The 72,089-nt window shown below is 37.7% G+C and overlaps 2 long non-coding RNA genes across 2 annotated transcripts; one reads left to right on the forward strand and one right to left on the reverse strand.

Moving 5' to 3' along the window:
• Positions 1-10,486: 10,486 nt before the first annotated feature.
• On the reverse strand, positions 10,487-48,349 carry LOC128315285 (uncharacterized). Its single transcript, XR_008297952.1, has 5 exons — positions 48,042-48,349; positions 40,837-40,932; positions 36,698-36,835; positions 36,328-36,527; positions 10,487-10,732 (listed from the first exon to the last, which is right to left on the reverse strand). It is a non-coding gene; the product is annotated as an uncharacterized LOC128315285 (long non-coding RNA).
• LOC128315286 (uncharacterized) lies at positions 14,287-19,408 on the forward strand. The gene is made up of 3 exons (XR_008297953.1): positions 14,287-14,401; positions 16,291-16,413; positions 19,179-19,408. It is a non-coding gene; the product is annotated as an uncharacterized LOC128315286 (long non-coding RNA).
• Positions 48,350-72,089: the final 23,740 nt, after the last annotated feature.

Raw genomic sequence — 72,089 nt, forward strand, 5'->3', positions numbered from 1 at the left:
CTAGAAACATATAAAGTCTCAAAGCTGAGTCATGAAGAAACAGAAAATTTGAACAGACCCATTACTAGCAATGAAATTGAATCAGTAGTCAAAACACTCCAAACAAACAAAAGTCCAGGCCAGATGGCTTCACAGATGAATTCTTTTTTTTTTTAATTTTTTTAATGTTTATTTATTTTTGAGAGACAGAGCATGAGTGGGGGAGAGCAGAGAGAGAGAAAGAGAGGGACACACAGATTTCGAAGCAGGCTCCAGGCTCTGAGCGGTCAGCACAGAGCCTGACGCGGGACTCGAACTCACGAACCGTGAGACCATAACCTGAGCCGAAGTCTGATGTCCAAACAACTGAGCCACCTAGGCTCCCTGTCACAGATGAATTCTACTAAACATTTAAAAAAGAGTTAATGCCTATTCTTCTCAAACTTTTCCAAAAAATCGAAGAGAAAGGAAAATTTCCAAATTCATTCTATAAGGGCAGTATTACCCTGATACCAACACCAGATAAAGGCACCACAAAAAAGAGAACTACAGACCAATATCTCTGATGAACACAGATGCAAAAATCCTCAACAAATAGCAAACTAAATCCAGTAACACATTAAAAAATCATTCACCACAATGAAGTGGGATTTATTCTTAGATGCAAGGGTAGTCCAATATTTGTGAATCAATCAACATGATACATCACACCATTAAGAGGGAGGATAAAAACATGTGGCCTTTTCAATAGATGCAGAAAAAGCATTTCAAAAAGTAAAACATCCATTCATTATAAAAACAACAACAACAAATTATGTTTGGAGGGACTATACCTCACCAAATAAAGTCCTTCTATGAAAAATCCATGGCTAATATATACTCAATGAGGAAAAACTGAGACAAGGATTTCCATTCTTACCACTGTTTTCAACATAGTACTGGAAGGCCTAGCCTCAGCAATCAGAGAAGAAAAAAATATCAGGTATCTGAATTGGTAAGAAAGAAGTAAAACTTTCACTCTGCAGATGGCATAATACTATATATAGAAAATCCTAAACATGCCACCAAAAACTATTAGAGCTGATAAGTAAATTCAATAAAGGAACAGGATACAAAATCAATGTGCAGAAATCTGTTACCTTTTTATACACCAATAATGAAGCAGCATAAAGAGAAATTAAGAAAACAATCTCATTTACAACTGCATCAAAAATAATAAAATACCTAGGTAAACTTAACTAAAGAGGTGAAAGACCTGTATTCTGAAAACTATAAAACACTGATGAAAGAAATTGAAGACAACACAAGGAAATAGACATGCCATGCTCATGGACTGGAAGAACAAATATTGTTAAAATGTCTTACTACCCAAAGCAACATACAGATTTAATGCAATCCCTATCAAAATACCAACAAATATTGGGTCTACATCAAAATAAAAAGCTTTGTACAGTGAAGGAAACAACCAAAAAAAAAAAAAAACTAAAAACAACCAACAAAACTAAAAAGCAACCTACTAAATGGGAAAAAAAATTTCCAAATGACGTATCAGATAAAGGGTTTTTATCCAAAATACATAAAGAACGTCTACAACTCAACACTAAAAAACAATCTAACTTAAAAATGGTCAGAGATGTGAACAGACATTCCTTTAAAGAAGACAAACACATGGCTAACAGACACATGAAAAGATTCAGCCATAAAAAACAAGGAAATCTTGTCATTTGCAACAACATGGATGGATCTACAGAATATAGTGCTAGGGGAAATAAACCAGTCAGAGAAAGACAAATACCATGAGATTTCACTCATGTGTGGAATTTAAAAAACAAAACAAGTGAACAAAGGAAAAAAAAAAAGAGACAAACCGACAACAGACTCTTAACTACAGAGAGCAAATGGATGGTTACCAGAGGAAAGGCAGGTGGGGGATGGGTAAAACAGGTGAAGAGGAATAGGAAGGCACTTGTCTTGATGAGCATTGAGTAAACGAATGGAACTGTTGGCTCATTATATTCTACACCTGAAAATAATATAGCACTGTAAACTACACTGGAATTAAAATATAAAAAAAAATACAAATGAGAATCTCGACTAAAATCTGTCAGTCTATCTAAATCGGTCAGTAAGAATGAAAAAAAAAAAATTCTTAACGTGTCCTATGGTGGTCCTGTGTGACCCACTAGCCACTTTCTCTTCTTCCCTGTTATTTTATAGTCACCACTTTCTCCTACTTCCCTAAATACAAGTTCACCCCCACTTCAGGACATTGACAAACACTCTTTGTTTTGGATGATCTACTCACCCTTCCTTCTTAAACTAGTTAATGTCTAGTTAATCTTTAAACACAGATCAATAGTTAAAATCTCAAGAGAAATTTAACTCTTGAGTTCATTTATTTATTAACTAGGGTTCCTAAAAAATGTTTTGCTCTGCCCGGGGCTTTGGAAATACAGGGGTAAACAAGGTATAAACTGTGCCTGCTCTCGTGGAGGCTATGAAGTAAGATTTCATGTAGCTGCAAGTAACTAAAAACCCTTCTAGAGTAGTGTAAGCATGTAATAAATATTGTTTCTTATGCACCAAGTCCAGGAGAGGCAAACCTTGGATTAATAGGTCAGCTAAATGACGTCATCAGTGATCAAGGCTCCTTCCATGTTTTTATTTCTTGTCCTTAATGCAGAAGCCTCGTATATTCATTCCTATTATTATTTTTTAATATAATTTATTATCAAGTTAGCTAACATACAGTGCATACAGTGTGCTTTTGGTTTTGGGGATAGACTCTCATGATTCATTGCTTACATACAACACCCAGTGTTCATTCCTATCATTCTTGGCCACAAGATGTTATTCTTTAGACTCTAAGGCAGGGCTACAGGGATAAAGGAGTGATACTTCTTATCAGGATAGTAAACTCTGCAAGAATTACTCAGTTAGACTCCCCATTATAACTTATTTGCCAGAACAATGCCACATTATGCCTCTGTACTACAGCAGAGGTCAGGATATTGAAATTTATTAGCTCAGCAATTGCCACAGAGTCAAACCAAACGTGTAACTAAAAAAGAAGAGAAGAGTGGATGCAGAGTTTGCTACATGAGATTTATAGTTTGGGGGAAGGAAATAAGCACTGTGGTGAGCAGAATAATGGCCCCCAACAACTCTCACATCTTGCTCCCTCAAATCATAAATGTAAATATGTTAGTTACATGGTGAATTAAGGTAGCTAACCATTTAACCTTAAAATAAGATTATCCTGGATTATCTGGGTGGACCCAATAAAAGCGTCCTTAAATGTGGAAGAGACAGCCAGAGGGATGGCTGTATGGAAAGGACTTGCTCGATGTGGTTTTAAAGACTGAGGAAAGAAGGCATGAGCCAAGGAAAGCAGGCAGCTCTACAAGTGGAAAAGGCAAGAAAATGCCCCCTCCTAGAATTTACAGGAGGAATGCACCCTGCCAACACCTTGATCTTAGCGCAGTGAGATTCATGCCAGATTTCTGACCTATGGAACTATAAAATAATAATCCTTGGCTCTTTTAAAAGCCACTAAGCATGCAGTAATTTGTCATAGCTGCAATAGAAAACTAATACAGACACTAAACAAAATAATTACTTCAATATCTGATTAACTACAACTCTGATGAGTGTTATAAGCAGAGTACTATGAGGTTATTTAATAGGGGCATGGAATATAGACTTGGAATAAATGCCCAAAGGCCTACATTTAGCACTTAAGAACTTTTGAAATGTAGTCTTTTTATGTTTTCTGACTCCTGCTTCAGTTCTCACCACCTTTCTTTAAATTCAACCACCACCTTCCAGGTTAAACCCCGGGTACTCAGAATACCACCTAACACGTACTAAGATCTTCATGAATTAATTAACTGATTAATTATCAACAAATTAATTAACTAATGGACATCTAAATGGTTAATATTTGTATATGTAGGCCTAAAACACATGTAGATTTGTGACTTGTAAAGTGTTTACATGTTAGCTGTTCTGATAAGAAAATTGAAAAAGACCAGGGAGGTTACAGAAAGAAAGAGAAGAGTCAAAACAGAATCTCAGGAAGTATAAACATTTAAAAAGTTATGGATAGGGGCACCTGGGTGGCTCAGTTGGTTAAGTGCCTGACTTCAACTCAGGTCATGATCTTGTTGTTCATGAATTCGAGCCCCACATCAGGCTCTGTGCTGACCGCTCAGAACACCTGGGGCCTGCTTCAGATTCTGTGTCTCCCTCTCTCTCTCTCTCTGCCCCTCCCCTGCACACTCTCTCTCTCTCTCTCTCTCTCTCTCAAAAAATGAATAAACAATTTTAAAAAATTTAAGAAGTTACGGATGGCTATATATAACGTTAACATTAAAAGACACTTGGTATTTCATGAAGAATCAAGATTTCAAAACTTAAATGGGTAACACTGTATGTTAACTACACTGGAATTTAAAAAAATAATAAATGTAAATGGTTTGATGAGACTAATGGAAAACACATAATCACAAATACATACAAACATGCACACAGTCCCTGGGAAGAAATTGATCAAACTGTTAACTAGCTGTGTTTGGACAGCATATATATTGGTTACACTATATTTTGACACTGAAGAATATTGCTTTATTCATTCTATACTCCAATTTTATGAAATAAAATCCACTCATATTTAAAAAATGTTTCATCATCTCTTTTAAAATGACTCAAAGAGTTTCTTCTTTTAAATGTCCAAAGGGAAACCTCTCATCTTCTTACAGCAAAGCACCTTCCACCTTGACCTTGGATGGTGTCTTTCACCACCGTTCCTTGCCCACTGTCATCCCCTCTGTTCACACACTTGGATCTACATAGTCCAGGCCAAATATAAATCCCATTCATCACTCCTTTTCCAGAAAGCACTGCAAATTGTTGTTGACAATTTCAGTGTTCTGGTTCCACATAGAAAAAGTCAGTCTAGCTCAGTCCTGAACAAGAAGTCCAGGATGTTTATATTTAAATGCGGGTACAAGAACTGCATTTACATATCACCAACTCCTGAGCGCTGTGGGGCTTGCCTGCTGTTTACACCGGCCTTGCCAAAGCTGTCAATCAATCCTTAGTCACCAGGCACTTCAGGAACCAGACAAGAGACATAACAGCTAACACAATGACTGAATCTATTCAGCTATGAACTCAGAGGATCAATATAAACCGAAAATAATCATGGAGACATTTTAAAACCCAGAGATTAATGGACAATAACCTTAATAAAATGGTCATTGTGTAGGCCAGGTACAAGGTGTCATTATGATAAACTAAATTGAAGGTTATTTTTAGCTACTGATACTGCCTCAAGAAGATGGATGCAGTAACGAATGAATGAAAATTTATTTTTACCTTTCTCTACCATTTCATGTCTTAACTTCCATACAGTAAAGAATAATTGTAATTCCCCCTAGATATCTCTTAGAAACTGTGAATAAATACTTTATATATGTATTTTTATATATTTGTATTTTTAATACAAGTATTAAAGTATAAATGTGTCTAAATGTTCTTGTTTGGATTTTTATCTGAAAAAGAAAGCCAAGCCTGAAGTTTCCATTATACATTCAAAGAATTGGATTCTTTGGGTCGGGTGGTAAACCACATTTTTAAATATTTGGGATTAAATCTCTTCTGGGATTAAAACAAACTGGGATAAATACACACCAATACTAATGCTCTATTAGGTAAAATCATTTGGTTATGTTGTTGGACAGGAAGAGCAGAACCTTCTTGAAGATATTATTCAACTATGTAAAAACAGTGATCCTCATGGTTTTCCATAACTCTCTAGTATTACAATGCTAAGATTCTGTCACATATTTCTCTCCCACCCCCACCCACATCTCTTTATTGGCTTAATGTTCTCTTGATGCTTTATTTTTCACTGACATATATAGGCTTCAGATCTTGTTCCTATTCAGAGTAAAACCTTTCACAAATGTATCATCCACTGTGGAGTGCTTCCTTGTCATTTATTATGGGTTGAATTATGTCTCCCCAAAATCTGTGTAGTGAAGCCTAACTCCCATTATCTCAAATATGACCTTATTTGGAAATGGGTTCATTGCAGACATAAAGAAGATGAGGTATTATGGTGGGCCCTAATCCAAATATGACTGGTGTCCTCATAAAATTAAAAAAAAAAGGAAATTTGGACTCAGAGACAGACATGCATAGAGGGGATAAAATGTGAAGAGATATAGAAAGAAGTGAACTAGAAGAAATTCTTTCTCACAACCCTTAGAAGAAATCAATCTTGCTCACCACACCTTGGTCTTGGACTTCTAACCTCTAGAAATGTGAGACAATTTGGGTTGTTTAAGCCACCCAATTTATGTGCTTTGTTATGGAAGCCATATTATATTCAGCATTCAAGTAATTTTTCCAGATGAAAGATTACTTCTTTTTAAAATATGTCTTCCTATAGAAATCTCTTTCTCTACTCAGTTCTTCAGATTCCCAATCCTAATTTGAAATGGCCATTTCTGAACATTTTTTATTTTCATTTTCTTTAGAAGCAGCATCCAGAACTAACTGTAGAAGCCTTGATGCAAGGATCAATCAATGAGCCTCCGTTTCCTCACTTGCAAAATGTATTAAAAGTTACTACGCAGGACTGCTTTGAGGATTAAACAAAATACCATACATGAAAATGTTTGAATTGCTACTGATGTTTCTGTGTCCTTTGCAATACCCTAACAATTCACAGAATTAAAGTACCTGTTTTTGTCTCCACAGACTTCAGGTAGAACTTTCCAGAAACAGAAGATAAATAACAACACTCGAATCTTTATCCTGTGTCGTCACTGATGCTCAACGGTCACCATCATATACTATGATTTATATCCTCTTTCCTTATTCTACAACATTCACACATCCCTGGGTAAAGTTCATCTTCATGTCCTGACCTCATACACAAGCAGGAAAGATTTTTCTGCAGTTTATCCTTATCAGCCTGACATTTAATTACCCAGAGAAGCTTAGTGTCATCTGTGAACTTGAAGATTTTACTGGGCACTTCATCTTCCCAAACACTATAAAAACCTTAAATGAAGCCAGTCCTGGCAGTAATCCCTAAAGCAGAGCCTCTAAATCTGAGTGCTGGGAATGGGTTACAGATGTGCTGAGGTGCAGACGTCTCACGAGCAGCCTTTTCCATGTGAGTAGACAATGCCAACATTATCATTTTCTATAGGTGTTGGGTAAGAAAAATTGGAGCCTGACACCTTAAAGATAGCTTCTGTTAAGATCATTTTATTCATAAAGGTAGTTCTTTTGCCCTTGCCTTTTTTCCTTTCAGTAAACTAGGTGACTAGCCATGAACCTATATTCTCCTTAATTTCTATGCTATTTGTTCTGTGTGTCTGTGTGTGTGTGTGTGTGTTCTATGTCTATTTTTAGTAGACTACAGCATAGATGATTTTCAAATGTGTTGCCGTCATGATATGATGACTGAAAAAATCACAGGAGAGATGGAATTCAAACTAATGTGCAGAATCAGTTCCGTGAATAAATAAATCAGAAATGAAGGTCAAAGCACTCATATGAGGTATCAATGTCAGAATCAACAGATGAAAACATCTTATGTTCATCATGTGGAACTATATCATTATGGAGTCTACATACGTTCAGAAGCCTTGTAAATGTTACCTTTATTTTATGCCTACTGGATATTCCTTGGGCCATTCCAAAGGTCATCTCAGTTGAATGTTATTTGTTTTACATAAGCCTGGCCAAAGTAAAGCTTTCTGAAAAGATAAGGAGTTCCTGTGCAGATAACTCTTCTCTCAGATGATAATGAAGTTGGGGGTGGGGGCAGTCCTGTAGTGTAAGGATAGGAATTCTCAGAGTAAAAGTTGAGGGGGAACAAACCCCAGCAAGGCTGTGACATGTGGTAGAAATCTAACAGCCTGAACAGAGGAGTGGCAGACTCATCCAATGGTTTGGAACCTAAACTCCCCACAGGAGTGGTTCAGTAAACAAATAAAAAATAATAATAAAGAGCAATAGTGAGGGAGAGGTGGAAAAAAAGAAACACGAAAGCAAGAATAAAAGGAAGAGATAGTAGGAGAGAAAAAAAAAAACAAAAAACCTTGGTGAAATAACCCAATTCATGTCTTATAGTAACATCTGTTGCTATGGGAAAACAGCTCCTATATAGGCCAATAACAAAACTCAGTTTGAAACTTAAAAACTGTGTGAGTGTGCGTGTGTGTGTGTCCTCCATATTTTAGGTAGGTATCTTGTGTCTGAAGAAAACAATATAAGAATTATCTGGAAAGCCAATTACTGATGCATATTGTGCTGTCATAATCATTGCACTTTTGCATTGCATCAGAAGCAACAAACCTGAGCATATGACCTCTCTGGGGTAGGATCCACAGTGAGAGGAGGTTGAAGAGAAAAGGCAGTATTGAGCAACTTGTGAAATGATGTCCCTGATCCTAGGAGACCGGCCTATGTGCCAAGCTGATTTTTTTCACTACTTGAATTTGTGGGAGTCTTTGAGATTCTTTCTCTGCCACCTCCTACTATACTACCAGTAATACACAGGGTGCCTGCATCATTCTCAGCCTCACACCCACAGACAGGCCCTTGCTGGGCTATGTCATGTCAGAATTATTTTGAATGGATTTCCTTTCAAAATGGTTCCACTCAGGCTCCCTCCAGGTGGGCGGACTGGGAGATCCCTCCGAGATTCTTCCCACTTCATGTAAGGTGTTGAAAGGAATCTGTTCTCCTGTCCCCATAGAAGAAAGAACCCACAGTGGGCCCATAATCTCTCAAAAGAAGATTTCCCTCATTCATTTCCTACCTCTATGCTTTTCTGGTTGGAGGTGGGAGATCACTAGTATTACAGAACCATTTTAACTATCTCTTAGCACATCCTGGTTAAAAGGTCTGGCTCCTTCCTTTGAAACTTGTGAGATACTTGACATCTACTGCATCATTCCTGGCCTTGAGGGCCTCAACCAAAAACCAAAAACAAGCATTTCTTTTTAATTCAATTTTAAATGGCCATATTTGAGGTTAAATATGGTATATTTAGGTAACTTCACGTTTCAATGTAATGAATATCTTGTGTATCAGTTTTCCCCTCTCCTACTCTTACCACCTAGTTTTGTCAAAATGAGACTTATTAGACAACTCTTCTCTGTCAACCAGAAGTTTTTAAGAGAGACCCAAGAGAAATATACATACTAAATTCAACTCTTTCCCATTCCCGAAATAGTGGTTCTTCTAACAAATAAACAGAACACATACCTCATTCAATGTTCTCAAAGTTACAATCTTCTAAGTGGTCTTTTACTGTAAAATAAAAGAACAAATTGTTACTCACTGCCCAACTTGGAAGGATCACCAGATGCACTGGGAAGAACTATGTTTTGCTATTACTTACAGAAAGATGTGGTTTTTCTGTCTAACTAAAGGAACTTTGCTTAGAGAAGCCCTGTGGTACTAAGTCAGAGGCAGGTTCCAATGTTATGAAGCCACTTAATGATGATGGTCACAACTGCTGGCCAATGACTTTTACCTAAGACCAACTATCTTCAAAATGCATATGCACTTCTGTGATCTTCTATAACTTTTATTATTTGTGCCTCTCATTTTTAGTAAATGAGTATATGTTTAGTAAACATAAATATGTTGTTTTCTCTTCTTGACTTATATCACAATTAAATTTCATGTGTATTTCTGATCCTCTAATTTCTGTAGATTCTGTGCTCTTTGCATAGGGCAACCTAATCTGCTGTGGTACATACAGTTTTCTGTTCCCCCTTGTGCCTCTCTGGCCTTTATACAGTGGAAAAACTCAGGAAGTACACATTGAGTGAGCTAATGAAGGCTACTGCTCTTGAATGCTGAATTTCCAATGTCTGTATTATTCTATTTAGCTGTAGTATCAATTTTTTGAGATTATTCAAATCAACCTATCACAATAGCTGGACAAAGTTACCTTTTCATACTGCCCGGAGAATAATATGCATTGTGTTTAACTTTAGGAGTTCTCTGATTTATTCTTCTGACCTTTTAATTCCTTGCAAAAATGAGATCCTTTAGATATACTCATCTTAAGCTAAAACTAATAAGAGAATTTGCCTAATGTTTAGCTCAGAGAAAATGGAAGTGTTCTGTGAAGAGCAGTATGGTCTCTAAAAATTCCTTTGTCACCTCAGGATATATAAGAAGTTAAATAATCATATCAAAATGACAAAGAAAATAAGTACAGGATTGTATCACCCCTCTTGCAAGATAAACTTTTCCAAGAATATGGAGAAACTATTGTTTGTTCTCTTCCGTTAGCTGCTATGAAAGGAACAATTTAAAGAGCAAATACTGCATTGTTAAATTCCAAAAGTTTATCTTGTACTTAAAGTAATTTGTGCGTTCATTTAGAAACAAACTACAGATTTTCCCAGAATGAATAACTACAATTTAGAAATAGAGACAATCTTACAAAAAGACTAGATTAAAAACAAGATACTTTATTCATGATTGCTGTTTATTTTTCTAATAGATGTTCTTTTTCTTCTGTAGCTCAAAGAAGAGTTAGTCAAATTGTTTCATCTGTTTGGTTTTTAATGAAATTTACTGATTGAGTTGATGATTATATTTTCAGCAATCAATGAGTAGTAGATAATGTAGACCTCAACAGCATCTTCTTGGCAAGAACTCCAGGGACTCTTATAATTCTTTATAGAACATCTGTGCTAAATGGAAACTGCAAGAGAAAAATGAAAGAAACTTAAATACTCGCAAATGGATGAATTTTTATAAATGCCAAATGTTTGGCAGGACTAGTAGAACTTTGCTTATATTTATAAGGAAACATGCTATCAAAAAATTGAATATATGAACATTGTCTTTATTATCCAAGCAATAACTGCTTTTGTCAGTAAGCAGGTATTTAAATGAGACAAGTCAGAAGAAATTGGAAATAAGAGAGATTGAACTGGGGAAACCCACTAACAAGCCCCTGAGAGGAGATCAAGCAGAGATAAGGAATGTCTCAAAAGAAACAAATTCTTTCAGGTGCATAAATCCAATTATAATCAAACTGAAGTTGTGAGTATATCAAAAAAATGAATGTCAGTCAAAATGGAGTTGCTATAGAAAATAGAATCATGAAGGTAAACATCCAAAGTCAAAACTACATTCGTCAAGTGCATTCAAGTATGCAAAGAAGATTGCCAAGAATATTCCCATCACTGTGTAACTAAATGAATTGGTATTAGCTTTAAACCATTATGCATTTAAGTCATTAACTATCTGTGTCTGTTTTGATTCTATGATCACAGAGAAATCCACTTTATATTTTGGTTTCCTAGAATGAGTTGGTTCTACTCTCTACAATACTGTGATCCATACAAGAGTTACTTTGCTCATTACAAACAAATCAGTTGACATTCACGGTTTATTAACCAGTTTCAAGGACTCTGGTGGATTCACCAATATAATATCTGTTCTTTACGAAGCCTCTTGAAAGCCAGGCAGCAGCAGCATTTTCCTGGTTTTCATAAACTTTTCTAAAGTGTTACGGGAAAACTGAGCCTTTTAGACATTTAAATTTCTACATCTGTATTCTACTCTTATCTATAAAATCCCACAATATGTTGTCTAACTAAAGTGAAGAGTAATCACAATTAGTCATTCTAGTACTCCAAATTCAATTTAAGTTTTATTTTACAGCTCTTCTGAGAACTATCGTGCACCATTTGTAGAATTATAAAAAAAAAATGGTATTACATGAAAACATTAATGAACTTAAATTTTATCAGCTTGTCAATATGTTTATATTGGGGGACAAAAAAGAATGTCGAGAGCAATTCAAAATCAGGTGTCCATTTGTTACACTTGAGCAAGCAGAATGTGTGTGCAGACTATTATGTGTAGGTTGTCAACAAAACATGTCTAAAATTTAAGAATCACCTGAAATTATTATGCCTTAGAACAGAAGTTTGGAAAAGGCAAGAAGACTGTCAGCCATGTCTCCCATAAAACAAGCAGCTCATAAAAGACGTTCCTAAAGTAGCACATTATTTTACTCAACATAAAATTTTGTACCTAGATTGGGGCGCCTGGGTGGCGCAGTTGGTTAAGCGTCCGACTTCAGCCAGGTCACGATCTCGCGGTCCGTGAGTTCGAGCCCCGCATCAGGCTCTGGGCTGATGGCTCAGAGCCTGGAGCCTGTTTCCGATTCTGTGTCTCCCTCTCTCTCTGCCCCTCCCCCGTTCATGCTCTGTCTCTCTCTGTCCCAAAAATAAATAAATGTTGAAAAAAAAAATTAAAAAAAAAATTTTGTACCTAGATTGAAAAAAATTTTTTGGAGAAACTCAAAGTTAGGTTTGTAGTACTTGGTATAATAATATAACAAAATTGAAGAAGAAAAGCCTTCTATTATTTGAACATTTTAAGTCTTTGTTCAGTCCATATAAATTGTATATATTACTAAGACTACTGAAATCATGGAATGGTTCTGTTAAACCAGAGACACTTAAAACTACCCAGGCCATGGATAAGACAGGATAGTCTGGATTATGCTACAATAACAAACAAGCTCAAAAGTATCAGCACAGGCATGGGGTGCTTGGATGGCTCAGTTAGTTAAGCATCTGACATCAGCTCAGATCATGATCTTGAGTTTGTGAGTTCTAGCCCCACGTTGGGCTCTGTGCTGACAGCCGAGAGCCTGGAGCCTGCTTTGGATTCTGTGTCTCCCTCTGCCCCTCCCCTGCTTACACTGTCTCTCTCAAAAATAAATAAACGTTAAAAAAATTTTTAATGTCAGCACAGGTATACTTCTGATGCTATACATCCACTATAAGTTGGTTAGGCTTCTGCTCTACATAATTGCCTTCCTTCGTCTGTGGCTCAGGCTGATGGAGCAGCCATTGCCAGATGGCAAGGCAGAAGACAAGAGAATATAGTGAAGCATCTATTGATGGGAAAGTGAGATTCTACTACCATGTGCCCAGAAGTAGAAAAAAATCCCCAAACACAGCAGTTGTTCACAGATCTAATGAAAATGAAAGGATAAAGAGTAATGATAACATATATAATTACATGTCACAATTTTAACAAAAAAAAACTGTTGAACCAAACAGGCTCTAGGAAAGAAGAACGGCCATTAGTGTGTAAATAGAAATAAAACATGAGCAATGTCTTTCTTGCGCTGAGACAACTCACAGTGTTAAAATTTTGTACTAGGTGAAAGCAAAACATAAACAGGGCCGAATATAAGGCTATTTATGTTCCCTGCATTGGATTACTCTAGGATTCTTCTAATCACAGTAAGGTAGCACTTCTGAGATATCAAAGCACGGGCCAGCTGTATGGTCTCCTTCCTTATATTCCTTACAACATGAAATATCAACATTATTCTCCTCTCTGCTGAAAGCCCTCACCCAAAGTGATAACAGTATTTACAACTGCCAGGGCCCCAACTATGTACCTTGTTTGGGGGCTGGAAACACCTGGGGATATTGTCTGAGGGCCCAAGAAAAACCACTGCCAGGCTGACCTTTCCAGCAATGGAGGGCAGTAGGTATTCTGACCCCTATTCTGATTTCCTCCAGAACAGAAATTATAAATGGCATCTGGTAAGTGGCATCTGATCACATTTTATTTTTGCTTTTATTTGTGATATAAAGGGACATGTATTAATTTTTCTGGGAGGAAAAATCAAGCAAACAATCAAGTACAATTTCTAGACAAAAGGACTCTCTCAGTAAAGAACTTACAGGTATTACATATTCTCCTCCCTCATACAAATATGTAGTCTCTCATGAGGAAAAAGCACATAAACTTTAACACACATACCTAGAATTATAGCACTCAGAGTCCATTTATCCCATTTTCTTTCTAAAAAATAAGCTGAAAAAGGAAATTTGTTACATAATGGTATTTTATGGTATTTTACTAATGATCTTTTTTAATGTAGGTCAGGCAAATACAATCAGCTATAAGAAAAAGACCTTAGAAATTTTCAAAATGTTCAAAAGAAGGTAGTGTTGATACTATCTATAAACAACTACAAGGGTCAGAAAATGAGATTTACCACAGAGTTTTCTATAAGGTACACAATAGAAGCATAATGTCCTTCCTACATTTGTAAGTGCACAAATGTATGCATTTCTGGAGTATGTACCTAGGGTAGAACTTGGGAGTTACAGGTCATGCATGCACACGTTCTACCCATAGTGCTTCAGTGTAGTGATACACTATCTACTCCTACTAGTAATATATGAGTTTCCATGACAACATCTTCATGTACACTTGGTATTTTTATACATACAGTGGCCAAGAATACCATTGCTATCTGTGACAGAATTCTAAGATGGCCCCATAATCTCAGTCCTGGTGTTACTTCTATAATTTTGTTCACTACATGGTAAGAGGTATTTAGCAAATGTGAATAAGGTTACTAATCAGTTGACCTTAAAATAAGGACATTATCTGGGTGGTCCTAAACTAATCACATAAGCTTTTTAAAAGGAAAGCATTTCCTCTAAGTGGCTACAGAAGAAGAATTCAGAGAGATTCAAAGCATAAGAATGATTCAGCAAGACAGGGATACTCTATTGCTGTAAAGGAGCTAAGACAGCCAGTAAGAAAATGGGGATCTCAGTCCTACAACAACAGTCAACTGAATTCTACCAAAAATATGAGTGAGCTGGGAAGCAGATTCTTCCCTAGAACCTCCACATAAGAGGCTAGCCTGGCTGCCACCTTGATCGTGGCCCGTGAGACCTTTAGCAGAGAAACCACCTATGCTTAATAAAATTTTGACCAATCAAACTGTGAACTAATTAATGGGTGTATTTTAAGTTTATAAATTTGTGGTGATTTTTTATGCAGCTACAGAAAACTAATACACTGTCTGTGACTAACCAGATAGTATAGGACCTGACTTAACCAACCTCTACTCTGGTCTAATTGATTGTTGTCATAGGAATGTAGGTTTGCTGTTTCCCCATGTTCTACTTATGAGATGCTGAAAATGCATATTTTTATATTAAATTTTCTAATATTTTTTGAACCTGGCAAGTAACTCAGTTAAACCAGAAAAAATTTTAAAAAGTCACTATGCAGGCCAGTTTGTAACTCTGGCCTAGCAGTTCCTTTAAATTCCAATGTTCCATGATCTACTAAATGAATGTTAATAAAGGCCTTTCACTTTTTGTTTTAAATAATATATATTGGAAATGTTGTAATGCACTAAATGGCTTCTAACTTTTCTTCCAGATGAAAGATTTATAATTATTAATGCACTATTCTCCTTTTCGATGAGATCTCTTCCTGTGCAGAGGATTACAGGAATTGAGGTTTATATTAAAGTTTTGCTTGGGAGCCACCTGAAGAAGTTTCCATGCACCTAAGATGATACGATTTAACTCCTGGCTAAAAACCACCATGAGTTAAAATCCATCAAATACATTTAAATCCTTGAGTTTATAATGATAAAAAAAAAAATAAAACTAAAAAGTAAAATCTAAAAACAAAAAAATAAAAAATAAAAAATTATAAAGTTTTGCTACATTAAACCATCAGACAAATAATTCAAAACTAAGAAATATTGGGGCACCTGGGTGGCTCAGTCGGTTGACTGTCTGACTTTGGCTCAGGTCATGATCTCACAGTTCGTGAGTTCGAGCCCTGAATCAGGCTCTGTGTTGACACTCAGCCTGGATCCTGCTTCGGGTTCTATATCTCCCTCTCTCTCTCTGCTCCTCCCTGTTCACGCTCTGTCTCCCTCTCCTTCAAACATTTTTTAAAAATCAAAAATAAGAAATATTTATATTGATGTATAAACTTTTTTCTTATAATAGAAATATGGCAATAATGTGTATCAGGAAGGAATAGCTGTTTTTTCTTCCCGACTACAGAGGTGGTAGTTTGATTGTGATCTTGGGCAAGTTTCTTAACCTGTGTCAAATTTCTTGATATATAAAATGAACTTACAGTAATAGGAAACTAATAGGATTTTTGTAAGGATCATATGAGTATGTCTGAAGTACTTAGAATGTTGACTAGAACTTAATGTTCAATATTAGTAATTTGCAAAGAGAGGCATGAGAGTTCTAAGTAGAGAGGAGATCTCACCTTGGCCAGAGATATTCAGTAGCTTGATGGTGCTTCCATACTCCTTTGTGTGGCTTTAAATCTAGCTTTAGTCCACCTTTTCAGATCCCTTATCTGCTTTAGTGCAAGCTGTAGAGTCCAAATCATCCAACCGTTCAACATTTCCTAATCTCGTGATGTATCTTCCCTCTCATTTAGATCCCACAATATGGAATATCAAGAGTTCTATTTCCCTTTGTCCATCCTAGACAGCAAACCTATAGACAAGTCCTCCATAAAACCTCCCCAGATTTAGCAGAAACTTGACTCCTAATTTCCATGGTAAGTGTCTAAACTTCAGGTTAAAGTACATGGCTGACATCTTGCATTATATTAATTTGCATCTTAATCTGTTTCATTTATAGATGATAAATTCCTTACAAAAAAGTGTATTTTATTTGTGTTCCTACAGAGCTTAGAATGAGGACTTCTAATGTTAGGAACTCAGCAAATGTTAATTGAATTGAAGATGCTCAAAAGCAGCAGACAGGGGCTGCTCAGTTGGGTTAGCATGACTCAGTCGTTTAAGCATCTGACTGGAACTTAGGCGATGATCTCACAGTTCATGAGTTCGAGCCTCACATCAAGCGCACTGCTGTAAGCACAGAGCCCACTTGGGATTGTCTGTTCCCCTCTCTCTCTCTCTGCCCTTCCCCCATTTGTGTGTGTGCATGCGCAGCCATTTGTTGGGATGAGCACTGGGTGTTGTATGTAAGCGATGAATCATGGGAATCTATTCCCAAAGCCAAGAGCACACTATATACACTGTATGTTAGCTAGTTTGACAATGTTAAAAAAAAACACGTAATCTCTCTCTCTCTCTCTCTCTCTCTCACACACACACACACACACACACACACACACACAAACATTTCATGAAAAAAAAGCAGCAGACAGGCCATTCAATAATGAACACAGATAAAGAAGAAAGAGATGATTCAATATTTACATATCATAAATTGAGACAGGTTTGGTCTGCCCATTTTTAGAATTTTGTGTTTGTTTTGTTGTGTATTCACCTTTACAGGCTAAAAAGTAAAATAACTACCGGGATGAGAAGCCTGAATGAAATCATTCCAAACAACATAATTATTTTTATGTCCTCTTGAATTCAGCAATTTCCTATCATTAAATAAGTTAGACTTCTAACAAAGCACAATAGCCTTGTAGCACTAACTACTTAACTTGGGATTCTAATGTGCTATCTTATTTGGCCAACAGCTGTTGCTACTAAATTTCCGCCTCTCTGAAAGTAATCACATGGCAGAATAGTCTGCCAGTTTAGACATGGATGATTCTCCTGCTGATTTTCTTTGCCCTCTATCCACCATATATAAAAACACCAGATTTTCACTTTGTGGGCCTTACTTACAGCTAGGTTACAGATTTATAAGCAGTGCTGGTCAAGGGGACCTTGTTGTAAGTCTACTGGGGGTATCTGGGAAAGGTTTTCATCCACAATAAAAAAAAGAACTCTTTTTGCCTTTGAATATGTTATATGAGGATACGCCTCCTGCCCAGTGGTTATTTTTTAGCCACAAGAGGACATACCTGAAAACTAAAGCCAAGTCACCAAAAACAGAAGTCAGAAGGACAGGAAAACACCCTTGTCCTGAATAACACTGCTTTTCCAGAAATCAAATCCTAAGACCTGTCATTTCTGGAATTCTTTTTCTATTAGATCATAGATCCTTACTGTTTTTCATTTTGTTTAGTTTGCTTGTCCAGATCTTACAATAAGAATACTAAAATACTAAGTCTGGGTGCCTAGGTGGCTCAGTGAGTTGAGCGTCCAACTCAGTTTTGGCTCAAGTCATAATCTCCTGGTTCATGGGAATGAGCCCCGCATTGGGCTCTATGCTGACAGCACAGAGCCTGCTTAGGATTCTCTCTCTTCCTCTCCCTTTCTGCCCTTCCCCTGCTCACACGTGTGTGTGTGTGTGTGTGTGTGCGTGTGTGTGTGTGTGCGCACGCGTGCGCACATGCGCATGCATGGATGCTCTCTCTCTCTCTCTCTCTCTCAAAATAAATAGGTAAACATTAAAAAAGAATACCAAGTATAAAGTGTTTCCCGAATGATGTAGTATTCATCACAATCACAGCCGACTAAAACTTGTGTTTCTCAACTGGAATTTTTTTCATTATAAAGTCCCAGTTAATAGTAATATTCAGTCATAATAAAATGATGACTTAAGGGACATTTAAACTGAAATTATGTGACTGTCTTTATAAACTATAATACTTGGAAAGATAAAACTAGCAGCAATTTTGTGCAGTTAAACATAAATATCTTGCTAATCCTGGACCTCCCTGGTGATTTACAGCTCACTGAATAGTGCTAATAAATATTCTAGTGTAATGCATGTCAATAATACTTACTATGTGAGAAGGACTATATCAGCTTACCTCCAGATGAAACAGCAAGACATTTGAGCTAGAAATTTTTCAATTATTTTGTGACAAAGAAATTGAGGAAGTTTCTATTTCAAAACTCAATTGATGTATATGGCTCAGTTTTGGTTTGTTTTCCCTGAGGATTTATTCTGCCAGTATAGGGCACCTTTTTATGTATACAGCCATTCCTATACAGTCCTGTTAACATCAGGAGAATTAGCCAGACTGCTAACTCTAACATTCCTGTCCTCAAAGGCAGATATCACCTACCTGTACCAACACAAAGCAAGAAATACTTTAAGATATACAATTAGCAGTATCAGAGTTTGCTGTTTGCATATTTATCTATGAACAGACCTTACTTCATCCTTTTAAAATGAGAATTGTATATAATAACTGGTTACAATAGAATGGGGCAAACAGTGGCTAACTACACATTAAAGTATGTAGAATTCACTTTTTCTTCTGAAGAGAGGGACAGTTAAAATGTTAATGACAGAAATTTCAACTTAGGCCAAGTTAAGTTTAAAAAAAAAAAAGGAAACCTATTGGCTCAGGTATCTGAAGAGACTAGGCCAAGTTCTTGTTCAGTTTGATCCAAGAATGCACTCAATATCATTTGAACTTGGTTTCTCTGTTTGACTTTCTCTCAGACCTCCCATGGCTTCAAGTTCATATTCCTCCTCATTACTAACATGATCAGAAGAGAAGCACCAGGCTCTTCTTTCAATGGGTCCAGAAAAAGTCTCCTTGGATTTCATTTCCTCTTATTGGATCTTGGTCCATTCCTAGGTCAGTGACCAGAGCAATATAGTTCCAATGAGTCAGGAGCCAAAAGTGGAGATTTCTGCACTGAATTATATGAATTATATGAAGTGAGAATAAAAGAGAGATTGTTCATCAGAATCAAATTGTGGATTTACTACCAAGAGGAGAAACAACAGTTGCTGGGTATCTAAGACAAAGATGTCTTAGACATCTTTATAAAGACTCTTTAAAAAGAGTCAAAATAAAACTAAATTGACATATTGACATACACTCTTTAGACACTCAAAGAAGTAGTCATTTAACTGTCAAGAGACAAAAATCACTTTAAGTTTGATTGAAATGATTCATTATTCCCAAATCTTTCAGTGTAAAACTAAATATAAAATATATTTTATACATATTACTATATTTACATTCTTTTTACTAAGCAATAAATTATTCAGTGTGGTAAAGTCTACCATGAGGTCAGCACTACAAAGGTGTTTTCATAGAATTAGAGGAGGAAAGACATGACTGCAGATACCAGCTTACCCTAACTGAGGTGAAAAGACTTACTTCCATGAAGTGGTGTTGACCAATGGAATGGAATGTAAAATGATGTAAAATGAGGTGTTCTTGCTATGGACTAAGTGTGATGGATATAGAAAATGTTCAAGATTGAGGCTTACATTGGAATCCTCAAGGAATTTTAGGATTTAATGATATGAGATCAGATGACAGTCTAGGTGGAAGGAACAACAGTCACCCCCAAAACCACCAAAAACAAACAGAAAAACAGAACAGTGAATAAAATAGTTTTTTAGTGAGACAGTAAGGATATCAGTGTTATAAACACAGAAGAATGAGTGAGACACAAAGTTCTACATCAGGAAATTGTAGGGTCCAGGTAAAGAATGACTGGCAAAAAAGAAAAAAAAAACCAGAATGACTGGCAGAATATGGTAAAAATGGGTAATGGAATCATGCAGACAAGAATGCAAATCCCAGGGCTGCCATTTAACAAGTGTGTGACCTTGAACCAATTACTGAGCCTCTCTGTGCCTCATTGCTTTACCTGTTAGCGAAGGTGAAGAAAACCCATTTGAAAAGATTGTGAGGACTCAATGAAAGAATGCATTTAAATTTAGCACAGTCCCTGGCATGTGTGATATATGTGACAATTGTCAGTGGTTATTATTATTACTATGTAAGTTAATGTGATGAAAAAGCAAAGATCCTGAGTTGGGCTCTTTTAGGGAAAACACACACACACACACACACACACACACACACACACTCACACACACCAGCCTTACTCAATTCCTTCAGATAATGTGGAATTGTTGTTTGTGGAGTAAACATAGAAAGGAAGACAATGCATAGCAAGGTCTCAAAAGAATCTAGGGACCATCAGAGAACAGAAACCATAGTTGACCTGGTTTCACAGTAACCAGACCACCATAGCCCAGTGTGGTTCAAGTTCCAGGGCTCTGAGACAAGAGTTCAATGTTTCCTTCTCAAAACAACCTGATCACAATTCTCTGATGAATCCTTTTATGAATATTCTCTGCTTTTCTCTACCTCTCAACTTCTCCTACCTCCACTGAACAAACTCCTCTCTCGTGGCCAGTCAGATCTCAGAAGAGAAGGTTGATTCAATAAGCCATTCTTTGGGTAAAGGATTCACCATTTCACCTCTCTAGCTGCTGGATTATAGACTGTCTATCCTTGGACCAGATGTCCATTTAATTAGCAGTTGTCAGTTAACACAGTGGCATGTAAGGAGAAGGCAGTTGTAGCATGGAGGAATTTTCAGAAGAAAGCCCACATATAGGACTGTGAGGAGAAACTGGGATATAAGACTCAGTAGACTGTGTGAGGCCTGGCCAATACAAGACAGAGCATTTAAAAAAAATTAGCTAAGGGGCGCCTGGGTGGCTCAGTCAGTTAAGCGTCCAACTCTTGATTTTGGCTCAGATCATAATCTTGTGCTTGGTGAGATTGAGCCCTCTGTTAGGCTCTGTGCTGACAGAGCAGAGCTTTCTTGGAATTCTCCCTTTCCTTCTCTCTCTACCCTTCCCAGGGTCACTCTTTCAATGTCTCCTTCTCTCCCTGCCCCTCCCCTGCTTGCATTCTGTCTGTCTGTCTCTCTCTCTCTCAAAAATAAATGGGTATTAAAAAACTTTTTTAAAAAATGATCATTTACAACAATTATTCAGATATCAAATTGCTGAATGTATCAAAAGAACGATGGTTCGGTAAGGCAGGTCAGTAAGGAAGCGATTACATTTATCCCTGTATGATGTGTAAAGACACGATCCACACTGAATAGAAATAGGGAGGTTAGCAGAGTGGTTAAGGGCATAAATTCAGTGCTTTCAGAGTCTGAACAACATTGTTTAATATTCATATCTTGTCATTTATTAACCGTGACTCTAATTGTTGTGCATCTACTCCAAACCTCAGTTTCTTCACCTGTACACCAGGGAAATTCACAACAGCAGCTGTACAGTGTCGGTGTGTAAAGTGAATGAGATCATGCAGGTGAAATGCTGAACACAGAATGTCATTTAGTAAATGCTCCTCTCATGTTACCTGTTTTCATTAACTCTCTAAGAAGAGAAGGAGTCTGAGGACTTGAAGAGGTTTAGGTTGAATCCATGAAAGAGTCAGAGGCCTCCGGAGGGAAACTGATCTTAATGCAGCAGAGATTAGCTTCTGCTTTGGATGTACTAGCTCTAGCCAAAAAGGCCATGAGGACACTGAACACACATAGAAGGTCATCAACTTAGAAGAAGAGACAGAACAAGATAACGATACTAGGAGAAAAAGATGATGATGTTGAAAGACTACAGGTGAGCTCCCTAGAGAAAAAAACAGAGATCAGAGAGAAGAGGCCTGCTCCTTCTCCCAACTAGAAACTGAAGAGGAGACATGCCAGGAAAGAGAACAGAGAAGGCTCCATGGGAGAGGGTCCCAAGATTCATTTATAGGAACATGTAATTTAAATAATTTGAACTATGCTTAAAATTATGTGTTTGTTGTTGGCCTTTTATCTCACTGCAGGAATATAATACTCTGTAATTAACTGGCAAGTTCAATAAAATGATTTTAATTTATATGAAGTGTTCTGTGAACACTTTCCTTCAAAATAAACTACACAGAAGTAATGTTCCTTAAGCACTACATTATACATAAGAATATTTAGGGGATTATAATACAATGATACATATTTAGAATTTGCTTACTTCTCTACATTGTGTCATTTAATGCCCTACCAGAAAATGGAATTCATTCTCACTGAAATCTACCAATAATTCTGTGATATTTGCTAAAGAGCACTGCCTTGCATCTATTTCTTAAGCCATAAACTTGAGAAGAATTTCCTTTTTTCTCAGTGATGCTACCCAACACACACACACACACACACACACACACACACTCACAATCAATCACCAAGACTCACTGCTTCTATGGCTTAATCACCTGTCAGAATATCCACATTTCTGCATTCCCAGTGCCAGTACCCTAATGCAAGCCAAGCCACCATCTTCCCTTATGAGGACTAATGGCCATGGTCTATAAGCCAGTATTGCCACTTGCATTATTGTTCTTTTCCAATCCTTCTCAATGTCATTACCTAGAGGTACCTTGTGAAACACAAATATAATCACAAATATCCACTACTTACTACCCCACAAGTTCCTTCCCTAGGACTTAAATGAACTCAAATATCTTTGACACAACTATATTGTCTTTCACATCTAGCTGCCATCTACTTCTAAAGCTTCATCTTTCACCACTCTCTGATTGGCACTCTATGCCCCAGTCATACTTGACTCTTTCTAGTTTGTGTCTCATCTCCCTCACCTCCTGGCTTTAGATACGCCTAAAACAACTTTAGCTATTCCACTTAGATAGTCTTCAACTCTAAACTTACATTTCTCTTTCTCCAGTCAGCCCTGACCCCTAAATCAGGATAGGTCTACAATGCTACCCATTCTATTTTGGCTTTCCGTGACATCCATCACACTCAAAACTACTTGTTTATTATCCTTCTTATTAAGCTGCACACTTACTGAAGGCTGGGGCCCTATCAATTTTGTTTGTAGCCAAAGGTGCAATAATAGAATCTACTCTTTATAAGGAACACAATAAATATTTACTAGCTAAATTGAATTTTTGGAAGAATCCTATTAAACTAAATGGTAGTAAACATTTATACTATTGCTGAGTAATTTGATTAATAATTTCAGTTATTTGTAGAGTTCATTTACATCATATGATATATATATATAACAAAATATAAACTAAAAGGCATATATATACAGATTTCAAACAGGTAATATTTATATTTTTTAAACGGATATGTATTTTTAAGTTTATGATTTCACATGAACATTGGTTTCATGACCACTTAAATGATTTTAGAAATATGCAAAATTGTTTTCTACAAATATATCCTCTATGTTACTAATTTCTTGGACAAAAACAAACTAGGTAGAATTTCTTCTGGATTCTTTCCCCCAAACCTCTATGATTCAAATACTCTCTTTATAATCATAAATTACTATGATGTTTCCACTGTAGATGTAATTTCTTAAGAGGAAGAATAAACTGTGTGACTTGGTGCTTGGATATTTCCACTTATGCTAGTAAAACAGAAACAGCAGGGAAATGTCACAAATGAAAATGATGCTTTATTGTCAAATGTGACCTGTCTTGTATGACAAGTATAAACGTTTGAAGCTGAGAGATACAGGGATTTCCTAGGAAATACATACCCCAGATATTAAAAGTTTATTGCAATTGAATCCTAAAATAACGGAGCCTAAATTATTAAACAGAAACTGTCTCAGACACCCAGAATTAGACTAGAAGCCAATTAAGTGTTTAATGCTATTGGGTATCATGAACTAATTCTTCCAAACTCTAGGGACAAGTTTCATTCTAACTCTGACCTAAAAATAAAAAGCCAGAGACAGTCTCAGAATATTTTATTTTGTCTCAGCTTATTAATTGACTTGATTCCTGCCCTTGTGTGAGGGCAGTAGGGTACAGGCTATCACAGGGTAAAAGGGCACTTTAAAATTAATGATTTTCATATGGCAGTCAATGGGAGCTGTTTCTTTCTTCAGAGCATTCACTTCAAATAGTAAAGCTCAGTACATTTTCACAGTTGGTGTTTAAAAAAAAATAGAAATACCATTTCACTCCAGTTAATGACCACTGGTGCCGTGGGCCAGGAGCAAGAGTCCAGAAAGGCCCAAACTTCCTGGAAACCCAGGTTTTCCAGTTATGCAAACCTTTCAGGCTTAGACTGGAGTGAAATTTTGAGATTGAATTCAAGATGAAAGCTAAACATTCAGGATACTGCAGGAGAAAGTCAACATCAGAGAATAGAGGACCTATTTAATCTTTACCCCATAGTTTTGGACTCATCTTAGGGAAGGGATCAAAGCCCGACCTTTGCTCATTGGAAATAAGACATACAAATGAAAAAGTGATCATTCCGAACACTCTTCTATAATGTATGGAGATGTCAACTTTTCCTGTTACCAGCTTATGGCCCCAGCTTCCAGGGCCTCTCACATCTCCTCATTGTAACTCAAGATGAATTGTTTTAGTGTCTCATGTCAACTCTACTATAATGTGAGGTCTTCCCACTGAGGATGTAGATACACATGTATCTCACTTACCCCTTCATCTCACTTTCCAGTGCCTCCATTCCACTTCTATATGGAAGCGATTACATCCTCTCTTAAGAACATGTCTTCTTTCTAATTTACTTGGTCCAGCTGACAATTTCACATGAATACTGAACATTGGCTTCATAAACCCTCCACTGATTTTAGAAGTATATAAAACTGGCACCTTCTTCTAAAATAGGGAGTCTGCTGTCCCTGCTGTGTCAGACATTCAAGAAAAACTATCCTCCCTATGCCAGAGAAGCTGTTCTGACCAAGGATGCCAATGATCCCCCAGAATCAAAATGAAATGCTTCTTCTGGGGTTTCAGTTTTCTATAATATATCACTACTGACCAATACTTTCCTCCTGGAATCCTCTCCTTCTCTGGTCTCCAGGCCCACACACTCTCCTGGTGCTCCTCTAACTCACCAAATAGTGGACCATTTATTCTCAGTCACATGTGAAATTTCTTCCTTTTCTGTCTGGCCCATAAATGACCCTGAAGCATTACACTGGCTCATCTGTTTTTATCCAGCATGCTGTCCTAATGCATATGTAGTCAGTTACCTAGAAGATCTATAGTTCTTCATGTCTGTTTTCAGCCCAGACATCCTTCTAGAACCCCATGCTTCTATACCAAAGTGCCTATTCAATATTTTGTTCAACTGTGTTATAGGAAATTCAGTGTCAATATATTCAAAACAGAAGTGTCCCTTTCCCCCTTCTGTACTCCCCATCTCATGAATGGCACCACTTTCCACCATCAAATCGTTAAATGTAGAAGTACGACAGATTTCAGGCTCTTCTCTTTTCTTTAAATCAAATTCCATTGATTTGACCTTCTTAAATGCTGCTTGTAACTTCTCCATCTCACTGTTCTCTTCCTATTTCACATGGGCTTGTCTTCAATGGTCTCTTGACCATGTGATCTTAAATGGCCTCCCTGCTCATTTTAACTTCTTCTAAACAAATATTCACTAAAATAATATTTTAAAACACATATCTGAACATATTATCACCAGCTTAATGCCATTTTGGGGCTCTCTTAGCCCCATCGTTTTCAAACATTCGCATGCACTGCTAACCTATAAGTCATGTTGGAACAGGTTGTTGGGCTCTACCCACAGAATTTCTGAATCAGAAGATTTGGGGTAGGCCAGAAAATGGGCATCTCTAACAAGTTTCCAGGTGGTGGTATTGATTATCGACTAAAATCACACTTGGAGAACCACTGTATAGCTTATAATATACATTTTACACTTCACTGCATGGTGTACAGGGCTTTGTCAACACCTCTATAGCCATATCACCTTACCACCATTATATGGATCTGACAGATGAGCTCCAGATGTGTAAAAGTGCCTCACTGCTTCTTGCGTCTTTGTTTTTGCTTAGCTATTCCCTCTTCCTCCTTTCCTTTCCCTCTGCCTGCCTATTTAATATCCACTCATCTTTCAAGATCCAGCTCAAGCATCATCATCTGAGATCATTCCCAGTCTCCACTCCCCCACTACACACACACACACACACACACGGGTAGAACTGACTACTCCCTTCCTTGGATCTCATTTATGAGTTGAACCTCCCCTTGTCACAGAACATGTATCATTTATCGTACTTAACTGCCTGTCTTCCTCTTTAAACTCTAAGCCCTTATAGGCAGAAACTCTCTTAGTACTATGAATACCTCCAGTACTTTGCAGACCATCTATAATATTGTAGAAATGAAACATTTGATGGGTGAATTAAAACAGATAAATATATAGAAGTTAAACAATTTTATTTTTTTAAGTTTATTTCTTGAGAGAGTGAGCACACAAGTGGGGAATGGGCAGAGAGAGAAGGAGAGAAAGGAATCTCAAACAGGCTCTGCACTGTCATTGTGGAGCACGGCATGGGACTTGCACTCACAAACCAGTGAGATTGTGACCTGAGCCAAAATCAAGAGTTGTTTGCTCAACGGACTGAGCCGCCCAGGCGCCCCAAGTTAAATAATTTTAAAAGCCTATGCACGTTCCCACAAGATTACTCTGCATCTTTATGTAAGGAAAACTTATGAATTGGAAAAAATATCCAAGGTAGTTTATATGTTTAGTATAAGACTAATGTGGAGAAGAGAAGTAGAGAGCTTCTTTCTTCTAAATCTAATGAATATAGACACTAAAAATAATTTGGCTAATGGAATATTAGGCCATACAACTGACTACATAGCAATTCCACAAGAATAAAAAGACTCCAGTAATTCGATTGTATCCTTGCCTATACTGAGTAAGGCCAGCATTAATTTACAATGCTTTCAGCATGCTTAAATAAAAGGATCTAGACTCTCTTTATAATGAAGAAAAACAATTCATTTTAAACAGGGCATGGAGTGGGTGGAAGGACTGGTTCAAACTATAAATTATTGAATGGCCAACAAAAAGGAAATCTTTATGTTCCTATCGGGTCATTGGCATAAGTTCCTGCATGTTTTATAACACATTACCCAAATATTTTGAATAGTTCATTTATTTATACATTCATTACTTTTAAAATATAACACAAAATATAATAGTCAATAGCTAGAATGTAAAATATTGTGCTAAGTACACTGGAAGATTGAGAGAAAGGTCAAAATCACCCCTACCCTATTTCTCAATGGGGCACGCATGGTATTTTGGACAGGACAATTCTTTAGTGTGGGGGACAGTTCAATGCATTCCAGGATGTTTAGGACTCCTGTTACTCATCTACTAAAATACTGGTATCATCCCCCAGTAATGTAACCAAATGCCCCTACGCATTCCCAAACACTTCCTGGGGGTGGTATCAGCTACAGTTGAGATTTATTAGACTAGAGGTACCTTGACAAGGAGGCCCTTTGCGAAAAGTTGTGACACTCTCACTCTCTGGCTGTCTCACCCCATTTTGAAGGGAATAAGAAGGAAATGATGAATACTTTAAATTTTCTAATTTCTTGTTATGATTAACACTCATTTTACTCCTGTAACTAATTAATAAGCTTAAATGTGAATGGTAATATTAATGTCTAATAATTAGTTACCAAAGGAATAAATATTTCTTGCAATGATGCCAGCTATTATAAATTGGACAATTATCATCTGATCTGGACTCTATTGTTAGACAACTATCACACATCAGGTAAATCATATGTTTTGGGATAAAATACCACAATAAATTTCAAAAGGTAGAAATATTGGATAAAATGTTCTCTGAGCAAAATTAAATAAAATAAGCAATCAATAATAAATAGCTGACAAATCAAATATCAAAAAAATTAAATAATATACTTATCAATTATAAAAATTACAGATCAAAGGGGAAATCAAAAGAAAAATTAGAAAATGTTTTGAAATGAATAATGAAAATAAAGATCAAAATTTATGGGATGCAACTAAAGCAGAGGAAAACATATAGCTTTAAATGTCTACATTGAAAAGGTAGATTTAAAATCAATGATCTAAGTTTCCATTTTAAGAAGTAATAAAAAATGGGGCAAACTATGAAGAAAAACAATAATAAAAATAAAAGCAGAAATAAATATAAAACAATAGAGAAAATGGACTATAGTAAGAAGAATGTCCCCCCGCCCCCTGCCGCCAAAGATGTCTATGCCCTAATCCCTGCAATCTGTGAATGGGTTACTTTATGTAGCAAAAGAAATTTTGCAGGTGAGATTAAGATTGTGGACCTTAAAATAGGGAGATGATCCCGGCTTATCCAGGTGGGCCCACCTGTATTTCATGAGCCCTTAAAAGCAGAGAACTTCCTCCCACTACAGTCAGAGAAATGTGACAGTGGGAAAGTCAGAGGTGGAAGCCTGAGAGGAAGCCTGACTCAACATGTCACTGCTGATCTGAAAGAAAGATGAAATATGCAAGAAAGTCAGGCACACTTAGGAGCTGAAAGAGGCTCCCAATAACAGTCAGCAAAGAAACAAGAGCACCTCAGCTGTGCCAAGGACCTAACTCTGCAAAGAACCTGAATGACCTTGGGAGTGGATTCTTCCCCAGGGCCTCCAGAGAGAAGCATGGTCCTCCAACACCTAAATTCTGATCTGGTGACACCAAGCTGAGAACCAGTTGAGGCATACTGTACCCAGAATTCCAATACATGAGTACTGTGAGAAAATAAATGGGTGTTGCTTAAGCGCCTCTATGATAATTTGTTATGACAGCAGTAGAAAATTCATATAATTAATGAATACAAAAGCTGGTTTTTTGAATGATTAATACAATTGACAAATACCTAGGAAGAACAATCACGATAAAAAAGAAAACACGAAGTGTCAATAGGAAAAACAAAAGAAGGGGCATTACTACAAATTATGTAAACATTAAAATGTCGGTAAGGTAATTTTATATAAATATTATGGCAAAAATTTTAAAACTTACATTTAAAAAAGTGTCTTGAAATGCACAACTTGGGGCTCATGGGTGGCTCAGTCAGTTAAGCATCTGACTTCGGCTCAGGTCATGATCTCACGGTCCATGAGTTCGAGCCCTGGTCAGGCTCTGGAGCCTGCTTCGGATTCTGTGTCTCCCTCTCTCTGACCCTCCCCCAGTCATCCTTTGTCTCTGTCTCAGAAATAAATAAACATAAAAAAAAAATAGAAATGCACAACTTGACAAAACTGATATGAAATATATATGTGTGGGGATTTTTTAATATTATATATAAAATATTAACATATAATAATGTATACCCTATATTTAACAAAGAAAGTGAATTTGTAGTTACAATTCTTCCAATAAACAAACTCTAAAACCTGCTAGCTTCACTGGTGCATTGTATTAAACATTTGAGAAACAAATAATAACAACCTTACTTGAACTCTTTCAGAAAATAAAAAAGGATGTAACCTTCTCGGACTCATTTTAGAAGACAAGCATCAGGAGCGCCTGGGTGGCTCAGTCGGTTAAGTGTCCGACTTCGGTTCAGGTCATGATCTCACAATCCGTGAGTTCGAGCCCCGCACCGGGCTCTGTGCTGACAGCTCAGAGCCTGGAGCCTGTTTCAGATTCTGTGTCTCCCTCTCTCTCTGCCCCTCCCCTGTTCATGCTCTGTCTCTGTCTCAAAAATAAATAAACATTAAAAAAAAAAAAAGAAGACAAGCATCAACCTAAAACCAAAGGCTGACAAAATTAAATACAAGAAAAATTATTTAACTATAATTTTGCATATAGATGAAAGAGTCTTAAGAAAATATTAGGAGAAGAAATCCAGAAATACAGATAAATAATATACATAATAATCAGGTAGGACTTTTCCCAGGAAGACAAGAATCAATAAGTAATTCACCATATTAACAGGGTTTTAAGAAAGGAAAAGCCATATTATCTTTATAGATGCAGGAAAAGCATTAAAAAAAACACATCTATTCATAGTAAAAATCTAAGCAATTAGAAATAGAAGAGAACTTCTTCAAACTGATAAAAAGCATCCTTAACCTAGATCTAACATTCATATTTACGTGGTTAATAACAATACTCTTTCCCTAAGATTGGAAACAAGGCAAGGATATCTACTGTCACCACTTCTTTTCAACACTGTACTAACTCTCCAGAAATGACATGACTATGTTAAAAAAATCTCAATAATCAAAGAAAAAGATAACACTAAGTGAATTTAGTACGGTGGTAGTACAAAAAGGTCGATTTGCAAAAACCAATTATATTTTTACACACTAACTTCACACAGAAATGAAAGTAAGCAAACAGTACCATTTACAACAGCATTAAAAAGCAAAATGCTAGCAATAAATTTAACAAGGGACAGGTAAGATCTTCACACCAAGAACCATAAACCATTGCTGAGACAAATTTAAAAATACCTAAATGAATGGAGAGTTCTACCGTGTTCATACCTCAGAGGAATCACTATTAGTAAGAGGTCATTTCTCTCCAAACTGACCTGTAGATGTAAAGCAATCCAAACAAAATTCCAGTGAGTTTTTAGCTGAAATCTGTAAATTGACTATATGGAAGTCAAAGAATTTGGAATAGCAAAAACAAAACAAAACAAAACACTGAAAAAAAATGAAGTTGGAGTTTTTTTGGTTTTTGTTTTTTGTGTTTTTTTTTGTTTTGTTTTGTTTTGCTTTTTTTTTACTATCAGGTCTCAATACTTGCTATAAAACTACTGAAAGACAGTGCAATGTGGGCATAGGAATAGACTAATAGATCAATGACACAGAAAAGAAGCCAGAGATCAACTCATATATACATATTCAATTGATATTCATAAGGATACCAAGGCAATTCAGAGAAGTAAAGGAAGGTTTTGTTGTTGTTGTTTTTCGTTTTGTTTTTTTGTTTGTTTTTTTTTTTAAACAAATGGTGGTGGTACTACATATCTGTATGGGGGAAAATTTCCCCCCAGTGTCATACCATATCCCAAAATGATGTCCAGATGATCACTGGCAGGATGAACAACCCAAAAACCGATAGCATAATGTATGCACTTGTTGAAACTATGTTGTACACCTGAAACTAATGTAATATATGTTAAGTATACTGGAAGACAGAATATTTTAATAATCCTGAAGTAGGCAAAGATTTCTTACTGAGGACCAAAAACACTAAAGCAAAGTGAAAAATATATAATTTGAATTTCATCAAATTAAAAACTGCTTATCAAATGATACTCTTAACAAAGATAAAAATGCACAGAGTAGGAGAAAATATTCTCAACACAGTATCCAAGTACTTGCATCCAGAAGGCAATATAGAACACTTACAATTGAAGAATAAAACACAATTTAAACATGGGTAAAAGACTTGAACAGATACTTCAGAAAAATAAGGTATATAATGTTCAGTAAGCACATGAAAAGATGTTGAACATCTTAAATCATTAGGAAAACAGAAATTAAATTCACAATGATAAACCAGTTTGCACACCATCAACACCAAATGTTGGCAAAGATGTGAAGCAAGGGGAACTCTAGTACATTCAAGTGGGAGTGCAACATGATTCAACTGATTTGGAAAAGTGTCAGTATCTTATAATGTTAAACATATACCTAATAGCATATAACTCAACAATTCCAAATATTTACAACAAAGGATTTGCAAAAAAAAATGCTCATGTAGCTTTGTTCGTAACAGTAGAAAACAGGAAACAATCCAAAAGACCATCAACAGGAACAGAAGAAACAAATCACGGTATATTTATTCAACAGAATGTTACCCAGTAATAAGAATTAACTAATGATATACACAAAACACGCTTGAATCTCACTAATAGATAGTATACAAAATAGACAAAAGAATGATTTCAGGTTTCCATTTATACAACATTCAAGAGCAGGGAAAAAAAATGTATACCTATAGAAATTGTATGTGAATGCCTTTGAAAGCAAAGACTAATTACAAGTTGAGGGAAGAGGAGTGCCTGGGTGCCTCAGCTGGTTAAGCATCTAACTCTTGGTTTTGGCTCAGGTCATGACCTCATGGTTTGTGGGTTCAATCCCCACGTCAGGATCAGAGCTACTGACGCAGAACCTGTTTGGGATTCTCTCTCTCTCTCTCTCTCTCTCTCTCTCTCTCCCTCCCTCCCTCCTCCCTCCCTCCCTCTCTCAAAATAAATACATAAACTTAAAAAAAAAAGAAGTTGGGGGAAGGATTTTCTGGTTGAGATGGTGGTTATGTGGGTATAGACATTTGTCAAAACTCATTAAATTATGTATGTAAGATCTGTATATTATAAAAAATTTACCTCAATAAAAATATATTCCTTTTGAAAATCCAAAAAGGAGGAAGGAAGAGTAACCCAGTGAAATGTTGTAGAATTGAGAGACAAATGTTTAAAGTCTATTTGAACATAAAGATCATAAACTTTTAGCTATAACCCAAAAGGAATAATGAATCAAAGAATACAGGTATAAGTTTCACTGTGCTTACTTAGCACATTAACATTTCAGCTGATTCTTCAAATAAAATATAGTAACTTGTTATAATGTTTAAATTCTTGTGACTGACATCCCATGATCTATAAATTCATATATAAATCCACAAATAATGTAGAGTAGTTCCTTGATTTAACTTACTAGTCTGTAAGAGTTTGGAATAAGAGATTAACCCTCAAAACTGGAATGTGAAATTCTATCAATGTTTTATGAATGTTTCTCCTCTAACAAATATATTTATAAGGTTTAAATCTACTATCGGTATTAGTGTTGGGCATCTATAGAAATCTAGGTGAATGACAGCACCATGTAGAAATCCATAAAATATAATTTATGTTTTAAGATGATATCATGCGGTCCAGTTTGCAAAGGAGAGGACATTCTGAATCAAGCATGGGTTGTGAAGAAGGAGCTAAATAGTGTTATTTATTTCAGAGTGGAAGAACTTGAGATTTTCTATTTCCTAATATGGAAAGTTAAAAAAAAAAAAAAAACTTGAGGATGTATGAATTAAGACCTGCCTCTTGATCTATAAAAGAAACCTAGGTGTGGATTTCTCTGGCATATATAAAAGAGCAAAAAATAGCTATACCTGAAATATTACTCATGCAAAAAATACTACTACAATATAAAGAGGGTTAACATCCTGTATTGAGAAGCCAAAAGTCAAGTACTAATGATGAGAACTAAAGCTAAGTGAACTTTCACGATGGATGGGGATAAGCTTGAAGCATCTGAAGTTTCCATGATTCACTGTGATTGAAGTCTTTATTTTTTTCCTCTAAAATTTTTTCTCTTAATTTCTTTTCTTAATTTTTTTATGTTTTTATTTTATTTTTGAGAGAGAGACAGAGAGCGAGCAGGGGAGGTGCAGAGAGAGAGAGGAAGACACAGAATCCGAAGCAGGCTCCAGGCTCCGAGCTGTCAGCACAGAGCCCGACACGGGGCTCGAACTCGTGGATGGTGAGATCATGGCCCAAGCTGAAGTCAGACACTTAACCGACTGAGCCACCCAGGCACCCCTTCTCTTAATTTCTAACTTTTTATCTTAGTACTAGAGAAACTAACAACTTCTCAATAGATGTATGATGAATGAATACATGAAACAAATGGGAGAATGGATAAGGAAGAGAGAAAGGGCTGCCATGGTGTGACTCCGGAAGAATGGCAGTACCCCGGCCACAGATGAAACCTTGAACTTGAGAATGGTCGACACTGGAGAGGGTCTTCTCACAGAATCAAACAATAAGTCCTAAAATTGGACACCTAACCCCTGCCCTCAGAGAAAATACTTCAATGGAATGTCCCTTCCCAGTGTTATCAGGCTGAGAGTATTTGGGAGAATTTTCACCTGTGTCATCAGATGCTCTAGCATCAGAATCAGAAAATCAGCTTTAGCAGGCTGGCAGATGCCCTTTAGAGTTCAATGTCAACAATGCTCCCTATGGAAAGGACACTGGTTCTGGGATAATGAAATGGACATGAATAATCACCTGATAAGGAGAGAGAATAGGCGGGCAGGCTCAAGTTCTAATTTAAAGGTATGTCCTTCAGAAGTCTGTCCAATGTACAATATCATTTTTATTGCATGGAATTACATTGGTAGAACCTTGGGGGAGCTACATAAAAAAATTCTTCCCATAATCCTCCAGAGATAAGGCTTTTCTTTTTCAGCTCAGAAATTCATATTCCGGTAAATTTCAGTTTGTTTATTTGCAGCCTATCAAAGATAATGATTTCATCCTTTGAGTTCTAGGCTCACTTTCTTCTTTAAGTCATGAGGATATTAATTTTCTTTTGGACAGAGCAAGGAAATTGAGGTGATCTTATGGTCCCTCAAAAGTAACAACTACTCTCCAGCAGAGACGCTGGCTTCTGTCTTGTTTGAGCAAATAAGTCGCATAGTCTGGGTTTGATTTTTCTCCTTTGAAAACTAATATCATTAGAATCAAATGGCAGTTTTCAGGGTAGGTGTGTAGATGCTAGCCCTCTGTAGTGCTGAATAACCAACTGCACTGTCAGAATTTTTTTTAAGATATTGCTATTTATAAGACCTGTATTATAGAGGACAAAGGGGGAGCATTTTTCATCAACAGCTGGAGAGTCCACACTCTAGTTCCTAATCCACCAGAACTAGGATCTCTTGTGTATATGAGAACATACAACCTCAAACCTCCACCCACGGCCAGCAGTGAACAGGGTACTCTTCTCTCAGCAGCAGAGGGGAAGGTTGACCTCGTAATCATAAGTCAGCAACTTAGAAAAGGCTATTTAAAAAGGGTCTGCTAAGATACACATGGAAGACGCCACACCATCTATATAGTAAATATTAAAAAGTAAATTGTTGTTATCAGTAAAGGGGCCACAGTGTGTTTCTAGGGGATAATAATCTTTTTGTTAGTTGAGATTTTCATGTTTTGAATATGTGACATAAAGTTCTTCTTTGGAAACCATTCATCACTTTAGTGATTCTTTAAGCGTAAAGGGTCAGGTTCAAAGAATTCTGGTAAACAGTGCTTCCTACCTTGAAAAGTGTACGTTAGCAAGCTAAAGGTTCTCTGTAAACTGTGTTGAACTCTGTGCTTCCCAAACATGTTTAACCACGCAACCCATAACATGTACTTGCCTAACACGGAAATAGCCTCCTTAGAACCATCTTTGGAAAATGTTTACCTTAAATGATTTCTAAGATCAGATATATATTCTGAAAAGAGGCTAAACCTGAGTAGCCTTTGTTGTGCAGACTTCTAAACTAGTGCAAAAATAACTGAATAGTATTTCAATGGTTCCTTATATTCTTAATATTTCCTCTCTCAAATACGTTTTCATTGATCTCCACAGCTCCACAAAACAAGTTTTATCTTAAAATTGAGTATTACCATTCCAACTTGACGCCAGGAAACCACAACACTCCAAAGACTTCTGCAAATGATTTCGGTGGAAAATCATCTGACATCAGAACAATAGAGACAATGGCTCAGTTTGCAAGACCTTCTCTGGCTAGAGCCACACCACCCTTCCATGTCCCCAAGATGCTAACTCCTTGAAACTGCCACCCAAAATCTCCCTCTGCTTCCCACATAGGTGTGTGCAGTTACTGCCCTTGTGCTCCAAATGACTACTGCTTCCCTCACTCCCTCAATATTTGAAGAACTGCTATACTATGAGAACAGCACTATTTAGAATTAGGAACTCCTGAGAGCCAACCCTTACTCTGTAAATCATCAACCTGAGGACCTTCTTAGTTTCTTTTTGTAATTTCATGTACTCTTCTGACAAAGAGAAATAGGACATTTATGCCTCCCAGGGACAACAGTGTCTTGATAAGGAAGAGAGACATTCAGTAGTCTGATTTTCCCTTCACCACCACCCCCGTCATTTTCTTACACCATAATCTGAATTGCAAACAACTGAAAATAAAGATGACCCTGATATTTATGGTAATGAAATCTTTACCTTGGAAAATAACGGCAACTAGCTTAAGAAGAAGAGCCAACATCTCCGAACCACCATTACCCAGAGCACTTTCTGCAAAATGTAATCTTCACTACAGGACAAAAGCAGTATTTTCCAAGACTCTGTAGGGCTTTTGTCACTATAATGGTATAGAGGGCTTTGCAATGGACTCCCATTACTCAGGTAGAGAGGCCTGTGGACTATACACAGAAAGGAGTCGGTAAGTGAAAAAAGGCCAAAAACCACACGGCTTCAGTGAAACCCAGTAGCACTGTGTAGTGCTACGTTGAAAAACAAAGGGTATTCATTCGTTCATTCATTCATTCATTCATTCATTCATTCATTCATAAAATATATACTGACCACCTACCAGGAGCCAAAGGAGTAAAGGAAATTGTGGTTTGTCCATCTATATCCTCAACTGCTGCCAGTTCAGGAGGCTGTCTTCCTATGTCCCAGAGGGCAGTGGGGTGGCCAACACCAAAGCGAACAGTGGCTCATGGTGGCACTGGAACAGTAGAGGGGCATGTGGACTGGCATGAATGTGAGACCATCTCACTTCTTACTGGATAAGCCAAGAGGTTAATTATTCTCCCTCAAAGAGGGGCATACAAATTCAAAAGGATTCTTAAAGAATGAGTCTGGGTGATTGATTTTTTTTTTTTTTTTGGTAGAAGAAACTCCAGAAAGTTAAGGCTCACGTACTGTGTATTGTTTAGCAAAACATGGCCACTTTATTATCATTCTTACTGGATGTATATTACACTTAAAATTAACTATTTCTTAGGAAAATTATGTGGCATAGCACTGAATGCTAGGTGTCAGAGAAGTGGAACTATCTGTTTTATTTATGTCAAACTTATTTGTCACAAAAGCCAAATCTGAAATAAAAGATTTTCAGTTCTTTCTTTTGATGTTGGATTGAAACAAACTTCCCCCAAATTACTGGTGGCTTAGTGTGTAGGCAGTGCAGTCATGAGTGTTTTACTTAATGTATGGTTTGTTTTGCAAAGACTTTTGAGCATTTAAAAGGAATGTTCATGAATTTCCAAATGCTATGTTTGCTGTAGCAAGAGACTCAGAGTAATCATTACCTCCAGCTGTGATTTCCATCTTCCCCACCGCTGCACCCCTGTGTACTTCTTTTCTATTTGACAGACATTCTGCATTTTTAGCCTCCCTGACGATAATTACGTAGTTGGTGAGCAGCAACCATTAAGCTTAGGTGCATTTAGTTCCTACTTAGCCCCAATTATATGATCATGAAGCACTTCATGAGGTAACACAAAGTCAAGCATTATGACAATGTAAAACTAGGAATTTAAATGAAAATGGAGGGGAAAAAAGTTATTTTGAATGAGGTAGAAGACAAAACACATCTTTTTATAGAGGTCCTTTTTTGATAGATGTTACCTTACAACAAATTATTTGAACATAATTTATGAAATTACCGTTCAGCCACATATGTAAGCTATAGCAAAATGTGTATGAGATTTTTGCCTTTGGAATCTTTTTCTTTCTTAAATATTATAACATTTTAACAATATTGTCCCCCAAAAGTTACTACCTAGTAACTGCAGAGTTTATTTTGTTTTTTGGTTTTGGGGGGAAGGCTCTCACAGTGCTTATTATCCCATTTTAAGATCTATGCAACATCTCCTTCATAGTAGTTTAGCAATAAAACATAGTATCATTTAGATGTAATTCTATATTAATTTCCTTGTAATATGCAAATAAAGCCAGAAGCTCATATACTAAAACTGTATAGCAATGTCTTCAGCAGGCATATTAGGTGTAACTGTGTGTGTGTGTGTGTGTGTGTGTGTGTGTGTGTGTGTGTGTGTGTATTTTAGCTTACGTTCTCGGGAGCCAGACATAGCTAATCCTAGTAATGATTATTTCCTTACTTTTCACTGTTTTTTTTTAATAGAAATATTGTTAAGGAAACTCTTAATAAGAAAAACAACAGGTAGTATTTTTTTTAATCCAGCGAATTCCAAATTAACTTAAGGAGTTGTGAGAATGCATATGATACACACAAAGACTCTTCCTCAAAAAAATATTAGACCTAACATTCAAATGTCAAATGATACAGCGGACCTAAACGTATTTCTCATTAGTCCCTAAGTTACACAATTTGGAATTTGATGGATAAAAAAATACTACCTCTTGTTTTTCTTTTTTTTTCTCTTAGTTTATTTATTTATTTTGAGAGAGAGAGAGAGAGCAAGCGGGGAAGGGGCAGAGAAAGGGAGAGACAAAATACCAAGCAGGCTCTGCACTGACAGTGCAGACAGCACAGGGCTCAAACTCACAAACCATGAGGTCATGACCTGAGCTGAGATCAACAGTTGGATGCTTCACCAACTGAGCCACCCAGGTGCCCTGATACCTGTTGTTTTTCTTATTAAGAATTTTCACTGTGGGGTGCCTGGGTGGCTCAGTCAGGTAAGCATCTGACGTTGGCTCAGGTTATGATCTCCCAGTTTGTGGGTTCCAGCTCCACACTGGGATCTCTGCTGACAGCTCAGAGACTGAAGCTGCTTGGGATTCTGTGTCTCCCTATCTCTGCCCATCCCCACCCCCCCACCCCCCACTTATGTGTGCTTTCTCTCTGTCTGTCTCTCTCAATGATAAACATTAAAAAAAATTTTTTAAAGAGTTTTCACTGAAATAGTTCAACCAAAAAAAATGCAGTAACAAGCAAGGATATAATCATTACCACTAACAGCTATGTCTAGCTCAGAAGAAGTCTGATTCTATTATGTAGCTCTTTGTTACATAGAATTCAGATGTTAATCAGAGAGAACCAAAAAACCTGCATACATATTCTCTAGATATTAGGATTACAAAGACACAGCTTTGGAAACAAAAGGATGGAAAATAAAAAAATAATATCTTGGTATCTTGCAGTTCAAAATTGTAAAGAAATTTCATGGGAACAAATGTGCTCTTGAATTGTATATTTCTATTAATTGTATATTTCTATTAAAATATATATTAAGAATATATTTTTTTTTGGAGTTTGGGATTAGAAGACAGGTCAGAGCACAAAATGGAGAGAGGCCTTTTGCCTCTCCTGTGCCGCATCCATATTTTATATAGGAAGCACATGAACTTGGCAATCACCATCTTTGCAGATAAATAAAATAAAAAAATATATTATTGAGTCAAGATACTGTAATTTATAAGAAATCTGGGGCTTCTGTACCAAAATTCTTATTATTTACCAGGCATCTTTCTGTCCACAACACAGTAAAATTTTCTTCTTTTGGGTCCCTTCCCAATGGCTGTAAGAAATTGACCGAATAGAAAATAGTGGGAGAAGCCAAAGTGAGATGAGATCCAAGCAATCATTACTGAACCATTTTCTAATGGGAGCTAACATGTTATCCCTAATAACTTTATCCTTCATTTACATTCATGATCTCTTTATGTCAACCATCTCTACCATCCCTTATTATATTTATATGTATTTACAACTTTTCTAGAACTTAATTATTGTGGACCTGTGCTGCCTTTTAGATATGATGAATTCTAATTTCTTATCAGTCCCATGGTCCTTCTGTTGTAATCTCAAATGTAGGAGTAATTCCTTCATGAGTAATAATAGTCACAATTCAAAGCACTTAAGTTAATCTCGTATCTCCTATACTTATAATGCTTTTTGGGGGATTCACTCTTGGAAACTTACTTGACACCAAAAATTACCAAAACTGATTACCAATATGAATAGAGAGAAAATAGGTTAGAATTTAGAAGTCAAAAACTTTTTTAAGTATATAAAATTGACCATAGAACCAATGAAATCCAGTTCAGGGTGCTTCCCCTTTAAATCTCCCTATAGTAAATACCACAATTTTTTCTTACTCCAACATACATTCAAATTTAGAGCCATCCATCTTAAAACTTCTATTGCTGATATACATAAGAAAACAGAAAATCTCTGAATGTCAAACTGCAGAATTAGTTTATCTAATGTCCTTCATATTGCCAAGTGTGAATGTATCACTGAGAGCTTGGTGGTGGACATTACTGGGGAGAGGAAGACCATTACACCGAACAGCCCTCGAAATTGATATCCACACGTCAAATTGCCTCAAGTCTGTAGATGTGGTTTTATTTATTTATTTATTTATTTATTTATTTATTTATTTATTTTTAAATTTTTATTTTTTTAGATGTGGTTTTAAAGTATACTTCACGGTCCACTATATGGTCCAAATATATTTCACAACTCCTCAGAAAAACGGTCAGGACTTCATAACTGGCTGAAATGCTAATTTTCTCTAAAATATATGTATGAAGTCCAAGGAGAGCTCCACTCAATAGGTGTGAGTCAGAAGTCTACGTTTCTCACTGTGGTCGCTAGGATTGCCTCACGGAGCCTTTCCAAGGGAATGTCACTGAAGAGAAACCATCACCAATGGACTAAAGGACAACCTGATCTCTTCAGGCACACTAGCAGGCAGGAAAAAGGAAGCAAGGGGCAAAATCAGGGCCACATACCTCACTCTAGCCTGTCAGTGTTCTCCTCGGGCTTTGATGTCCACATTAAAGCCATATCCTCCATCCTCATTTTACAGATGGGCACATTCAGTTTCACTGTGGGGAAGAGAATCCACCTGAGATCAAGCCTTTAATCCTGGGCTAGTATTAAAACCACACCCGACCCCTCCTTGGAAAATATGCATTAGAATTAGGGAGAGACCTGTATTCAGTAACAGACTCAGTTCCACTCAAAGTTCTCTCTAGACTGGCAGAAAAGTAAAAGTGCCATTTTTTGAGGGTTGCCATGATTTTGTCACTCATGAATTTTAATTTTTCTATAACATTTTATTAGAAAAGTTTTAAATTCACCCTTTTTCTGACAGAAAACAAGCAGCTATGTTGTTTAAATACAAACTTACATAAGGTGTCTTTAGTTAGAGTTCAATATTTAGTAATAAAAATAAAGGGAAGTCCCCTAAAACCATTTACCAGTGGGATATAGATTTTGTTTCCTTCAATTTAAGAATGAAGTTCTTACTTTCAATAAAGTATCACAGACCATGTAGCAATATCTTGTACTTTAAATCTCTTAACCAGGCTTCTAGAGAAATAATGGATCTGAATGCTGTGTCTTATCAGTGAAATACATTTCATGGTAAATTCAGAAAGCAAGCATTGAGCGGAACAGATGTATGGTCTTTAAGGGCCATTTATTATACCAATCCTATTAGAAATAATAATAATGCAGCTTTTCTCTCTTAATAATATTTTGATCCTTGTCCTTTTGCTACACATAATACCATAAGTTAATACTTTACATGAAAATCCATTTCCAGAACAATCCTATTGGGCTGCTGTACCGTAGTAAACTCTAATCTCTGGAAGAGAGGGAAATTGCCAGAAGGGATAACAAGGTCTACCCTTTAAATATAGGCTGCTATTTTCTTTTCCAGTTAGTAGAGGAAAAGAGGGAATCAAGGGGACACCTTTCAAAATATTTATTAGAGTACCAAATAAAAGACTAAAAATAAGGATAATCCCCCCAAATAGAAGACCAAACCACCCAAGCCAGGGATAGTGACAATAGATGGCATTTTATTCAAATGAATAAATGAATTCTAAACAGGAATACAGCACATAATGAAAGATGACATTACAGCCTTAAAGAACCTTTCAATACAAGGCAATTTATAAAGATATGGGTATATATATTCATGTGGTGCAGTATTTTTCAATTATTTTTTACAAATAGTTGTATAGCTTCCTCCTACACAAACATTCATAGGGCACAGGTGAATCACATTAACAGAGGAAAGGCTATTACAAACAATGGTGAGAGCAGTTTGCTATTTCCCCACCATCTCCCTCACTCCAACTCTTCTACAAAAGGGAAAAGCAGAGACAAAAACATTTCTAGAAAACAGAGCCCAGGGGGGATATCTCATCCTACAGGCATCCATCCCTCTCATTCATTCCGTAAATACTTACTGAGTATACACTATGCAGACAAGCGGCTAGGGCTGGGGATACAAGGTGAATACAGTTCCTGCCTTCAAGGAAATTATTGTCTAGGGGGAAGAGAAATCTACAGACCATTACAATACAGCACACTAAACTCTCCCCTTTGTCAAAAAGCTGAGAGCACTTGGAATTAGAAAAGGGTCTGCATGCAGGGGGAGCAAGGGGGCTGGTGTAAATGCTCTAATTCCATGTATCATTTTAGATCAGGGAATGCAGTAAAATATTCCACAATCACCTGGCTCTCCAGACCCTCTCCCCACTCCTGCATTCTCCCCATCCACACCCCCCATATACTCCTAACATAGGCCCCAAGACAGCTGCCCCAATTTGTTGTGTCCTACAGATAGTTCTCCAAAAATAAGCAGTTAAAATCATTCTGGGAAAAATTCAATTGAGTACAGCTCCTAGCCTCCCAAACCAGTAACAGAAACTAGTAAAGCAGAAGTAAACTAGTAAAGCAAACTAGTAAAGCAGAAGTTTCATCGGAGACATTAGATTAAATAGACATGAGACACCAAAAGCAAGATACAAGACCAACAAATAAATTTTCCAAGGAAATTGGCAAGTATAATATAAATTTAAAATGGTTTTGTACTTAAATCCAAATTAAGAATATGAATGAGCCAAGTGAGAATTTGGGAGGAGGATTTACAGGAAAGATTTGTACCGCAAGAGGGATCCTATAGAAACCATGTACCCCAGAGGGAGAGAGGGAAGACATTCCTCTTCAACTCAAGTCAAAAGGGAGGAGGTTCAAAAGGGCCTCTCTTCACACTGAAGATGACCCAGTAAACTAGCATCTGTCTTCCACCTAAGAGGTTTAGTAAACAAAGAGATGGGCCAGAGAGTTACTTTGATGGTGCAGAATGAGAGTTGCTTTTGTATTGGGATTGGTCTGCCCTCCCAGAATTTATATGGGCAAAAAGTATACAAGTGTTTTCTTTGACCAGGAGTGGTCCTTAACAAAAGAGAGCACAAACCATTAGAACGAGGGGGACAACGGAAAACAAGAGGAAAAAGCAGCACTCACAGCAGCGGAAGTACCATCCTTTGTGCCTGGCAAGGGCGGTGTTGTGGGGGGCATGCTCTGGGAACCAAGAATAGCACCATTCCGAGTCAACTCTAGACAGCCACCAGGCTACCAGGGTGAAATGCCAGTGTGTGACACTACGAATCAAGAAAACCTTTCTTACACAATGTTTTCCTCTGTCCTGAGCATTCAGGGAGAGAAAGAAAATAGAGCAAAAGAGGAAAAGGAGGAATCAATAAAAACCCTGAAATAAGGATGCCAGGGGGAAATGTTCACAAGCTGGGGAAAAGGGCTAAAGAAAGACTGCTTCTCCTTTCAGTATCACACTGGAGCAGTGGTTAACACGCTTCCCCAAGAGGAATCATTATGTCACTTACTATCTCTATTGTTTAGGGCCCAGACTCTAGAAGTGAACATTAACTTCACAGATTTCTTTCCACGAGAAAATATAACCCAAAAGGTACAGTTCTAGGACAACCTGTTATGAATTTAGGAAACTTAGTTCAGTTTTCTTCACCTTAGTGACTATACGTGTTCCAGAAACGCTCTTAAACCATTTCTATCATGCTGCTCATTTCCTCATTAATGAGTTACATAACTGTTTGTCATGTGCTCACTTCACAATTGCATGAGAGCCATGTTTTAAACTCTTAAAATATATTTTGCTGGAGAGGGGTGTCTGGGGTGGCTCCATTGTTTGGGCATCTGACTCTTGGTTTTGGCTCAGGTCATGATCTCACAGTTTGTGAGTTTGAGCCCTGTTTCAGGCTCTAAGCTGACAGTGCAGAGCCTGCTTGGGATTCTCTGTCTGTCTGCCTGTCGGTCTCTCTCTCTCTCTCAAAATAAGTAATAAATAAAAAAAAAAAAAATACTTTGCTAGAGACACTGTTTCTCTGTGTTTCTCATTGCCAACCACGGCCTGCTGCAGAACTCCAGCCAACAAAAGAGAGAAAATTTAACTAGAATTCAGCTCCAAAGTTTTCATTGGTACATATGGCTGGTCCTTCTAATTTCCGAGCTGAAGCCATATTAACAATGCAAAGTGACTTTAAGAGTTTCAGTAACCTGAGGATGACCATAAATGTCACGTACCTGTCAAAATGTCCTTTCCAACGATAGGAATGCTGCCTTCAATATATTTTAAAGTAAAGCAGTAACAGAAAATAAAAATGTCTTTGATAAAAATCCCATGGGTTCTGTTTGTTCTGCTTACCTTAAGCTACACTACATTGTAGTCTTCTAAAACTACAGGATGATAGAGAGCTTCACATGGCCCACTAGGAGGAAATCAGAATATATATTTCTTCATTCTTCATTCTTTTCTCCAACCATGATGTCTCGTTTTTGGTTAAAAAACAGTTTTATATAGAATTTATATATATTTCTTTTAAATACACATGGCATGTTTATTTTTTATCTTTTTTTTAAGGTTTATTTATTTATATTTTGAGAGAGCGAGCGAGCACTAGCAGGGGAGGGGCAGAGAGAAGGAGAGACAGAATCCCAAGCTCCTGGTGTGGAGCTTGAACTCACAAACCGTGAGATCAAGAGTCAGATGCTTGAAGACTGAGCCACCCAGGCACCCCTTTTTTAATCTTTTTTAATGCTTATTTATTTTTGAGAGAGACAGAGATAAAGCACACGCGAGCAAGTGGGGAGGGAGAGGCAGAAAGAGAGAGAGACAGAGGATCTGAAGGAGGGTCTGCGCTGACAGCAGAGAGCCCTGCACGGGGCTTGAACTCACAAACCGTGAAATGATCATCCCAGCTGAAGTCAGGTCACTTCACCAACTGAGCTACCCAGGTGCCCCTGCAGAGAGTATGTTTAAATTCAAAAGCACTATAGGTGCTAGAAAATATATTGTACTGAATCAGGTATTCATAAGAATATAAAAAGCAAGCTCCAAAAGTAATAATTTTCATCAGGACGATTTCATTTGAATTCTACTTCATCCAAATGATACCAATAATGTATTTTTCTTAGGCAATTATAAAAGCAGATGGAATCTTGTTATAGATTTTTGCATAGCAACAGCAAGATTTACTACAACCAAAGTTGAGATGACCTACAAAACCCAGCACAGCCTGTGGTATACAAGATTTTAACATTGTAATGCCCCAAACACAGACATTTGCATGAAATAAAATGCAGAACTATGAATAAATGAAATTGGTTAAAACACACTTTCATTAAATATAACATGTGATCATACAAAAACATTAATATACCTAATTCAATAAGAGTGGCAATGCATTGGGGCGCCTGGGTGGCTAATCTACGGCCTTCAGCTCAGGTCATGATCTCTCAGTTCGTGAGTTTGAGCCCCACGTCCAGCTCTGTAGCTGACAGCTCAGAGCCTGGAGCTTGCTTCAGATTGTGTCTCCTCCTCTCTTGGCCCCTGCCATGCTCATGCTCTGTCTCTCAATAATAAATAAACATTAAAAAAAATAAAGAAAAAAGAGTGGCAATGCATAATAACTTCATGTTATACATGGTTTACAGCTCACATAGAGTATGATCCCTGGAATCAAGTGTGAAAGTTGGGGTCTACACAGATTCAAGATTAACACAGAGTCAAGGTCTAAAACCACTTCTTACTGGCTGTAGAATTTGGGGAGAAGTCACTGATGCTATTTTAGCCCCCATTTCATCATAATGCCTACTGCAAAGTGTTTTGAGCACTAAATATAACAAAAACAATTTATGTGAATTACTCTATATACTTTTAAATCCTGTGTTCGTGTTCATTATTAGAGTTTCCATTTAGTGCATATTTTCTCTTCTTCGGGAAGGAGTGCCATTATAATGAAAGGTTCTTCCTGAACCCTAATAGATTATAGGGAGAAGACATAATCTGCCATCGCTGAAAGCTCCAATACAATTAAGTGAGGCTCTGACCTTGAGAAATGAAGAAGGAAATGGAGAACCATAAATGGAGGCCCCTCTGCTGCTGTTGCTTCTGAACAGCTTCTGCTCATTTCTGCCAGCAGAGTGAGAAAGCAAAGAATACATTACTCTCAGTGCATGCAAGAGAGAGCCAAGTGCAGCAGCTTTTACCCATGACAGGCAATGGTTCTCAGATAGCAGAGCTCCCAGCAAGACTCTTGGGTCTGAAGCCAGGCAGGCACCTCAGAGTTGTGGGCTGCAAAGAAAGCCCTTCTCCCCTCCTTTTTTTTTTTTTTACAGCCCTGAGTCCACTATGGACCAGCACCAGAGCAGCAGAAATTTAGGAGTTGAAGACCCATCATGCCGTGACACTGATATGTTGAGGGTGACAGAGTAGCCTCCGTCATATTTAGCTCTGAGTAACTGATAGAAAACAGCTGGATAACATCTTACTTTTCCAAACCACAGCACAGCATGGACAATAAATAGAGAAAGACATTAAAACTCAGGAAAAGACATTCTGATGAATACAAGTTTCCTCATATTTTAAGAAAATATCTTATTCTAGGGTGCCTGGGCAGCTCAGGTGGTTAAGTGTCTGACTTTGGCTCAGGCCATGATCTTGCCATTCCTGAGTTCCAGCCGTATGTCGGGCTCTGTGCTAACAGCTCAGAGCCTGGAGCCTGCTTTGGATTCATTCTCTCTCTCTCTCTCTCTCTCTCTCTCTCTCTCTCTCTCTCTTTCTGCCCCTCCCCCACTCATGCTGGCTCGCTCTCTCTCAAAAATAAACTCTAAATTTTTTTTTTAATAAAAGAAAACATCTTGTTCTTTGGGGCTACAAAGAAAATAAATGGGAAAAAACTTAAGTGATTTTGAGTCAAATTATTCTCTGGAGTAATAACTGATAAAACAACAAAAGCAAACAGACATTTAGAGTATTTATAAGCAGCAAATGGTAACTTTGGACTATTAAATAAGGTATCATGTTAAACTAGTTTCTCCTGCAGTTTAGAGAAACAGAATATCCCGAAAGGTAAACACTAAGTAATATAGCAGATGATATGCACATTGCAGATTCATAACTATTGTTTGAAACCATTCATAAATTTGCAAAACGGTAGATGTTGCCACTTTCTCAACGTGTCATGTTGTCCAAGAAGCCACCTCCATATACAACTAGCTTTTCAGCTTTGGAGAACAGCTACTCCTTATATGATTTGTGTAGTCACTCAACAATTTAAGAAAAAGTGTACACATCGTATCTAGCAGTCTCTATGTTTTGGGTATTAAACAAGGTCATATGAAAGTGATAAATTCCAGCCTGCAGCTGCTGGGCAAATAAAGTTGCCCGTGAGTCAAGTTCCATCTAAATATATGCACATGTATTTCTATTACAATTACATTTGCCCATACGACATCAATTATCTCAAGAGTTAAAGGGTATTTCTTCACACCCCTATAAAAAAAAATTACTCAGAGTAAATTATGCTTTCACCAAATCCCCAAATGTATTCAATATGCTCCAGGATAACATTCAGATTTCATTTAAAAGGACAGCTTCTAGACCCTGCCTTGAATGTTCCCTGCCATCATAACTGAGAAAATAATGGTTTTTACTGTCCAATACTATTCATGAGTGTGGGCTTTTTATCTCTCGTGATTTTGGTGATCAATATTGAAAGGAAATGACATTTTTGATCCAACATTTGTTCACAACTGTATCCATAGACCTAAGGAAAATACAATCATTTTTCCTTAATATTTTTTTTAAAAATAAGGATACTACCTAGTCATGATGTCTTCTTTCTGTGTGGGTGGATATCATAATTCCGGATTAAAAATAGAGATTCCAACCAACTATTATTTTCGTTGACCTCAGGAGAGTCCTGAAGGAAGACAACCATAATAAAAACGGCCATGGCGGGGCGCCTGGGTGGCTCAGTAGGTTGAACATCCAACTTCACCTCAGGTCATGATCTCACAGCTCGTGAGTTCGAGCCCCGCATCGGGCTCTGTGCTGACAGCTCAGAGCCTGGAGCCTGCTTCAGATTCTGTGTCTCCCTCTCTCTCTCTGCCCCACCCACTCGCATTCTGTCTCCATCTCTCTGAAAAGTAAATAAACAATATTTTTTTTAAATAGCCATGGAATGCAGGAATCGTGATGTCACCTTGCAGTCATGTGTCATTAAAGCAACTACAAAATGTAAAGTAGGAAGAGCAATAAGTTGGATCAGAGCACAGCTCTGCCCATAAGGAACGGCCTGACCCACTCCACTGATGGACCTCGAATCTGAAAAGGTGAACAAAGGTCATTTCAAAAGTCCTCTTAGTTTGAAAACCTTAATTTGGGTAAAGACAATGTTGACTTACACTACGACTTGCAAAAGTAGCAATAGCCACCCCCTCCAAAAATAACAACTTTTATGATTACTTTGCCCTCTCCCAGTAACTCCCAGTAACCTTCAAACATAGAAAGGCCACACATACCCCTGAAAAAAATGAAAACTGTCCTTGTACAATGAACTTCTAGCATATGAATAAGCACAATTTTAAAATTATGTCAATCCTATACAGTAATTTCACATGTGTATATAATTTATTATTTATGCATATACACACTACATATAACCTTCCCATTCTATTGCCTGTATTCATTTCTCCTAGGTACAAGCCAAGAGTCAGATGTTGAATTGAATACATGTTGATATAGTAAATAATAGATGGCTGCCAGCCATATGTTTCATGTTACAGAATATAGTATCCCGCATGGTGATCCACTACTATTTCAAAAACATTTTCTGTTCAGACATAATACAAACACCTCCTCTTGTTTACAGGACCTACAATCTGATTATGAGTTATAAACTTGGAACATTTAATGTTTAAGCTGCCTGCATTTAAATGTATAGCACAATCTGAATAACTAAGTGCATCAACCATATTAATTTGCAGTCCTGGTAGGAACTATAAATTCAGAGGAAAGTAATCAATTCACCAAGAAAATAATGTTGATCTCTTAGCCTTATATCATATTCATCCTGGGATTATTCCACTGCCATTCATCAGAAAGAGATACATAGCAGATGAAGCAGCAGAAACCATCAACCATTCTTAAATAGAAGCAATCTTCACACATGGTTTTCTAGAAAAAAATGTACTGAACAGGTTGTAAACAGAAAGAAAACACTGAGTCACTATACTTCTCAGTTCAGGGAATGAAACAAAAGCTTTTTCTTGGTATTCACTCCCCTCCCAGTTTGTGACAAGAAAAAGGAAAGGTGGGGCAGCTGGGTGGCTCAGTCCGTGAAAGGTCCGACTCAGTGTCAGCTCAGGTCATGATCTCACAGTTAGTGAGTTCAAGTCCCGCATTGGGCTCTGTGCTGACAACATGGAGCCTGCTTGGGATTCTCTTTCTCTCTTTCTCTCTTTCCCTCGGCCCCTCACCTGCTCTCTCTCTCTCTCTCTCTCTCTCTGCTCTTCCCCTGCACACTCTCTCTCTCAAAAATAAATAAACATTAAAGGAAAAGTAAAAAAGGTTAGTGGGATACCCTGTAAGCTACTAAAAGAGATCATTTCCTTTGCTCATGAAATGGTATTAGTGACTTATCTGGTGGCCACATGACCCTCTCCTCTATTACTAAGACCATCAATGGCCTGTGGTTTTAGTTTTATCACTTTCTAACTTAGATACTGTGCTTAGTACATGTGGAGTGGGTGTGTTGACAGGAGAAAGTCATGAGCATTGAGATATGACAGAATCCAGTGTAATAATGTACCAGGAAGTTTTCCACAGCCTTGCCATGAGCAGTAGAAGAGGAATCAGCCTTATCCAACCCCACTTTAGGAACGTGCCTGTGAGGACTTCTCCGAATGACAGCTTTCAAGGTGCCCTTCTACATAGCTTTTGATCTGCATCACCTTTGTCAGAAATCTGGAAATGTCATTCCTCAAAAGTACTTAAAAACTTTGAAGGAGCTGGGTTGCTCTTCTGGAAAACCAAGACAATACTCAAAAACAAATTTAATCGTCAGTAAATAGGCCTTTCAGGAAAGTCTAAGGTACAGACTATTGATTGAAAGGGAGCAAAGACTCAGAAGTTATGAAGGCCCATTTCTGAATGCTTGACTTGTTTTAAGAAGATGAAGGTGGAAATCAGGTAACTTGATATTTATACTTAGCTTTGTTATTAAGAAGGCATCAAAGCTGTTGGATACTTCTGTAGCTGGTGCAAAATTATAGTTGCTTTACCTTGAATTTATCAGGCAAAGGCCAAATAACCTTACATAATGAAGACTTAGAATAGGATAAAAATGCATTTGATTGCATTTTTATTAACTCAACTACCCACCTATTTTCAGTTTTCCTAATTCAGTTAATTTGTGAGGAGAGAGAGAATCTTGACATAGCATGGGTTTTGGTTTTTATTGTTGTTATTGTTGCTTTGTTTTTTGGTGTTTTTGCCTGTTTGTTTTGCCATTCAGTGCTCAGTGAACTAGAAACTGGAAAGATGTGCTCATTTTTAACTTAAGGTTATGAAAGATAGGGGAAGGCTGGACCCTACAAAACTCATGGCTACCTGAAGAAATGTCATTCCTCAGCACATATCTGAGAAGGAGACCCCTAAGAGACGTTTCCTCCAGCATAACTATCAGTAATTATCAATCCATTAATGAAAGGGCTGCCCACAAGCAATGAGGGAATGAAATCAATCTCCTTCGGCTTAAAATTCAGGCACTCTCTTTTTTCTCTTTTCATTGTGCCAGTTGCTTCCTGTCACCATTTACGCATAAAACTGGTATAAGGAGGGGCGCCTGGGTGGTTCAGTTGGTTGAGTGTCTGACTTCGGCTCAGGTCGTGATCTCGGGATTCATGAGTTCGAGCCCCACATCAGGTTCTGTGCTGACAGCTCAGAGCCTGGAGCCTGCTTTGGATTCTGTGTCTCCCTCTCTCTCTGCTCCTCCCCCACTCACACTCTGTCTCTCAAAGATGAATAAATGCTAAAAAAAATTTTAATTTAAAAAAAAACGTTACAAGGATTAGACTAGAGGTTAGAAGTTAGTGTTTCAGTCCAGGTTCAGGATAGCATTCAGGAACTTGCTTTAGACCATGTTGATTCCAGTACCTACAAGGGTAGGTTCCTAGAGGACATTAGTCCAGCATTCTCAAATTTTAATTCATGATCTACGCAAAACACAGATCTTCTTCCCAACTTTTCATGAGAGTTTCACCATTACGTTGTCTTCCAACACAGAAACACTGGAATTTTCCTGTCTCCCTATAGAACTTATGTATCCTTAAGTCCTGTCGGTAATTTGCCTAAATGCCTCTTAGTCACATTTCCACCACTAGTCTTCCTGACCTCATTCCCAGGGCAACCAACTATAGACTCTCACTATCACATCTTGCATGGAATCCAAAACTGTTAAATAAGCTTTTCTTTTCTTACCCGATTTATTCCACACATGACCAATGGATAAAAGGCATTTATATCACTGTTTTGCTCTTGAATGCATACTACATCCTTGCTGTTTTTAAGTCAAAGTTAAACCTCACCTGGTTTTGAAGGCCCTTTATTCTGTGCATCTCCCCTGCCAAAACTACAAGTGCTCTCACACGTCCTTATTGCTGCAAAGCCATCGGTGGCTCAGGGAGAGGACTCTCATCACAGCACAACGACATCCGTGTTGACATCTGTGTTCCACTCTTGCCACACTCCACCCTGGAAGGCTCAGTCTTCTCTACTCTGCCAAGCGACACCCAATTCATCTTTCTAGCCTCAACTTAAGTCACATTGCATCCACTGTATCTCAGTAGACTATCTTAACCTCTTATAGTCTTTTTACTAGGATCTTACTGCAGCTTACAACCTATACCCCCCCAATGAACACTTTTTAAGCTGTGGCCTTACTCCATTATTGCCTATATATTGACATCCCACAGCAGCTAGTTCAATACGTAAAAGCTGCTCAATACATGCTTAAATCATCAATCTATTAGTATCAGAAGTGCTCTAGTATACTCTAATATAGAAGCACGAGGTACAGAGAGCAATGGAGATTGAGTGTTGACAAAAATGAAGCTATTTGGGGCAACAAAGAACACTGTCATTTTTCCAATTATACTTTGAGTACCTAGAAGGTGCAGGAAAGCACTGTGTGAAAGGACATCTCTAAATAGTGTAGCTTATTTAAACCTATCCACCACCTTGCTAGTTAAGTGACTGCATTCATTTGATAGCAAAGAAACTGGTTTTAGGAGAGGCTCTCTGACTTGTCCAAGACTCTCCACCTGGCAGAACCAAGATGTGTGTCCAGGTTTGTCTCACCCTAAATGTAGTGTTATTTTCCCCGCCTCATAAAATAGACATAAAAAAAGAGTGGACTTTTAAAATGGAGAATATATATATATAAATTATGGCATGAAATACTAGCCTCTGCTATCCTTTTTCCTCTGTGAAAGGCAACTAGCCATGATCTTTCCCAGGCACAGACTTTCACCCTGTCACCTCCGACTCCATGATTTATGCCTGAACAAAAGAGAGTATGCTGCTGGCCCGTGAAGTGCCCTCCGGGAGAGCAGCAGCAGTGCTTGGAGAAGCACTGAAAATGCTTATCTATATATTAAGATGGTATCTCTGGTATTTCTTTTTTTTTTTAATTTTTTTAATGTTCGTGTTATTTTTGAGAGAGAGACAGACAGAGCATGAGCAGGGGAGGGGCAGAGAGAAAGAGAGAGAGACACAGAGACAGAGACAGACAGACAGTGAGAGAGAGAGAGAGAGGGAGAGAGAATCCAAAGCAGGCTCCAGGTTCTGAGCTGTCGGCACAGAGCCCGATGTGGGGCTCGAACCCACGAACTGTAAGATTATGACCCGAACCGAAGTCAGATGCTTAACTGACTGAGCCACCCAGGCGTCCCTCTGGTATTTCTAATTCAATACCCCTTCCACAAAGATATACATGGGCAAGACAGTTTTCTCTTTGAGAATTCCTTATAATTTTTAACAGAAGTCCAAATGTGAATGAAGAATACCCCATTTCTAACATTCTATGCCATCTACCTTGTACTCAGAGGGGCAGGGGAGGGAACACTTACAGAGATGTTAAATGGAAGACTGGGAGGATCAGGGCAAGAGATTATCTGTTGTCCTTTAAGCCCAGGCTGAGGCTTCTGGAAATTGTCTGATAGGCAACCAGGAGGCACTGAATTTATTGTACAGGAGGGGAAGACTACCTAAGGGGATGCCACAAAATCCTCCAAGTAGCCATAAATAAAAATAAGTAATGTGTCCTCATTGCAAACTCATACCACAGTTGAATAGCAAATTGGATCAAAATGTTTAATTTAAAAAGCATCAGATTTAATACTATCTAGTTGACCCTGGGTAAGATACTTAAGATGCCAGTTTCTTTATCTTAAGCACACACAAGAAATGATAAAGCCTGTCTCCCATTCCCTAGGGGTATTGGGGAAAAAGTAAAATAAGGTATGTGAAAATAAACATAAAACAAATTTATAAGCAGGGAGGCACTACAGAAAGGCAACTATTTTGTACATTTTTATAATGAGTAAAATGGAAAGGCATAGAATCAAACAAGTAAAATAAAGTCTCAAATATTTAGGAGGATCGAGATTCACTCTCTTTGACGTTCAAGGATATTCAGAGGTTTATTACTTGTCATGATTAGGAGCATCTTCTTTCCATCCAGCCAGATTCCTTAATTCCACAGTTTTCATCCACTTTCTACCGATCTCACTTCTATTAAGTCGCAAATGCTTATCATCTTCTATATAATCAGCTCTCCCATTCTTGAATAATTTTTTAGGACTTTGTGCCTTGTAGCCTAAGTCTCATTTCTTTAGCCTTTTCTCCTAATACATATCCTACTGCCTTTATAATTTGCCTGATCCAGAATCAGGAAGGAAAAGTTTCTGGTTCCCTGACCCTTATTTAACTGTGGTGATCTCTCTAAAGTACGTGTATTTTGATTAAACGAAGACGAATCTTATGCTGCTTGTTCTGATTAACAATAATGAACAGAATCGATATATTCCACCGAGATTTTATATAACCGGCAAACACTTTAATATTCCATATGGGCTCTTTAAGGGCTGCGGTGATGGAAGGAGGGAGGCCGGCACCCTGACAGGACACGGAGCCCCCAGTTGGAGACAGCAGTGTTTTCTGCTGAAGTTGCACACGCTGTCAGAGCAACAGCCTCCGTCACAGGATGCGGCATGGAATCTGTAACGAGCTTCATCTACTTTTCGACCAAATTTTTAATTTGCTTGTGCCTGAGGGATAATGTGGCTGCTCCTTTTTTAGGTTTGGCTCTCTGTTACTCTGCTCTTCTGACTCTGAATTCTGCCTTTGGCTTTAAAATTTAAATTATTTTCCCACAGATGTGTCCATGATTTTGTCCTAAATTTCTGTCTTCTGTGTGTGCCACATTGCTCTCCATTTTTAGTATCAGTAACTGCTCTGAAATTTAAAATAGGAGTGTCATTAATCCCTGTCCAGAGTCAGGAAGCCTGAGCTCAATCAACTGATCTTTCCCCAAATACAGGATGGGACCACTCCCTATAAGAAGCCAGGACTCCACTTTTTTTTTCTTAGATATATCAGTGTCCTGGGATCTGCTGAGTGATAAGCAGAGAAGGACTAGGCCTAATTTTTTTTAACCTTTATTCATTTTTGAGAGACAGAGAGACAGAGACAGAGTTGGCGGGGGGGGGGGGGGGTGGAGGGTGCGCAGCAGCAGAGACAGAGGGAGACACAGAATCTGAAGCAGGCTCCAGACTCTGAGCTGTCAGCACAGAGCCCAACGCAGAGCTCAAACCAATGAACTGTGAGATCATAACCTGAGCTGAAGTCAGATGCTTAACTGACTGAGCCACCCAGGCGCCCTTGGGCTGAGCCTATTCTTAAAGGCATGTGTGGAGTATGTTTATTAAAGTAGCCCAGATTCTTCCCCTGGCCTAGTCTAGCACTTGACTTTGGAGCTCTTCCCACCAGGTGGCATCTATTTCCCCACCCACTGAATCTAGTTGGCCTTCTGAGTTACTTTGGACAACAGAATGGGGCAGAACTGACAATGGGACAATAGGAATTTGGGACTCAAGAGGCCTTGTACACTTCCACTCTCTTTGATACCTTCCACCACCATGACAACAAACACCTGCTAGCCTGCTAGAAGGTGAGAAAACACAAAGATAGATTCATCCCGGCTGAGGGCATTCGAGACCAGCCATCCTTCAGCTAACCTACCAACACCCTTCAAGTGTAGGAGGGAGCCCAGCAGAACATCCAAGCCCAGCCAACCCATATGCTTATGAGAAATCATAAATGGCAATTGTTTTTAAATCACCAAGTTTTGGAGTAATTTGTTACACAGCATTATTGCAGCAATAGCTAACTAATATAGCATGGATGGGCATCCTTCCTGCTGAGAAACAAGTGAGTTACTAGATGATGACAAAGTGTTAGTCCTTAACGAAAAATGAGAGGGAAAAGATTGGCATGGCTTTGGAGCTCAGACTATGGAAGGTGTTTATTTGTGAGGGCCAGGAAATCCAAGAGTTATGTCTCAGTCCCGTTAAGCTACAGGGGACTTGAAGAATGCCGCTCAGGACTTTACTTCCTAGAGCTAATCCAACTATCTTCTGGGCCTCTTCCATATCTTAGAACCTCTCTCAAAAACAGCTGCCAGGATCCCAAGGCTCTCATAGCTAATCCCTCCTTCCTGTGAGTTCTCTTTAGAAAATTATTTTTCTTTTCCTGAGAAAACAGTTCTTTCTTTTACCTTCTCAGGTCTATTCTCTTCTAGGTCTTACACAGTAGAAATCAATGGCCCAATAATCCCAGATCCCAAATCACTGAGAACTCAAAAGGGCAGGACTGTTTAATCTTCAGATGTCGGGGCTCTATCTAGTGCAACAAAAAAAGAATGGAAAAAGAAAAAAGACTTTATATTAAAGATTTAATGTTCATATCCTGCCATTTGGCATTAAAAGTTGATTCCCAGAGAATACCTTAAATAACCCTAAGATAATGTCAACAAAGCCAGCTTTCTTAATTTTGCTTAGTGCACACAGGCCTTTAGTATGGTTTATCCCATTCCTTCTGGGTAAAGCAAAACCACATGAAAAACACTGAATTTTCACTGTGACTCTATGATACCTAGATTATACTCCTATTGTACTCTTCCTATATCACAATTATAAACTTCAGCTTATTTATTCCTTTCAAGTCTGTAAACAGGTCATTTTTGATTCATTTTGGATCTCTTTGGTGTTCAGCATAGTACCTAGAGTACATAGGTACTTTATATTTTCTAACTGTCCTCTTCCATTCTTGACTTGCATGACACTGTGCCTTATTTTTTTCATAACTTGATTTCTGTCCTTTTCCTGAGTACTTTCTATTAGACTTAACTTCTCTATTTGATCATCCCTACTAACTCATTAACAGAGTTAGGCTGAAAGCATTTTGTATAACATCTTTTTAAAAAAAAAAGTTTATTTATTTTGAGAGAGAGAGAGAAAGGGAGGGCAAGAGCCCACAAGCAGGGGAAGGGCAGAGAGAGAGAGGGAGAGAGAAAATCCCAAGCAGGCTCCATGCTGTCAGTGCAGAGCCCAACGAGGGCTGGATCTCACAAACCATAAGATCAAGAGTCAGATAGATGCTTAACGGACTGAGCCACCTAGGTGCCTTGATTTGTATAACACCTTACATACCTACTGGGTCCAAGAAATACCAGTTTGGGGCTATATTAATATTGCTTTTCAAAAACACTGATCAAATGGTTTTGTTCTAAGACTTTATCGATCCTTTAGTTAGATTCACACTGTGAAGCTTCAAAAGGAGATCACAATATGTACGATTTCCCAAATGTGTCGATAAGAGAACTGTTTTGGAATAACTCATAAACTTGTCTTCTTCAGAATGCATTGTGAGTTGCACTGCTCTGGACTCTTATTTTATCAGTTGTTCTAAAGTGAGATTCAAGACTGACACAACAATGACTTCTTTTCCACAAATGCAATACTGGACGATAAGGTCTCTAGTTTCAAACATTGGGGAATGAGGAGAACTAGAAAAGATAGCTCAGACAGTTGAAAAATTACAGTTTTTAAGAAATTCTTTATTCATATTGAAGGCTTTTCATTAACTTTTTAACATCTCATTTAAAAATGGGCGCCTGGGTGGTTCAGTCCTTTAAGCATCCGATTCTTTGTTTCAGCTCAGATCATTATTTCATGGTTCATGACTTCGAGTCCCATATCGGGCTCTGCACTGGCAGTGTGGACCCTGCTTGAGATTCTCTCTCTCCTCTCTCTTTGCCCCTCCCTCTCTCTCTCAAAAATAAATAAATAAATAAATAAATAAATAAATAAATAAATATCAGTGACTATAGAAGAAGGCTGATCATTGAATTACTAGAAAACTTTCAAAACCTTTTGCAGAAATGGAGGTACACTGCATACTTCCAGTTTATAATGATTAGTTCTTGGTATTCTTTCTCCCTTTATTCTTCTTTGAATAACATGAGGCTTTGTACTTTAAACTGACTCAATTAATGAATGGCAGTAATTTTATACTAACATTACAAATAAAGCAAAGACCTATATTCACCTATACTTGCTGACTCAGCTATCTAAATATGAGAATTTGGTCTCTGAGATATTTCATATCTGTGATGGCAAGTGTTATGGGCTGAATTGTATACCCCAAACAAAATTCATATGTTGATGTCCTAACCTCAGCACACCCCAGAATGTGACCAGATTTGGAAATAAGACATTTAAAAATATAATTAAGGTTAAATGATATCCTAAGGTGGGCCCTAATCAAATATATACTCCAGAGATGGGCACACACAGAGAAAAGACCATGTGAGGATACAGTGAGAGGGTGGCCAACTACAAGAAACACCTCAGAGGAAACCGAACCTGCTGACACTTTGATCTTGGACTTCCAGCCTCCAGAGCTGTGAGAACATAAATGGCTATTGTTTAAGCCACCCAGGCTGTGGTATTTTGTTACTGCAATCCTAGCAGCAAGTAACCGACCAATTGCCCAAACATCCAGGTAATCACTGGATTTTTTGCCTTTTACTCGGATACGGATAAGAATTTAGCACCTCAATGAGACTGCAGGTTTTAAACTAGACTATTACCAGCTGTATGACACTGAACACGCTATTTAAAATCTCCAAGTCTCAGGGTGCCTGGGTGGTTCAGTCAGTTAAGCATCTGAAGTCCCACAGTTCATAAGTTCAAGCCTTGTGTCGGGCTCTGTGCTGACAGCTCAGAGCCTGGAGCCTGCTTCGGATTCTGTCTCCCTCTCTCTCTGCCCCTCCTCTGCTCATGCTCTGTCTCTGTCTCTCTCTCTCTCAAAAATAAATAAACGTTAAAAAAATTTCCAAGTCTCATCAGTAAGAGGGCACTGATAAGAATACTACTTCTTAGTGTTGTTGTAAAGATTAAATGAGCTAATAAATGCTTCAAAGTGTTTATCAAGCACAGTTCCCAGAAGCAGAGAACAAGACTCAATACGTGTTACCTATCATCATTATTGTTGTTCTTGTGTTAGTATTACTTAATAAAACCAGAAAATTCAATTCCTCTATGCAGATTCCTATCTTTGTAGGACTTTGAAAACACAAAGGGACAGAAAGTCCCAGCCTTAGACTGTACCTTCTGTTATGAAACTAGAAGGGCATTTATTCGAATCAATTTATAGAATTTTGGAACTCCTCTGAGCTGCGGTGGGCATTGAGGGGCTGGTAACATTTTCCAAGCCTTTTATTAAAGTTGGTGAATGAATTTTGCAGTCATACACCAATAAACAGAGTTAACAACTGCTTGTACACTTCTATGATCAAATAGCCCGGTAACATCTTAAATATAGGCTCAGAGTGCTCTCCTAAAAATCTGTGACACCTTCCTTCAGAAGAGAGCTTTGCAATAGCTCACCTACACATTTCCTGTCTTGTCATCTGCTTGTCACTCTCACAGTGAAAGCAGAAGGGGCAATATAGCTAAACAATGGTCAGAACCTGAAATGTTACAATTCTGAGAGCAAACAGGAGGCCACAGGAATACGAAATGAGAAACGGAGAAAGGAAGAATCTACTCTTAACCAAAGCTTTTCCCAGGCATCCTGAAATTCAGAGCAGGACCTGTTCAGTGCTAGGGGAACTGGGTTTCAAATCAATGCCCTAATTTTCATAAATGAAAGAAAGCAGAAAAACTAGAGCACATAAATATAGAGGTAAACCTACCCAGCATCTCACGGACTTGAATAAGAGCACTTTCTGGATTTATTTTGGAGACAATGATTTGCTCAGCTTTCTCCAATGGCTTAAGATCCTCTGCCTGCAATTCTGTGTACCACCATACACGCCCTGCTCTGCTGTATTGTGAATCCCTAATTCGGGATCTGGATTCAATCTGGGTTGAAATAAGCAACCATCATTTACTAGCTGTATGGCATTGGGCAAGGCTTTTAATCTCTCAGCATTCAGTGTACTCACCCATCTTGAAATGGGCCTACGTCTTGTACTGTTACAACAGTTATCTCATATTGCTTCATTTGTGCTAAGTATTGAGCACAGTGACTAAATGAAAAGTGCTCAATAAACATTAGGGATTATTATTATTGTCCAGAAATCTTCACACTCAAATCCCTATCTTCGATCCTATGACTTCATTTGTATACACCTTCTATGCACAGATTCCTTTTCCTGAACATGTCTTTGACTCTCTCTACCCCTTGGATTTCAGTATATGGTCTGATATTAGGAAGAAAACTCATATTGACATGTGATCATTGTGACTATTAGCACTAATTATCTGACGTGCTTAAAGAATAAAGTATTTTAGTTAATTAGGTAGTTAACCTAGAGGAAACACATGTGCTAACTATATCTGAATGATTAGAATTTAAGAAAACCAGGGGTGCCTGGGTGGCTCAGTTGGTGAAGCGTCTGACTTCAGCTCAGGTCATGATCTCCCTGTTCGTGAGTTCAAGCCCCATGTTGGGCTCTGTGCTGACAGCTCGGAGCCTGGAGCCTGCTTGGGATTCTGTGTCTCCCTTTCTGTCTGCCTCTCCCCTGCTCGCACTCTGTCTCTCTCTCATAAAAACAAATAAAACATTTAAAAATTACAAAAAAAGAGTTTAGTAAAACAATGAACCCACTAATTCCTGAAACCTGATTTGAGGATTTAGAAGATACTTCAGTATTTTAAAGTATTTGGGAGAGCATAATAGAAAAGAAAATCAATGAATAATATGAAAATGAAATGGAGATTTCTGAGATTTAAGATCACTTGCAACTAAGGTCATTTGGATTTTTAAAAAGTTATTCTCATATCATCCTTCATTGTACCTGTTTTCCTGAATAAAATACTTCTTTCCCTCCATTGGTACACCTAATATAGAGGGAAAACATCTGCAATCAGCTTTTGTGTCCTGCTGACATATTTTCTAATTCTCCTACTAATGAATGTAGTATGGTACAAGCTACCTTGTCAGAAACTACAGGGACTGACAGCAGTTAGTTATTTCTGAAGATTACCATTAATTTTCAAGAAACTCACGGCAAACATGTAGAAAGAGTAGCATTTTGCAAATAATGTATTGTCCTCTTTAATATAGAAATGACCTCTATCTTCTCACGGGTCCCAGTTCTTCAAATAGGCTTCTCTCTATTCTTGAGAGCTGAGCATTTTATCAAATTCATCAAGAAGTCAGTTTAATCTATGTTTGAACTGACCCCACATTTTTATCAGCCATCTTGTTTTTACTTTTATATATCTGGATGACCAAATTTTTCCCTTTTTCCTTAGAGAAGGACTGATGATGCTTCACAGTTCTGTGCATTTGCAAGGAATTACTTTTACATAACACCTATAGTTCTGAACACTCCATAGAAAGATTCACTGTGGTCTAAGAATTTAAAAAGTCATAATTGGTTACCTCAGATTATAAAATCTCATAATATGCTTCAGTTTTTCAAAGAGCTTGAAGGGTGCCATTAGATTCAATATATAAAACCTTTCATACAATTAAAATGGATTCTGGTGTTATTGTGTTGGCCTCAGTGCCTGCCATTAACTGTCTGAATTTTTGCCTCATACCAATAATGCACAAACTACTTTAAGATGACTTAATGGATTTCAATAATTTCTGAATCCTGACTTCATTTGGTTTTATTACACAAAAATACTTCCCTCTTGCCATACTACCTTTAATTTTTTTTTTCTGAAGTCACACTTTGGTGATTATTCTAATCAACCTTAAAATTCTTGGAAGTTACTCTCTCAGGTTAGCAGCTTCAGAGGCAAGGGTACTTCACCAAACCATTAACGTGTAAAATAGCCAGTAGGAGCAGTTAACAAAAGAACAAAAGTAGCAACCTCACAGACCCGTGGAAGCCAGGAGACAATATTCGGGAATACAGATACCAGGCAGTCATTTTTGCTCCCGCAGTCAGGTGAGTAGAGGTTTTACCTGACCTGGAGAGAATACCCGCGTACCAGTCTAATGCCCCTGAAAATTCTCCTGCAGATCCTTCAGAATATTGAGAATTTGTGGTAACATTTTAATAAAGGAAAAATTCCATCAATCCAGCAATGTCTCTACGCCAGTAAGATGAGTCACTCTGAATTGCATGAAAGTAATTTAGGAAAGCCTTGCTGGTATCTCAGTAACAGAAATAAAATCATTTTTCGTTTTGGGGCTGGTGGGGAAGGGGTTCCAATCTCTACAAGCAGACTAATTTCATCAGGAAAGTGGAGGGACTGAAAATATTCTGAAAAAAAAAAATCAACAAAAAGACCCTCTGATTCAGAATCTGAGGCTGTCTTTTTGTGACAGGTTGTGAGGTGTGGGGGAGGGGAGTAGTGGCAAAGAGGGGTTGCCTAGGATACAGAATACACAATGCAAAGAAAAGTAAGACTGCCTTCTGTAAAGCAATTGAGAAAGAAAAAAGAGACTCAATATTTTCGCATAACAACCCTTAAAATGCTAAGCAATACTGGCATTAAAACTGGCAGTACAATTCAAGATTGTCTTGGAGACACAGGACATTAAGGTACTCAAACTTTCTTCTCCCAATAAAAGCATCAGGAACACTGTCTGGAACCAGGCGGGTGAGGGACACAAGACAGAACAGAATTAATGCTAAAGGAGGAAAGGAGAGGAGATCAATGCCCTGATAAGGCAGGAAAGTGGTATGAATAGCATGAAAGTGACCTGACCCCTGATCCATCCCTGGTATACTTTGCATGCACAAAAATTACTGAGATTAGCCACTCCTTTCTGACTTTTCAGTGTATCTGTTGGCTAAAAGTAATACAGCCTTTTTAGATTATAAACATACCCTGAGTCCTAAGGGTATGGTAAGGACATTACTTTTAGAAACATGGTAAAACGGCCCCCCAATTCACCATGAGAATCTCAACACTTTAGAGTTTAGAATGCTGAACTTGCCTTGTTCTCCCTGGTACCATTTCCCTGATCCTTCAGATCTCATCTCCATTATCTGACCTATTCTTAACCTTTCCTCTTATTCAGAGTTACATACTAACACCAGTTATATAACCCTATACATGCATGTTGACTGGGTGCGTTTTGTGCTTCATATGAGATGGGTGCGAGGTCCAAAAGGGCTTATTCATACATTATTCATACAACAGGAAATTGGTGCTGACCACCATCTGGAGCTCAGGTGGAGCTGAAAGGCACAGCCCCTGGTATTCCTCCATGTGGACCTATCTATATGGCTACTCGGGCCTCGTCAGAGCATGGCCACTGGATTCCAAACAGGAGGAAATAGGAAGCCCCCAGTCCACTTATGGCTTGGACCCAGAAGACCTAGAATGGCACGTATGCCACATTTTATTTATCAGAGCAGTCAGATGGCCAGCGCAGAATTACAGGAAGAAGAATTACACTCTACTTTTGGATGGAGGGTGGCATGTATGTATGGAGACCGAAGGAACTGATGTCAGCCATCACTGGAGACCATCACACAGACTTAATTTCATTCCATTTCTGACCAGGTTAAGCAAAACACGCTTTCAGAGTCTCTCTACACTGTAATAGTTCTGTAAATTCCAAATCAACACAACAAACCTACTCTTAGTGTAATGTGTTTTATCTAAGATTTTTCTTCATTTAGTCATTAAAACTAAAAAGCATTGTACATTTTCACTGGCTTAACTGTATTATTTTGAAGCAAATAAAGCATTTAAAACACTACTAAGTAAAAAGTTAGTTACTATCCTTTTTCTAGTGTTATGATATCCACCAATAATTTGCTGAACAGAAATAATTTTCAAGGAATTATGCTGAAAGTAAATGAAACTTTAAAGGCAACAGATGCCTGAAAAGCTGACTTGAAAAGAGAAACACATAGTATGATAGCAACCAAATAATTATGAAGAATAACAGCTAAATATTTAACATTTTAGTCATGCTTTGAGAAAGACAAAATCTCTTTGAACATAATGCAGTGTAAAAAGAAAAAAAAAGATGAGAAAGAAGAAAAATACCAAGTAAAGGGCTAGCAGGAAAAAAGTGAGACCAAAATTGGTAAAATATAGTATTTCAGAGAGAATCTTAGTCAAAAAATAATTGAAAAATGTTTATTTATTAGAAGATCACTGCTTTATTTACCCAAAATGAAATATGGATATGTCAACCCCCAGTTCTGTTAAATTAAATATGCCCAGAAAACCTCTTAAGAAATTAAAAAGATTCTGAACTATTTGTCTTATTTATTAGTATTACAGTCTGACACCACACATCTCCAACTGGAAGAAAACTAAAAACCCACATACCAAGGTGCCAGACTGAGAAACACACGGCACTTTCCAATAACCAAAGTCTGTCTATTTGTAGGTGGTGAAAATCTATTTAGGGACCTCCTTATAGCTTGATGAGAAAAACATCATATGTTTACTTTTAGGAGTTTCAGTAAGAAGAAATTTTAGATTTATTTACAGCAAAGAGGGAAAGGTATTACCTGTATCCATGAAATGTAGGTATCTTATGGAGACTGGAGGGAATTCTTTTAATACATTTCTTTAGAAAAGGTTGGCAGCTCAGAGAGAAAACTTTGTAGAGTTTTTAAATATTTAATGTCCCATTGCTGCTTCGCAGCCTGAGAAAAACTTGGGGTTCTTTATTGGCAAATATTTCAGAGCTTATCTCAACTTGTATGAAATTTTAAAAAAGTGTTTAATATTTCTAAACTGTAAAGCTAGATGAAAAAAAAAAACAACAGCTTTGGGCAACAAGGTAATTCTTTGCAAAATTAAAAAACTGAATATTAAACTTCAAAATCATAGCTTTTTCACAGATAAAAATGTTCTTGTTATTGGGGTTTTAATTCATTATGTTTTCATTAATATTTGTTAGTTGTCTATTGTACATGAATTATTTGAATTAAAGAATTTGAATGACTCAAATAATTATGTGGCCTCTATTCTTAACAGTGAATAATTTAGTAGGTGGACACATTTATCAGACAAAAGGTAGTGATGAGCCTTATAGTCTTGGGGAGATTCAGTATTATATGAGGATGGAGACGAAGCTAATTATAATAGGATGACTGCGGAAATATTTTTTTTAGAAGCTGCTGGAAAGTCTCTCTTAATAGACTTACTTCAGATCTTGAACTACATATATTATTAACTTCATAAAGTTAGGTCACTAATAAAATAATGTGTATTGCCTGAAAGACAAAGCATATTAGTTATATTTGATCTTTTATATACGTACATATATATTAAGTTATGTAACCCCTGTCTACTGTCAGAATCGTCAAAACAATTGGTGATAAAAGGCACAATATATGGAAATTTCTAAGCTATAATGCATTTTTAAAGCTAAATATTCAGTTGATATATTGAATAGTGGCAGTGGTTAGTAGGAGGGGTCCTATACCACAGTATTTGGCTTTAATTCTTCTACTATTTAACAGCTAGGCCTTTGGCAACTTAATTAAACTCATCGTGGTTCAAATTCCTCATCTTTATAGTAGGGATATGGCATATTTTATCTAAGATGTCTTTCATTGTGAAGCACACCTGTATTTGATACACTACTACAAAAGAAAAACACCCAAAGCAGAGAGCTGAAAGGAAGATCCAGTGTAAAGTGAACCTGTCAAAGGGTCAGGACTTCAATGTAAGGAAAATGAGAAAAAGACGTGACACACAGAGAAAAGTGCCAGAAAACTTGCATGACTCCACTATGACATAGAGTGCAAAGAGAAGAAATATGTTCCCTGCTATATAAACAGGAAGTTCGTGTCCATGCAGGCTGAATTCACCCTAGCCGTATGGTCTGAAAAACCTCAAAAAAGAATTTAATTGAAAGTGGCCTTAGGTTGGTCATGATCAAGGTGACGGGCAGAAGCAAACACAAATTGTATCTGCAAGAATTTGATGGAAACCCAGGCTGAAGCCAGCAATGATAATAAGACCAATTTCAGAGATGTTACAATGCAGAAAAAAAAAAGCACATGGCAGCTCATTGTAAATATGGCACCAAGTCTTTCTTTCCCTCAGACCACATCTTTTGCAGCATGTCTTTGCAGCCCCTCCCCCCAAGAAGTCTATTTCTCCAACACCTGAAACTCTGCTTGCCCTATGACCTGTTTGGGCCAATACAAACGACAGACAAATGATGTGCCTATTTGCAAACTGACGCTCAAGAGGCCTTGCACGCTTCCACTTGGTCCTGGAATTCCACTATTAATAGGAAAATTACCGTCCACCACCCCCCCCAACTTGCTAGGAAGCGGAGAGATCATGTGGAATAAAGCCAATGCAATCTACCCAAGGTCTTGCTAGATTACTCAGCATCCAATCTACCCACCAGTGAACCACAGATGCATGAACACGCTTTTATAAAACTATCTGAGCCCACCTAGATCTGCAAAAAGATTCTATAGGTTCATGAGCAAGAGTACTTATTATTTTAGACCATTACATTTGGGGGAGTTTTATTATGCAGCAACAGCTAACTGAACAAGATAGATCTTAAAAATCAATGAAATAGAGTATTGGTAGCAACCTTATGGGGTTATGGTAAGGAATTAAATGATTCACTACCTGCAAGACACTTAGGATAATGCTTCCTACATGGTAAGTCTAAGGAAATGCCATCTAAATTATTGAGGTGTTACCATATTCAGAGACTCCTTTGCCTCCAACTTTATTTATATATAAAATAGGAAGTCTGATTTACATACTATGAAGACCAAATAGAAGTAGAAACATTTTTAACTATAAAATACTAAATAAAATGTGATTAACAACTATAATTACACATAAACGAATAGCTAAAATGCAATGTGTTATATACCCAAAGAGGTATAAACAGGCGTTAAGTCAATACAAAAAAACAAATGATGAATTTTGTCTGGAAGACTCAGGGATGGCTTTATAGAGGAGGGAGGTATGTGAATAAAATACAAAATATTAGGAAGGATTTGGTAAGGTAAAAGGTTATTACAAAGCAGAGAGTAGAAGGCATTCTAGGTTACAAAAAACTGCATGTGCAAAGATCCAAAGACCCAAAAGCATCTGTCCCGCCTACCTGTCTGACTGGGAACACACAATATAAGGAGAAAAATGGCCACATAATGAGGCCAGGAAGATAGCTTAAAAAGCTAGTCATGTATCTGGTTAAGCAAAAATGACTTTCTTCTTTAAGCATAGATATCACCAGAGATTTCTAAGAAGGCCAGTAATATGATAAAATCTACTTAGGAATTTTAATTCTTGTAGCAATATAGAGGAAAGATTGGAAGGAGGCAAGTACACACAATCATCGAGGTAAAAAACGATCAGGGCCTGATCTAAGGTCTGTTAAAGAATAGGAGCCGCATTTGATGACAAACTGCACTGACACAGAGCTTGAACTCACCACCCTGAGATCAAGAGTAACAGGTTTAACTCACTGAGCCACCCACACACCCCAACACCATTAAAATTCTTAAGTGGCCTACTTTGTAGCAAGTCCTGAGTTAACTGCTTGCACACGCATTACTGCATGTAATTCTTCTGAGCGCTTTATGTATACATATGAAGCTCAAACAGCATACTGTCCGTGAACACAGCCAGACATGAACCTATAGAATAATTACTGAGGAATGCTTCACTCTAAAAAGAGAAAGAGCATGCACACGATCTTCAAAATATGTTAAGAGATGCCACCAACTCAACGGGCAGGTGGCACAGTGAGTTGCTGCAGAATTTGGAACCAGGAATCATCAGTAGAAATTAGAGATGACACAGCTTTTGACTTAGTAAAGGAAAATATTTTCTATTATCTAGAGCTATCCAACTAGGAGATGAGTTTATTTGTGGAGTTCTGATCCCTAACTCTGGAAATATTCAACCATTATTCATTCAAAAATATGAATTGAGTAATTAAAATTTGCCAAACTCCACGCTAGACATTCAGGAACAACTGTGAACAAGATAAACTCTCAGGAGTGAGAGAATGACTGTAGAAAGGGATTCTGCATTGTTTTATTTACGTAATGTTTACGATATTCTAGGCACTGTTTGAAATTCTTGACAAATATTAATTTACTTAGTACTCAAAGCAACCTTACACATGGGGAAACTGAGGCAAAAAGAGGCAACATTTCAAATAGCGTCAGTGCTGCAATCCAAATCCAGGTGGTCTGGCTCGGGGGTCTGCACTCTTGGCCACCATTACTGCTGCTTTCACCCTACCCCACTGGGTGGGGCTGGGCAACCAGTATGATAAGGTGCTTCCACTGCCCCCCACTCCCAGAAGGCTGTGAAAGCACCTATAAACTTGTGCAAGACACTGAAGCCATTTTTGTGTGTGACAAATTCAACATGTTCCCAGTGACTAGACCTGATCAAGTTTTGATGCTTTTTTTCTTTTGTAATATGGTCACTCATGTCTACAAAATCCACGTACGTACCACTATTCAGAATGTTTTTATGTTTTACACCTCACTTATAAGGAAATCTGGCTATCTATGAGAGAGAAAGTTTGGAAATTGATTTTGTTATGCAGAATTTTAAAGAATCTATAAACTTAAAAGTAACTTCTTCTGGGTAGGAGATGGGGAGCAGGACAGAAATAGAGAGGGGATTTCTACAGTCCAGAATTCTGTACTATTTATTTTTTCATGAGCATGCTTTATTTTCTTAATTAAAAGCTTACAGGAGACTTGTTGGAGTACAAGTTTATCATAAAATAATAAGAATGTCTCTCATCCTCTGCTCATCTAGAAATGCAAGAAAGAATTTGGAATTGCGGACAAAATCACAAGACAGCCTCGACGTCACATTATTAGAGAATGGTGGAGCTGGTAGCATGAAAACCACCTGTCATCCAACCACTTTATTTTACAGGTGAAGAACTTGAGGCCAAGGAGGTTTATGAAACTTGGATGATGTCAAAAAGCAAACTGATCACACTGAAATGCACATAAGGGTCATTAAGCCTAGAAAGTACTGCAGGGACAGTAGTAGCGCCTGTATCACACTGTTGTTCTAAAGATTAAATGAGACAAGTCACGTAGAGCACATAACCTGGAATACAGCTACCGTAAATGTTATAAATATGTATTGTTATTCTCACCATTACTATTGTTACCAGATCACTTTACACGAGCTGCCACTAGCTTCCCACAGCAAAATTATTCTCCCTTCTCAAAGTAATTTTCTTTTTTAAAGTATCCTGCTGACTGCACGAGATGGACTCGAGGAGTTGAGGGCATGAGATCTGAGTACAAATACCAGCACTGTCAATTACTCAACTGAGGGATTTTGAGCAAACTAAATTTCTAACATTCACTTTCCTCCTTGGAGAATACAGTGAGACCTGCATGGCATGCCGTCAGCTATAAGAGTGAAGGCACAGAAGTGTTAGTCTACTCCTGGCATTTATTAAAACCTTCTAGGGGCGCCTGGGTGGCTCAGTCGGTTCAACGGCCGACTTCAGCTCAGGTCCTTGAGTTTGAGCCCCGCGTCAGGCTCTGGGCTGATGGCTCAGAGCCTGGAGCCTGCTTCCAATTCTGTGTCTCCCTCTCTCTGCCCTTCCCCCGTTCATGCTCTGTCTCTCTCTGTCTCAAAAATAAATAAACATTAAAAAAATTTTTTTAAATAAAACCTTCTATAAATTACAGCAATCATAATTATTTATTATATGTCATGAAGGCTTTGTAGTGCACACAAACTATAGTGTGAACCCAAAGCCTGAGGTCAGCAAGCCTATTGTACCTGGGTAACAGGTTTGCTTACTTTTCTTTCCCTACATTTGCTTTTCTAGTTCCCTATTGACTACAGCCACCTGTGTTTAAGTATAAATGCAGGAAAAAAAAAAAAAACTAAAGAGATAAATAAAAAATTCAATACTCTTCCCTTAAGAAAGATGGACGTGTAGACCCATCCAGGCTTCCAGCCTATTCATTAGTCAATTCTATTCCATGTGCTGTACTTCAGAGGAGGAAATGGAAAATGACCAGGTGTCTCATATCCACTATTTTGTGTAAGATAAAAGGGTAAAAATATTGGATTTTGATTTTAAGGAGAGTTTCTGGGTCGACCCAAGATAATTCTTCAGAAAGGAATCATCAAGAAGACAAGGGACACAGTGGAAGCCCAACTCTGGAGCCAAACGGGGGATGTGAGTGCATGTTGAGGGGCTAGACAAAGAACCTGTGAAGGCCTACCTGTGAATGGCTAAGGATGGGTAGGCTTTGCTGTTTTCCTGATATGCATGATCATGGAGGCCACTATCCATTTAAAGAGGCTGCATTAAGTGGATAGAAAAAGACAAAATACATGGCATAGAAAAGCAAGGGATTAAGAGAAAAATGTCAACTCAACACTACAAGAGCAGTGGTTTCCAAACTATGGCACAGTATCAGCTTACCTAGGAACCTGATAGAAATACAAATTCTCCGCCCCATTCCACATTACTGGATCAGAAACTCCAGAAGTAAAAGGGCTGGGGGCGGTGCAACAATTTGTATTTGAACAAGCCCTCCTGGTTGTTCTGCTGTATGTACATTTTAGAGGAACCTTATCTTCCTTTATACTTTTTATTCCAATTTACAATGTCTTCTTCTTAAATCCCTATCTGAACCAAAAGCTAAGGAAAGGGAGAAGGGTATAAAAGTTAGGAGACTAGAGCAGGCGTATTTAAGTCATTTGCAAATACCAGATTTGCAAATTATTTATAGTAAAAGTGAAGGTTAACAATTTTTAATCACAGTCAAACATTTTCATGCCATGCATGACTTTCACAAAAGAATAGACATATTAGTTCAATGGAATAAAGAAGATTAGAACAATACAGAACAGTATTTGTTAAGTGGAGAGGAAATGGCACTTGATGGGTCGCACAATGAACTGGGAATGAGATGTCCTAGATAGAACCTTCCCTATCACCATAGGTCCTGCCAGATCATTTCCGCCCACATCACTGAAGGACAGTATTTGCTAAAGCCCAGTTGATCCTATGCAAACAGGACAATGCTGCATAAGGACTGTTGAAGTTTTGTCACAGGCCTGATTACAGCAAAAGACTAGCATTATCTGAAAAATTCTGCAGTGGAAATAAATCAAAAATAAGCAAATAAAAGACTGGGGATTTATCTTGGAAGAAAAGACGTACATTACTGGAAAGGCACTGGAATGAATTTCCTTCACCTCTTGCCTCATCCATTTCCTACCTGACAAATTTTGCACTGTACCTTTTAGTAGTGTGAGGCTTGTCTTCATTCGCCTTAACCAGTACCATGCTCTCACAGATGTTCCAGTGCTAAGAGAATCTATCCTAAATTTATCCATTGAAAATGGGCGCTTTTGACTTATTTTATATGCATTAATGAGCCTCCCATTTCATATAGTTACTAAAACCCTTGGTAAGGTACTAACGAGAAATGCCAGCATGGGCACCAAAAGTTTCAAGCCAGGCTACATTTACTATGTATTCCATAAAGCCCCATGGGATCATCAGATTCAAGGAGATCTGAAAATACAGAGTAATGCCGTTGTATTCTGATATTGTAAGATATACTGCCTCTAATTCACTTTTGTGGTACTTTTAAAAATTAGTCTATAAAATTTTCATGGCAGTTGCAAAGCATTAAAGTGTAGGTAATGGAATAAAATGGCTTCAAATGAAAAAAAGTTACTGAGACTATGCTGGTGGCACAACTAAAATTTAGAGCCAAGAACTAAGAATCAAAGAAAAACATTTGGGAAAATACGTTTTAAAAGTTGCTTTAACCATCTCATAAAGTGGATGTATAATGGCAGTGAGCAGATGTTATATCATGTGTCGGGCTGTCCTGGTATGCAAGTCCTGGTGTGCACAGGCTAGGACCTGGGGAAAATATAGGATTGTTCTCAGGGTGAGAATAGGAATCTCTGGAGGACCATCTCTGTTTACAAGTGGCTTATTAGCTTACTAAGTCAAGATGGGGCTTAGGTGGTACATGGGTTCCCACTACCTCTAGGGTAAGCCGGAACGAAGAGCAGACAGATAGAAAGCTAGTAACTAAGGGAGTTAAGAGATCAGTGCTGGGGCTGGAGCAGATCTGGTGTTGAGTGGAAGAGGAATAAAAAGGCTGTGAGGGAGGAGTGTGGGGAAGAAAAAGAGAACAGAATGAAGACATCTGGCTTCCAACAGTGCTAGAAGAGAAAGAGTTCACTGCTTTGCTTGTAAACTCTCTCAACCCCCTACCTGAATGGCAACCACAGGAACCACAGCATCAAATGAAATGGTTTATTTGATAGGAAGTAGAATCAGCAAACC

Source organism: Acinonyx jubatus, chromosome C2, assembly GCF_027475565.1.
Source record: "Acinonyx jubatus isolate Ajub_Pintada_27869175 chromosome C2, VMU_Ajub_asm_v1.0, whole genome shotgun sequence".
NCBI classification, from domain to species: Eukaryota; Metazoa; Chordata; class Mammalia; order Carnivora; family Felidae; genus Acinonyx; species Acinonyx jubatus.